This window comes from Lactuca serriola, chromosome 6 (assembly GCF_051521515.1).
Source record: "Lactuca serriola cultivar US96UC23 chromosome 6, Lser_US96UC23_V15, whole genome shotgun sequence".
Lineage (NCBI taxonomy): Eukaryota > Viridiplantae > Streptophyta > Magnoliopsida > Asterales > Asteraceae > Lactuca > Lactuca serriola.
The window spans coordinates 176,116,685-176,188,773 of NC_136413.1; positions in this window are offsets into that span (position 1 = coordinate 176,116,685).

Consider the following 72,089-nt stretch of genomic DNA (forward strand, 5'->3'; position numbering starts at 1 on the left):
CAATCTCTTTTTGGACCAATCCGCAGGCTTCCCAACCATATTCTCTCTACACTTGGTCCTGAGACTGCTGATGTCTCAGACCATATTGAGGCTATGGAGGGTATTACCCCATACCCTTCTACCCCGCCTCTTCCATCCGCAACCATTATCCCTGAGGGTACCGTAGTCCCCTCTGCCACTACTCTATCCAATCTTTCTCAAAGAAGAAAGACATTGGCATCCAAAAAGAAACAAAAAACACCATAGAAGGATGCTCCCAAACCAACCGCACCCATAAAAAAACGCAAAATCCAACCAACCACTAAATCAATCAGTGATTCTGAAGAGGATAGGCAACCAATTTCGATCCTCAAGAAAAGAAAAACCAACACTACCTCTAGCCAAATGCATAACCGGACTGATACCTCAGCCTCTCCACAGGCTAAGGTAGTCCTTGGGATTGCCGCAGCTCCATTCAATACCACAATCGAATACCACTCAAGCTCATCATCTGAGTTTGTTTCATCATCATCATCATCTGAACGTGGAGACAGCCCCCCAGTTCTATCTCAAGTAGATAAATATGGACATCGCCCTAAGGTCTCAAGGGCTTCCCGACTGCATGTTTTTTCTCTCGAGGAGTTAGACTCCATCCTCTTGAACATTTCCCAAACACTTCAAACACCAATCCATCCGCAGGGCACTTCTTTCGCTCATGCCAGAACGGAGCCGAGGCCAAACGTGACCACGGGTCATGGATACCGAGGAAGCTCCAGAAATCCTACTCTGCTTCCATCATTTACAGGTGGTTTAGGCATGGTGAGAACACATGTGCAAGGATCCGTGAACCCAATGGACACCTTGGTGCGCAACCAAAGAATTGACGGAGATGATTCAAGTGATTCTTGGAGTCGATATCAACCAACTACTAATGCCGAAATCAAGAAATATGCTGCCTTTCGAAGAGCATTCCAAGCCCGAAAGGATCAACAAATCAAACCACAACAACAAAAGGAACAAGAACTTTAGGTGGTTGCTAAGTATTGAGATGATGCGATCAACAATGCCTATACTGTAGCATGAATTCTTCATTTTCAAGACTGGATGTCTCAGAAGGCCGATTTACTTCTCAAAGCTCAAGCAGCATCTGCAGTCCAACATACCACCCAAATTCCTCCCACTACGGTTCTTGAAACATCACAAGACGAAGGTCCTGAAATAGCAGTCAGCTCAGCTCCTACCTTCGGTCTTGATGATGATGAGGTACAAGAAGTCATCAAACCCTCTCCTTCTGAAGACGACCTCATGATGTTCGATGAAGGTGAAGAATCTAGTGATTATCATCACTCCACCTCAAAGCCCAAGAAGAAGAAGAAGAAGAACGTAGTCACCAGAAAAGAGTTTCTATCACTCCAGGCAAAAGTCGATCAAATCCTGGCTGCGGTCAAGCAACTCAACCGCAACCAGAGGATACTCATGGACCTCAATCGATGATTGAAAGGATAAAAAGACTAGAAGCAAGGGAACTACTGGCTACGGAGCACATATCTTTAGAGGTCGAAATGGGAATCCGCTCCCTCGACAACAATCGCAAAGCAGACTACAAAGACTTCATGGAATCCACTGAACGCCTTATCTCCGAGGTCACTGCTATCAAAAATGATCTTCAAACTACTATCAAAGATCAAGCCTCACAGTCTCAAAAAATAATAGATGAAACTCATACATCCTATGAGTCTGCCATCTCGGTTCTTCACTCCACCATCAACCGCCTTCAACGATCATTAACAACCAACTTCCATGGCCCTGAAATCCTTCAACTCACTAAGGAGATTCATCACATGCTGTTCAAATCATCCTCCCCAACCAATCAATAGCTCACAGACGCCATCAAAGCTCAATTTCAGGAGGACTTCTCCAAAATTGATGGCCTTCGGACATGGATTGAGGAAGCTCCAGTCTGGACTTCCTCAAGAGGGGGAAGTGAAAAAGATCAAGCCCATCAATCTCATCAATCAGATCACGAGCATCAATCTCAGCAATCAATCTCTCCACATCAAACTCCACTTATCATCACTGGCAAGATTCCCTCACCGCAACCATCATCTCACAACGCGCCTCACATTCCGGAGAAACCTCAAACTCACCCCCCCCCCCCAATTCAAACATCTTGAGGAGCATATGTCATCTCGAAGCTCAACAGATTCTCTCACCACAGCCCAAAGGAAGAAAAACTGGAGGGCAGCCAAACTTGGTGAAGAGATCTGGAGGCTATGCGGATTTGATACAGTCATGGATGAGACTCTGATCAACTCTTGGGTTAATTGAAAAACCCTAACTTTCGTATTTATGAAAGACCCAAACTTTCATACTCTACAATATAGTTACTCCAAAACATGCTACTTGCATATTCATAAAAACAATATTTTACATTGATATAGAGATTACAAACTACTGGATACAAACTGACTATTTTAAAGTGTTATATATTACATAACTTCGCAGGATTCTATAGTTTTATACATATGGGAGTGCAAAATACAATAGTTTCAAACTATTCATAAGCTTCTATCGATACAATAGTTTCAAACTATTCAAAAATCTTCTACCAGTATATAACTATACTGGATGTTTATCTCCTGCAATTTGTTAAACATTGAGAGGGTAAGCGGTGACGCTTAGTGAGTTCAATAATAGATACAATATAACGTTATGCCATATATACTTTAATAAGTCAGAAGCAAACAGGAACAAGGAACAACAAGGGTATATGTGAATCATGTGACAAACATTCCATATCAATCATTGATTTGATTTAAAGATATACAATCAATGAGACATAACAATTTCCATGCTTGATATACATCAATAAAGCTTTGGCCCAAACGGCACAAAAGATATACAACTTCGGATTAACATTTTGGTAGATTTCAGACTTAAAGCCCTGTCTAACCTTCTGCCAATACCATAGAATAGAATTCATTCTCTTACGGAGACATGTTCTACATGGCTAGAGGCTACATACCAGTACCAACGTGAATCTAAATCCTTTCACTGATGACATGGTCAAATGTATTTCTTTGCTATTAAAAATAGCAAATAAAAATAACCCAGAATAATAACACCGAAAGGCACGTAGCACATATAACACATAACATACAATTGTTCCTATATATTAAACTCACCGTGAAATAACCGGGGGCTAAAATATTAATTTGGGCAGTACTTTGGCTCTAAATATGACTTTCGTCGTTGAAAAACGGGAGTTTTCTTGAAAACCGGGCTCTACGAAGGTAGTGCTTCGAAACCGAAAATATAAATTTTTCGGGCTTCTCGGGAGTCTCGGGGCGTGTTTCAGGCTTTGGAATCAGTACCGGGGCTTCGGGGGAAGTGGAAGTAGAAGAAATATAAGTTTAGGGGTGAAAAAGGGGCAAATTTCAAACATTTACCTGGGAGGTCTCGCACCCCTTATATAGGGCTGAGGTACGGATCCGAAGCGAAGGGAAGAGGGCAGGTGGCTGTGAGGCTCGGACTAGATGGCAGCTTCGGCTAGGCTCGGATGCGAGGAGTCATCAGCTTCAGGCGCGTCATCGGCTGGGTCTTCGGCTCGGTCTTCGGCTCGGAACAGCATGCTCGCTGACGGCAGCCTCGGATTGGACCCAACTTCGATCCAATAGGAAGGCTCCACGTTGGTGCGAGGGTGATCCGGAGGTGTCTCATGCGAAGGTGTCCCATGCTTAGTGGACCTCGGACTTGGTCCAATCAGAAGGCAACATGCAAAGCCGCCGTCCAATCAGCAGCGAACACGTGTCCAACACGTGGAAGCCTCGCATAAGAGGATGACGTGGCAGTACTATTCATGCGAATTTTCTCGAAAAATGTGTCAAATCTTGTAAAATCCATAACTTTCGCATACGAGCTCCGTTTTTGATGTTCTTTATATGCACGCGAAGCTAAAATTATGCTCAACGACTTTCGTTTAGACTTCGTCAGCTAATTTTGACTTTAATTTTAATATTATTATTTTTAATAGACCGGGACAGGAAAATCCGTTAAAAATTCATAACTTCTTCATCCGACGTCTGTTTCCGTCAGACTTTTTACCATTGCACTACAAATGACGAGACCTTCAATTCTCATTTAGGTTGTGCCGGCTAAAAATCACTCGGTCTAAAATTCGAGTTTTTAGCTGTCTACTGCTAAGCTGAAACTTCGAAAAATTATAACTTCCTCATACGAATTCAGATTTTGGCATTCTTTATATGAAAGTTGATTATTTTAACGAGTTCTACAACTTTCACTTACATCACTAGGGCTAAAAATTAGTTTATCGAAAACTAAATTATTACGCGACAAAGTATTTTCCGGATTTATCACGGATCTTCGTTTGGTCATAACTTCTTCGTTATAACTCGAATTTCGACGAGGTTTTCACCTAAATGTTTCTAATGAGATTTTCTACAACTTTCAATAATAAAATTTTACTTATTCCAAATTTTATATTTTCGCTATATTTCACTATTTGACTTTTAATTGGAATCTCATAAGACTTCCAACATTTTATGAGTGATTTTAAACATAGTTTTACTTTATTTCTAGTAAAAACTATCTGTTAGAACTCAACATTCAAATTCACTTAATATTTCATAATATTATTTACTTAAAACACGATTTCAAAACGTGTATGTTACAAATACCTCCTCCTTTTGAGGATTTCGTCCCCGAAATTACATCGATTAAAATAAATGGGGATATTTTGCTCTTATGCCATTCTTATTTTCCCAAGTATAATTTGGGCCTCGATGGTGTTTCCACTTGACAAGCACCAAATCCACTTCTTTATTACGTAGATTAGTTGTTCTTTAATTCACGATCTCTTCCGGCTCTTCTACATATCTTAACTTATTATCCAATTTCACCTCGGATAATGGAACTGTCTCATCATTGACGCTCAAGCATTTGCGAAGATAGCTCACATGAAACACATCATGAATACCTGCCAAATCTTCAGGTAATTCTAAGCGGTATGCTTGCTTTCCAATTCTCTGGATGATTTTGAAAGGACCAACAAATCTAGGACTTAACTTTCCTTTCTTCCCAAATCTCATAAGGCCTTTCCATGGAGATACCTTCAGCATCACGAAATCACCCACTTGGAATTCTATGGGTCGTCTTCTCTTTTCTGTATAGGACTTCTGTCGATCCTGGGCCGCTTTCATTCTTTCTCGTACGATTTGAATTTTGTCGGTGGTGTCTTGAATCATTTCAGGGCCTCCAAGGATCTTCTGTCCTATGTCTCGCCAACATAATGGAGTACGACACTTGCGACCATATAATGCTTCATATGGTGGCATTTTGATTGAAGCGTGGTAAATATTATTATACGAGAATTCGACAAGAGGTAAGTATTTATCCCAGTTACCACCGAACTCCAAAACACATGCACGAAGCATATATTCTACTGTTTGGATTGTTCTCTTTGTTTGACCATCTGTCTGGGGATGATAAGCTGTGTTGAGAGCAACTCGAGATCCTAATTCACGTTGCATACTCGCCCAAAAGTGAGAAGTGAAGCGAGTATCACGATCGGAAATGATCTTTAGTGGCACACCATGTCTTGCCACAATTTCATCCAAGTATATACTTGTGCATATTTCTCCATTGGAGCCGTTTCACGCATGGCAAGAAAATGAGCGCTTTTAGTCAGTCGGTCGACAATTACCCAAATGATATCATGCTGTCTAGCAGTCTTTGGCAATTTGGTAATGAAATCAATGGACACTTCCTCCCATTTCCATACAGGAACACTAAGACTTTCTTGGGTTCCATAAGGCTTTTGGTGCTCTGCTTTGACTTGTAAGCATACTAAGCATTCCTGTACATATCTTCCAGTGTCTCTCTTTAATCCAGGCCACCAATAATCAGCTCTTACATCATAGTACATTTTACTTGTACCAGGATGGATTGACAGTTTAGATTTATGAGCTTCATCTAAAATCTTCTGTCTCAATCCACCAATCTTTGGAATCCACAGCCGATTCTTGAATACTTTTAATCCTTGCGGATCATCAAGTAGAGCATCATTATAATGTATCATCCCTTCTTTCTTCACATTTTCTGGCTTTAGGGCCTCTTCTTGCCATTTCTCTAATTCATCTAAAATAGTGAATTTTACTGTAGTATGAGTAATGGCATAACACATACTATTGCGATAAACTTTTCTGCTAAGTACATCAGCAACCATGTTAGCTTTTCCAGGCTGATATAGGATTTCACAATCATAATCTTTGATCAGCTCCATGGCTCGTTGTTGTCTCATATTCAAAGTTTGCTGACTGAATATGTACTTGAGACTTTTGTGGTCGGTAAATAATTGACACTTTGTACCAAAAAGATAATGCCTCCAAAGTTTTAGGGCAAATACCACTGCAGCGAGTTCGAGATCATGAGTGGGATAATTCTTTTCATAATCTTTCAGTTGTCTTGAGGTATAGGCTATCACTTTGCCACGTTGCATCAACACACAACCGAGTCCCAATCTTGAAGCATCGCTATATACAAAGAAGTCATCATCACCTTCTGGGAGTGATAAGATTGGAGCATGAGTCAAAAGATCTTTTAGAGTTGAGAAAGCTCTTTCTTGGGTTTCACCCCATTCGAACTTCACTTCTTTCCGTGTAAGCCTCGTGAGAGGTACGACTATATGAGAAAAGTCTTTAATGAATCTCCGGTAATATCCCGCGAGACCTAAGAAACTACGAATTTCGGAAGCATTACGGGGCACTTCCCAATTTTGAATGGCTTCGATTTTGATAGGATCTACGGATACACCATCACTAGAAATAACATGGCCGAGAAATTGAACTTGGCGAAGCCAAAATCCACATTTCGAGAATTTATCATATAGTTTCTCCTTTCGAAGAAGTTCCAATACCGCACGAATATGAATGGCATGATCAGCTTCAGACTTGGAATAGATTAGAATATCATCAATGAATACGATGACTGATTTATCGAGCATTGGGCGGCATACCCGATTCATCATATCCATGAATACAACCGGAGCGTTTGTTAAACCAAACGGCATAACAAGGAATTCATAATGCCCATATCGAGTATGAAAAGCAGTCTTCGGTGCATCCTGCTCGTGAACTTTCAACTGATGATAGCCAGATCTTAAATCATTTGTTGAAAAATAGCTAACACCCTGAAGTTGATCGTTCTTGATAGTCACCTTATTCAACTCACAATAATCAATGCACATCCGCATCGATCCATCTTTGTTCTTGACAAACAGTATCGGAGCACCCCAGGGAGAGGTACTCGGTCGAATGAAACCCTTGTCAAGTAGTTCTTGCAGTTGGATCATCATTTCTTTCATCTCAGCTGGCGCAATACGATAAGGAGTCTTTCCAATTGGAGCAGCACCAGGCACAAGGTCAATTCGGAATTCTACTTGCCTATCCAGAGGAAGGCCATGCAAGTTATCGGGGAAAATATCAGGATATTCGTTACCAACGAGAACATCATTTACAGTTTTCTTCTCCTCTTTTGAGACATCAACTGTGTAGGCCAGATAGATAGAACATCCTTTCGATATGAATTTACGAGCTTTAAGGAAAGAGATTATTTTTAAGAGTCTTTGTTCACCGTAGACATAGATAGGATTCTCCCCTTCAATAGGAATATGTACTATCTTTTCATAGCACAAGAGTTCTGCGTGGTTCTTTGATAACCAATCCATGCCGAGAATAATATCAAAGTTGGGCAAGGAGATAGGGATCAGGTTAGCGAGAAAAGTATAGCCTTCAATTTCTATAACAAAATACTTATGGACTTTATCAGCAAGTAATGATATACTTCCCGCAGTATCTACATGAAATGATTGCGCGAGTACAAAGCAAGCAATTTGAAAGGCATTCGCAAATTCGTAAGACACAAAAGAATCTGAGGCACCAGAATCAAATAAGATGTGAGCAGGTCTAGAGTTGACAAGAAATGTACCCATCACAACTATCCTCGCGTGCCTCCTCTGAGGTGATCTGGACTGCGCGACCCCTAGCTTTTGGCACCTCCTCCTTTTTAGTTGGAGTACCCTTTGATTGTTGAACAGGGACTTGGCTTCTCGCTGGTTGTTGAACAGAAGCTTGACTTCCCGTTATCTGACTAGTAAGAGTAGGGCAAAAACGCTTCTTGTGGCCAGTAATACCACATGCATAGAAAGTAACATCCTTTCTTGGGAAAGCTGGCTTTATATGACCCTTTTTCTGCACATCCATAACAGACAATGGATTCCTTGTCTATTTTGCATTGGCCCGGATGATTCCATCCACAAATACGACATGAAGGTGATTGCATAGAAAAATATTGTGATCTACCGCATCCACGAGAGACACTTTGAGTTTGAACTTGATTACCAGGTTCAGTCCGAACGGATTGAGCTGGTAGAAAAGAAGGAACAGGAACAGTGGCACCATGTATTTCTAAGTCATGCTCACGTCTTCAAGCATATTCAATGGCTTTATCGAATGACATAACTTCTCGATTGGCAACGAAATCGTGGATCTCATGTCGTAGTCCCTCCATGAATAACTGAATTTTCTCGTCTTCAGTTGGAATATACTGTGTAGCAAACCTTGGTCTTTGATTAAACTGAGTTTCATAGTCATTCATAGTCATTCCTCCTTGTTTAAGCTCGAGGAATTCCTTCTCCAATCTCCTCCTCATGTCTAGAGGACAATACTTCTCTAGCAAATGAGTTTTAAACATTTCCCGAGCTCAATTCTCCTGGTCAAATCCGTTGAGAGCTTCATATGTTGCTTCCCACCAGACCAAGGCTTCTCCAATGAGCATTATGGAAGCATAGTTAGCCTTGTCTTCATTATCCACATGAGAAATACGAAACACTTTCTCTGTGTTCTGGATCCAAGTAAGAACAATAATTGGATTGAGAACACCGGAAAACTCTGTAGCACCACTACTCTTGAAATCTTGGAACGAGGGACACTTCACCTCTCCTTTTGAAGATTCTCCAGTGGCTTTCTCTTTTCCCTTATCACCATTCTTTTTGGGTTCTTCGAGAGTCTGTCGAATAACACCGGTAAGTTTACCCAAGAGTCACTCCTCACGAGGAGATACTGGAGTATTCACTTCCTCGGGTTGAGGACCTCCACCAACCTCAGGGGTATGGCTACTAACCTGTTCATCCATTGCTCTACAATAGGGAGTAACATTGTATTTTAGAATAGTAGGGTTTATTATTATCTAATACTTTTACTTATATATTTCCTATGGTTTGTATCCCTATACTTACAATGATTTAGTTCATATATTGAACTTCCAATAGTTTAAGTCTAAATACCAATCCATGGAATTTAGTTCACTCAAACTACTGCTCTGATACCATGATTAAAAGACCCTAACTTTCGTATTTATGAAAGACCCAAACTTTCATACTCGACAATATAGTTACTCCAAAACATGCTACTTGCATATTCATAAAAACAATATTTTACATTGATAAAGAGATTACAAACTACTGGATACAAACCGACTATTTTAAAGTGTTATATATTACATAACTTCGCAGGATTCTATAGTTTTATACATATGGGAGTGCAAAATACAATAGTTTCAAACTATTCATAAGCTTCTATCGATACAATAGTTTCAAACTATTCAAAAATCTTCTACCAGTATATAACTATACTGGATGTTTATCTCCTGCAATTTGTTAAACATTGAGAGGGTAAGCGCTGACGCTTAGTGAGTTCAATAATAGATACAATATAATGTTATGCCACATATACTTTAATATGTGAGAAACAAAGAGGAACAAGGAACAACAAGGGTATATGTGAATCATGTGACAAACATTCCATATCAATCATTGATTTGATTTAAAGATATACAATCAATGAGACATAACAATTTCCATGCTTGATATACATCAATAAAGCTTTGGCCCAAACGGCGCATAAGATATACAACTTTGGATTAACATTTTGGTAGATTTCAGGCTTAAAGCCCTGTCTAACCTTCTGCCAATACCATAGAATAGAATTCATTCTCTTACGGAGACATGTTCTACATGGCTAGAGGCTACATACCAGTACCAACGTGAATCTAAGTCCTTTCACTAATCACATGGTCAAAGGTATTTCTTTGCTATTAAAAATAGCAAATAAAAATAACCCGGGAAAATAACACCGAAAGGCACGTAGCACATATAACACATAACATACAATTGTTCCTATATATTAAAATCACCGTGAAATAACCGGGGGCTAAAATATTAATTTGGGCAGTACTTCGGCTCTAAATATGACTTTCGTTGTTGAAAACCGGGCTCTACGAAGGTAGAGCTTCGAAACCGAAAAGATAAATTTTTCAGGCTTCTTGGGAGTCTCGGGGCGTGTTTTGGGCTTTGGAATCAGTACCGAGGCTTCGGTGGAAGTGGAAGTAGAAGAAATATAAGTTTAGGGGTGAAAAGGGGCAAATTTCAAACATTTACCCGGGAGGTCTCGCACCCCTTATATAGGGCCGAGGTTCGGATCCGAAGCGAAGGGAAGAGGGTAGGTGGTTGCGAGGCTCGGACCAGATGGCAGCTTCGACGAGGCTCGGATGCGAGGAGTCATTAGCTTCAGGCGCGTCATCGGCTGGGTCTTCAGCTCGGAACAACATGCTCGCTGACGGCAGCCTCGGATTGGACCCAACTTCGGTCCAATGGGAAGGCTCCACGTTGGTGCGAGGGTGATCCGGAGGTGTCTCATGCGAAGGTGTCCCATGCTTAGTGGACCTCAGACTTGGTCCAATCAGAAGGCAACACGCAAAGCTGCGGTCCAATCAGCAGCGAACACGTGTCCGACACGTGGAAGCCTCGCATAAGAGGGTGACGTGGCAGTACTATTCATGCGAATTTTCTCGAAAAATGTGCCAAATCTTGTAAAATCTATAACTTTCGCATACGAGCTCCGTTTTTGATGTTCTTTATATGCACGCGAAGCCAAATTTATGCTCTACGACTTTCGTTTAGACTTCGTCGGCTAATTTTGACTTTAATTTTAATATTATTATTTTTAACAGACCGGGACAGAAAATCCGTTAAAAATTCATAACTGCTTCATCCGACGTCCGTTTTCGTCAGACTTTTTACCGTTGCACTACAAATGACGAGACCTTCAATTCTCGTCTAGGTTGTGTCGGCTAAAAATCACTCGATCTAAAATTCGAGTTTTTAGCTGTCTACTGCTAAGCTGAAACTTCGAAAAATTATAACTTCCATTTACATGAAAGTTGATTATTTTCACGAGTTCTACAACTTTCATTTACATCACTAGGGCTAAAAACTAGTTTATCGAAAACTAAATTTTTACGTGACAAAGTATTTTTCGGATTTATGTGGGATCTTCGTTTGGTCATAACTTCTTCGTTATAACTCGGATTTCGACAAGGTTTTCGCCTAAATGTTTCTAAGAGATTTTCTACAACTTTCAATAATAAAATTTTACTTATTCCAAATTTTATATTTTCGCTATATTTCACTATTTGGCTTTTTAATTGGAATCTCATAAGACTTCCAACATTTTATGAGTGATTTTAAACATAGTTTTACTTTATTTCTAGTAAAAACTATCTGTTAGAACTCAACATTCAAATTCACTTAATATTTCAAAATTTTATTACTTAAAACACGATTTCAAGAGTGTTCCAGGGCAAGGCAGAGAAATATCCGAAGATGCAAGTTGCACTTGATAGAGTCAACAGCTTTCGGATGGATACTGTATGTGATTTTGCTAAAATCGATGCAGATATCTATCCTGTCATTGCGAAGAAGCATGAGTTACCTCCACTTGATCCAACATCGATGCCCTCCGAAGGCTTTGAAGAAAGACCCTTAGGTGCATCCAACTTCCCTGAACTCGGTGTCATCTTCAAAAGAAAAACCGATAATGTCAAATATTTCATCCCTACCTTTGCTATTCATCGTCTAACAAAGAAGCAGCTTGACATCTATCGGACCGCAGTTGAAAAGTCTAAATACACCACTCCGGAAGTAAAATTTGAAATTCTAAGGAGGATCTCTTGGTTAGAAAGTGTAAGGAAGTTTTGGTGGATTCTAATCAAGCATCTTCGTCTTGATAAGTGATAGAAGTTAAAGAGGTCACTTAGGGGGAAATTGTTAGAACACTGAAAGTGACCCTCTTGAACTATACAGAACCTCAGCCAACTTGCTACCGCAATGAAAGCATCTACCGCAGTCATCCGAAGTCAGAAGACAACAAGCTTTTGAACTTAGTCTTTTTTGTCTTTTCTTTATGATTTCTATTTTCCAGTATGCCTTGCATGGCTACATCTAGAAGTTATCTTTTGTAATGCTTGAGTCTCTATAAATAGAGCTCACTTGTTCTGAATAAAATACACATCTTCAAGTATATTTACTACTTATCTCTGAAATCTTCTTCTCTCATTTTCTCACTATCATATCTAATCATAATCTCTCTTCGGAGCAAGTCCTTGTGACTTCTTCACTAAGTTTGATCTCTCTTACTAACTTTGGTTTGAATGCATTCCAAGTTATGAATCAACTTACGTGTATTCTTGATATAACAATTGCTGTCATTTACATTACTTTACTTTCCGCATCTAACTCACTAACTCCTAACTATTAATATTATTGTTGAGCTAACAAATCCTTCGAGATTAACTATTACGCTATATACTTGTTCTAACCATTTTTGTTCAAGTGTACCTCAAAGTTCTTCTCTCAACAATAATGTACCTCAAACTTCTCAAAACCTTCACCAAAACAAAAAATTCGAAGGTTATGGAGAGTAAGAATGTCCCTAGACTTACCATAACACGTCATTTTGAAATATTCTACAATAAAATCCCGATATTGGAGTTCAATAATTTCATCCTCTAGATGAGCTTTCGATTTGCCAACTACCTCTGCAGGCCCCTTAACCACACTCACATACAAAGTAGAATTTTTATTATTCATAATATTGGACTTAACTGAAGAGTTCATCATCCTGTTAATGCCCCTAGGAAACCTTAGGAAAGTAGCATAAAATTTGTAATATCCAAACCAAGTATCATTAAGATTTTCAACGATAGAATTAATATCTCAAACCTTAATGAATCTAGTGACACCAAAATGTTTCCCTATACTTACCAATTTAGACGAAATAAAGACATCAACAACATGACTAGTTCTAGCACACACCTTCCAAATATCATTGGGAGCAATAGAATTTGGGAATTAGTTACATAAATAGAATTAGCCTTGGAACTTGCATGCTTCGAACCATTCTTTATAGCCCTATCAGGATCAAAATTTCCATTCATCGAATGCTTCTTACGGCTAACCCTTGCCGATGACTCCTCTGTATTCCCTCTCGAATCCGTCTTCCAACACTATTTATATAACCAACCTCCCGAACCCCTTACCCCACAGAGGACAAAACACCAATAATGGGACGATGTCACATAATCACCAATCACCAAAGGGTAGGGTTTTTGTTTTTCTAAATTTGTAGTTCTTTATAAGAATTTAACAAAGACAAAGATTATATATATTACAACAGAAATGGTGTTTAAACAAAGATCAAATTCAAGATCATTATAATTTTTTTAAGAATTTAACAAAAACAATTTTTTACCTTGTATAGTGTATACTAACAAATAATGACGAAACTTAAACTCGACTTATATAAGTTCAAGCTCACTTACTGTTTTCCAAGCTAGAGGTAGAACTCATGTTGGATTAGGTGTCTAAGCCCATAACTATAATTGTTATAAACTTGAATTGATGGTAGCATAGTCCTTTTGGGTTGCTTTCAAGCCTGGCAATTGAATAGGATAACTTTTAAGAGAGAGAATAATGATTTATTAATTTATTACTTGGTTAATTAATTAATTAGAAATCAAAATAAATGATTTATTAATGTATTATGGAAATAATATATTGAATATAAATCATATTTTTTAATTAATATTTAATCATAAACTGATTTGGAATTAATTTTGGGGGTTAAAGGAATAAATTAAAAATGCGTGGACTAAAAGTTACAATATTCAATAGTTGAGCATTGGGCAAATCTAGAATCTCCCTAAAGAGGAGGGAACGAAATCTAGAGTATCTCTAGTGTTTCCTTGGGCTCTAAGGTTGCTTTGGATGCCTTAGGGAGGAAGTTAAGGTACTAGGTTATATTGGAGATACTTGCCTTACATAATACCTTCCTAACACCTATATAAACCCTCCTTAGGGTTGGATTTCGTCTAACCCTTCTTTCTAAGTTCCTTGTACGAAATCTTGACTTCGTCCCTCTCTTTCTATAGTTTTCCTTGGTTGCTAGGGTTTTTTTGTGAACCATTAGAGGCGCGACACTTGTGACGCTTGCTACCAAAGGTTTTTCAAGCTTGGATTAAGATTGTTATTACCATATAACAATCAAAGGTATGTCTACTATCTCTTAATATGAATTTCAAAAATAGTAGGTAATTCCTAGGGTTTTCCTTTTGATATTCAATACTTGTATGTTCAATTAGAGAAACCATAGATCAAAGAAAATTAGGGTTACATGCACACATCAGAGAGTTTGTTATGCTCAAAACCCACCATTGGTATTAAAGACTAGGATTTGTTTTCTATTGAATTTTATACAATTGGTTGAATTTGACCAGTAAGGATGTATGGCAAGTAAAACCTTGGGGCTTGGAATTTTCGCAATTAGGGTTTCTAAAACCCTAGATTTCAAAATCTTTGGAAAGGGTTTTAACCCTTTCCCTTGTCCCTCAAGATTCAAAAATTAGGGTTTCCTAACCCTATCTATTTTCAATTTTATGGCAAGGATTGAAATCCTTGCCTTCCTCCCCAAGCTTTACAAATTTTTGGAAATTAGGGTTTTAGTGGGATTTCTTATCTTTGGCAATTATATTCTAATTTGATTAACTAGATAATTGCAAAAAGTTTTTGATCCTTTCTTTATTTTCGAAAATTGCTAGATATGATAGTGATTTCTTAGTTTTGGTGATTATCTTCTTACTTGGTTAACTAGATAACTGCAAGAATTGATGGACCCCTCCCGTATTTTCGAAATTAATTAGGTGAGTGGATTAGGTTAAATTATTTTGATTAATTTTACGGATAATCCTTAATTAGTTTAATAAATTAATTAAATGTTAATTAATACATACTTATTAAATCAAATTCTTTTAAATTTAAATTAAAATGTTTTAATTTTTTAAATTTAAAAGATTATTTAAAACCCTACTATTTTGAAAAGTTTAAAATACATCCTTATGAATTTTATTATTAACTTAATTAAGTGATTAATTAAAAGATAATTAATAAATCCAGAAATTGTTTTAAATTTAATCAAATTAATAGTTTAATTTATTAAAGGATTAAACTCTTGATATTATAAAATGGTTTAAAGTAGAACTTATGCTATGTATATAATTAAAAGCTTAATATATATTATATGTATAAGGAAAGTCAGTCAAACTGCTAGTACGCCTTATTCACGAAGCCATACTATAGGGGGAGTTTAAGGAAGCGGCCTATAAAATGACCGCCATTGGGTATCCATTCTTACTAACCACTCTCTTGTATGGTGGAGGGTCGTTAGCCGAATGGGTTTGATAGGACATAACCTCATTAAAAGTATAATGACATAAAGTAACTAAACTATTTTCTAAAATCCCATTCTTAGTTACCTTAGAAAAAAATGTGAATTTGATGCTAACACATGAAATTGCACATTGCAACTTATTAGTCGTTAATGGAGTGTGTGTGGTTAACTGGCACACTAATATGGGACTAATATTGTTGGTAATGGATGTCTCATAAATTATCGTTGATTAATGGAGCGTGTGTGTCTAACCGACACGTTAGTTAGATAATAAATGACTTCGTGAGTACCAAGCTAATTTTCATGGTTATTCACATCTTGTTTGTGATTGAAATTAGTAGTTATATTTCCACTATTAGCAATGTTAAAAGTGGATTTGATTCTTAATTATACTGTTTGTGGAAATTTCATAATCAACCAAGTGAAAAGGAATTCTCATCACCCAATTTTCAATTATATAGAAACTTGGAGTCATACAAATTGAATTGTTTGATGTATGAAAATCTTGATCATTGGAAAGTTATCACTAATTCGTTGATCACATGTGTATGTGAGTCAAGTGAAGGACTAAAGGATGTAGTACACATTGATGTGGACTATTCAGATCCACCATAAAGGATGATAACTTTATTCGTCTTAATTTGCTGATGCTTTTAGTAAATATATTTGTGTTTATAAGATTAAGCATAATTCTAACACTTTGAGAAGTTCTCAAAGATTAGTAGAATGAATAAGAGGAATCTGTTAGGTAGAAAGATAAAAGTTTCTCCAATCTGAAAGGAATGGAGAGTACATACTTTAGTATCATGTTTTATAATTGTCTTAATGGTTATGGAACTAAACCACAATTGATCCTCGAAGGTCATCTTAGTGTAATTGTTTGACTAAGAAGAGGAATTTGATATTGTGGAAAAGGTTCAATCAAGATATGAGTCATACTCCGTTTCCAATCAAAATTTCAGAGTCATACTCTAGTAATTACAAATCGTATCTTGAAACTTTTTTCGTACTAATTAGGTTTATAACACCTCATGAAATGGGGAGTAATTATATTTTCTTACTCTACCACATTTAGAATTGGTAGTTATGATGTTTTGGTTAAAACAAAGGATAAGCTAAGACTAATTTTGTGAAGTGTTTTCTTGTCAGGAATCCATACTAACTTTTGAATATGTGTTTCTTGCTCATCAAGGATTGTTCCTTGAGATAGAAACTTAAATGTCAAGATGTCAGTGGGAGTCTTCTTAATCTTGAAGAGTTTCAGGAGTCAATTAAGAATAAACCTTTTAGTAATCACTAGCACATGACCTGAGGTTGATAACCTATCATGTTAATTTGAAACATTCTTGTTTCTGTGGATCTTCCAGTTGAGTTGCAATGCTTATGAGTTCTATGTTTCTTATTTGACTGCAAAAGGCAGAGTATATTGGTCAGTGATAATACATAGATCAATATGGGTGAACTGCTTAACAACTTGGAGGCTATTGTGCTACTAGAAGGTAAGAAATTAAGAGTATTGTCTTATGATTGTAGATTGGAATTGATAAATTCACATGGATAGGAACGCATACACCATAAAATCTAGGTGGTAAAAGGTTTCGACCAAATTCATGAAAATGATTATGAGGAAACACTTTCTCTAGTAGATTTAAAATCTGATTAATATCATTATGGTTAGCAGTTGTAATAATTGCGTTCTCAAATTCGCATATGATTACAACATCCCTTTTGACAGTTGGAAGTGTGAGAAATGGCTAGAAATAGTTTAAATGTTCAGGACTTATAGCTATAAGTTCTAAACGGGTTTAAACACACACATATGCTATCTAACGAAGGTTTATAAGCTTGAGAAGTCTAGATTGAGACGTATCGAAGCATCATAAATTTGTACTTCAGTAAAAAAGTTAAGAGTATTGATTTCTAGAAGCCCAGATGATTTCTGGGTATATGTCAAAGCTAGTGGGAGCATAGTTGTTATGCAAATGAAAGCATAATTGTTATGCTAATGGGAGCATAATTTGTATGCTAAGTAATGCAGGTTGGCAATACTATTTGTAGGAAATAAAGATTTCAAAATTGTAAATTGCAAAATTTGGGAATTGTTTCGCTACAAAAAGATTTAAGGGAGAAGCCACTTATACTTCATTTCAATTCTAAAAGTTTAGATTGAAAGGTTGAAAGAACTTAATCATGGACATATATGAATATCGTGTTGAAATGATTCAACATTGGAAATTCAATATATGGAAATATTATAGCAAGAGACTGATCAAATATCATGTCCTTATGTAAGACATTATGTATCGAATCCCATGTGCTTCAGATATAGGATTGATTACATATGCTATAATAATTACTTGTTCGGATTTTCCAAATGCCTAAGGCATTAAGAGGGGAAAAGACTAGAACTTGGTATGACTAAAGTTTTTAAACAACTGTCGAGAACATTATGAGGTTATACCAAAGGATTGGTTGTTTCTAGACAATTGGAAGTATAGTATTGGTTGGAAGGACCATATTGACATAATTTTCAGTGGAGGTGATTCTTATTTAGAATTTGTAGTCACATGGGAATATGTAAGTGTTTCCATAGTGGGAGTTGTTTATTGAAATCTACATGTGATTTAGACATTTTAATGCAAGGAAGATGTTTAAGGAGTGTATTGGGAATTTGAGACTTCATTACCATGAAATTGTTTTAGTAAAAAAGTTTCAATGGAACATTTTTTCTAATATCATTGGCAAAGTCTCTATGAATTTTGTAGTGACATAAGAACATGGTTTGGCATGCGGAATTAAAGCTTGCACAATTGAACATAGTGATTTGGGTGATCAAGAGATGTATTGATTGTATATGGTGTTACAAAAACGATCTAGATCTAGACTACATAAATAACACACGCTTACACACTCACTTTTACATCTCTCAAGCACACCTCTACAAGTGGTATGAACCCACTATTTATAGAGGTGTTTACATGTCTCTCTCTCACTCTAACAAACAAATGGGTCTAAAGGCTAAAGCACCACATGCAAGTGGGTTTTACAAAAGCCAAACATTTACATAGTCATGAATGAATAACTTTGCACCCCAACATTCTCCCCCTCAAAGTTAGAAATGAATGACCCACTTCAAATCTTCCAAAATCAAGCACTACGCGGTTCGAGCCTCAAAGGTGACACATGTCGAAACGAACTTCAATCTTCAATTCTTCCATGACTCTTCAATTTGGGCTCTAGGATGTGAGACCATACAAACCGAGCATCAACGAATGATCAAGAGTATTCCAAACTCCAAATAATCACCCAAAGTTGCGCATAAAAATACACCTAAAAAATCATCAATAATTCCAAACCCATTTCGAATACATCACTTCCGAACTTCCAATTGCATCATCTCGTAGCTTCAAAACTTCAAGATCATTTCGGTCTTCAAATCCGCTTAATATGAAAAATTCAAGTTCGAATTTCCATATAAAACTTCTCCCCCTTTTTATAATCGAAATTTGATTATAAAACTCCAAGGAAAAAGAATGTGCTTTATTTGGAATTTTTCATGTCAAAACTCCCCCTTAACATGTGGCATAAACTTTGTGCTTCAATCCGGAAAACCCAAAAAATATTCAATTTTTATTGTCGTTCACGGATTGCCTTTGACAAAATTTCTCAAAAATGGGTAGAAATTGTCAATTTCAAAATTCTGCAGTGACCCGTTGCGTCAAAAACAGCCAAATATGCGAAACACACTCCCATTTGCGAAACTGGGTAGAATGTGTAAATTCGCACAAAATGTATGGACGAGATTTGAAAATATTCCAATTTCTCAAAATTTTTACCCCAAATGCGAATCTGGGTAAAATTTGCCATCTTGCGAAAACTACAGGGATGCGAAATGAAAATTCTGCAGTTTTGTCATTTTATAACACCATTTTGCAAAGTTGGACCATTTGTATTATTTCGTGAAAAGATCAGGGGTCAAATGCGAAACTATTTGTTTTCTTCTTCATTGAACGATTATAACAGGGAATGCTTCACATTTTCATTCTCACATTCCTTCGCATCTTGTATCCATCTAAACAAATGCGAACTGTTAATCACCTTCGCATTTTTAATTCAATTAACCAAATGCGAAATTAGTTTTGAAACCCAGATGCGAACTCAACTTTGAGTCACTCATATGCGAACTGTTCTTGATGTCAAATGCGAATATCACCATTACATAACAAAAGTGCGAATGACTATCTTGTTTGACTTCCAAATTGCGAACCGTATTACAACCTTATGTGCGAACCCAGTTTTGATCTTTAAATTGATTCACCAAATGTGAAGTGAATAACAACCGTAATGACCTTCGCATCCTTCGTATACCCATTCAAATTTTCGTTCTTTTGCAAACATTGATTTCCCATTCGATTATCTGCAAATATTTTTCATAGCTTCGTTCCATCAACAATCGAAATCATCTTCCCATATGAACAATCAGATCTTGATTTCAAACCAACAAACCAAATGCGAATCCAAAATCAAAACTCATCTGTTCGTTCATTACTTCAATCGATATCCTATTAATCAGCAAAAATCAAGCTTACGAACTCACAAAATGAAACGAATCAACAAACCAAACTCGATTTCAATTATTAGTTCGAACTGTTCATCATCAATCGTCTTTTGACTTTGGAAAGTCAATCCAACTATCGTTTCTAAAATTAACCTTCCGATTTCATTCACAATCATCCTCAAGATATCAAATAACCTGATACACACATCGAAGTCATTCGATTCCAATTTAATTGCTTGGTGATTTCCATTCAATAACCATTTTAATTCAACCTGATGTCGAACAAATTTAACCCCAAGAACTAGTAACACGATCGAACATCGACTCCAAGATATGTTGAAATCAAAATCATTAAAAGACTATAATCTAAAAGTGAAATCACCGATCGACTTCAAAAATCATTCAATAAACGATCTTTTGAACAAATTCGTATATTTGATTCACAGTGAGAGAATACGGGTCACGATAATTGATGTGAACAAAAGGATATCAATTGAAACTCGATTCACAAGATTTATATCCTCAACCACATCCAAATCGAAACAAAAATTGATGAAATAAGAACGAGATCTTTGGAAAAAAAATCGATGAAAAGATGAATACGACTGAATACAGAAGTATTGAATCTATTTGATGATGGATGCAAATCAGTAATGGATCATTTATTTGGGCTTAAACAAATCATGAACAGTAGTATTGAGACTTTGGATCACGGAAGATGAACAGTAACACTCAAATGTTGGGCTCAATTTAAACGAATCATGAACAGTAAATTTTATTTTGTTTTTGTTTTGACTTTGATCTAAACAAAAATTGATTGGATCAACAATGAGGTTTGAAACGAATTAGATCTAATGAATCAAAATGATCAAAAATCAAGAACGCAAAGCACGAATCCAAATATTACGAGAGATCATAGAGAGAGACTCACCAAAATTGATCAAATTGCGACAAAAATTTGCCAAACCGAGAATCGTTCTTCAAAAATCACCTTGATCTTGAAGACCCGCTCTGATACCAATTGTAGTGACATAAGAACATGGTTTGGCATGCGGAATTAAAGCTTGCACAATTGAACATGATGATTTGGGTGATCAAGAGATGTATTGATTGTATATGGTGTTACAAAAACGATCTAGATCTAGACTACATAAATAACACACACTTACACACTCACTTTTACATCTCTCAAGCACACCTCTACAAGTGGTATGAACCCACTATTTATAGAGGTGTTTACATGTCTCTCTCTCACTCTAACAAACAAATAGGTCTAAAGGCTAAAGCACCACATGCAAGTGGGTTTCACAAAAGTCAAACATTTACAAAGTCATGAATGAGTAACTTTGCACCCCAACAAATTTGTAGCCACGACATCACAAAAGGATATTGCATATAATGTTGAATTCTAACACATTTAGTAGCAACAAGAGTTTGAAATTGTGAAATGAGCATCATTGGAATTGGAATAATGTCCAATTGATATATTCACAAAGGAAGGACCATAGAGAGACATGTTATGCATGTTTATAACATGGCATGACTAATGTTTAATTCAGGTGTTTTAGTTGATTACTCAAAACATTATACAATGAATAAAGTCTAATTAATATGGAGATTAAATAATAAGAGTTTTATTTATATTCAATACTTTTGAGATCATATTTACTTAGGTTACTATTATGTTTCATTTCGCATGTTTTACTTCCTGAATATTGGACTATTCAAACATCCATAGTCGATCATACTTTTGGAAGTAAGTAGCGAATTTAGACTGCCATGAATTGAATTGTAGATTGTCTATGGAGATTAGACATAGCAATAGTTTTGCTGCAATGCTAATGAGTACTTGAAAATGGGGATTTTAAGTATTGGATAAACTCATGCTCAAATATTTACTTCATGGATTTTATTTCAAGTAATTTTGAGACGATAAATCTTATATTCTTAAAATGTATATATATGAGTTCTTGTTTACAAGTCATTTTTGCATTGATAATACGTAAACACATCAATAACTTGATGTTATAAAACGTATTGTTATGCGTGATTTTGATGAGTAAATAGTGCAAGCAAATAAGTCGAATTTTATCCGATCCTTTTGCCCTAACAGGAAAAGTGATATATGTGGGCCCCTTAATGATTTGACGATGACATCTAAAGCGCTTAGCCAAGCCTGGATTGAATTGATGTATTCAATTAATATTTTGATTTCAGTCGTTAGAAATCAAAAATCAGGAAACAAATCTTAGACATAGAGATTGATTATAATCCAGGTCTCATGTCCATATAATATCTTGTACAACGGAGGAATATTTGATCACTTATCTTAGGAGATGTTACTGATTGAGTCAGATTTCAACATTGGCTTTTCGTAGCTACAATTTTCTATTGAATTCAGTAGTTATGCTGGCAATTAGAGTTATTACACTTATCCAAGTGGAAGACTGTTGGATTAGGTGTCTAAGCCCATAACTATAATTTGTATAAACTTGAATTGATGGTAGCACAGTCCTTTTGGGTTTCCTTCAAAGCTGGCAATTAAATAGGATAACTTTTATGAGAGCGAAGAATGATTTATTAATTTATTACTTGATTAATAAATTAATTAGAAATCAAAATAACTGATTTACTAATGTGTTATGGAAATAATATATTAATTAGAAATCATATTTTTAAATTAATAATTAATCAGAAATTAATTTGGAATTAATATTGGGGTTAAAGGAATTAACTAAAAGTGCAGGGACTAATGGTGAGAATGTTCAATAGTTGAGCATTGGGCTAATCTAGAACCTCCTTAAATAAGGGGGGAACTAAATCTAGAGTATCTCTAGCGTTTCCTTGGGCACTAAGGGTGCCTTAGGGAGGAAGTTAAGGGATTAGGGTTATCTCGGAGATACCTGCCTTATCCAATACCTTCCTAACACCTATGTAAACCCTCCTTAGGGTTGGATTTCGTCTAAGCCTTCTTGCTAAGTGCCTTGGACGAAATCTTGACGTCTTCCTTTTCTTTCTATAGTTTTCCTTGGTTACTAGGGTTTGTTTGTGAATCATTAAAGGAGCAACACTTGTGGCTCTTGCTACCAAAGGGTTTTCAAGCTTGGATTAATATTGTTATTATTACACAAAAATCAAAGGTATGTCTACTATCCCTTAATTTGAATTTGGAAAACAGTAGGTAATTCCTAGGGTTTTCCTTTTGATGATTATTTAGAGAAAACATAGATCAAAGAAAATTAGGGTTGCGTGCACACAAAGGATTGTTTGTTATGCTCAAAATCCATCAACAGATTCATACCTTAAATTTAAATCAACTACAAGCCTAGTGTAAGCCCCATCTTTTTTAAAATTGAATCTATTATGTTATGTTTCCGAATTCAACATAACGGATGAATTTAAATGAAGGAAAATAAATGAAGGTAAAAAAAAATGAAAAATGAAGCTCTTGAGTTTTTTTAATAACACGAATTGATAGGAAGTGGAAGAATAATTTACCTCATAATTTTCCTTCCAATTTGGAAGGATTTGGAGAGAAAGGAAGAAAATATTTATTTTCCTTTCACTTCTCTCTAACTCGGGAACACAAAATACAATTTTCTTTCTCTTCTTTTCTCTCATTATTTTCTTTACCTTTTCTCTCATTATTTTCTTTACCTTTCAACAATGGGGTTTGAGATGCGTTGTCAAGAAGAAAAAACTTTTACAAGGTGCTAGGGGTGGGTTAATTCACATTTATTGCTTGATCTCCATATGTGCTACTGAGATCCCAAAGTATCCATGAGATTTCAAAATGTACTCCTAACATATCCAAATGCGCTCATATGCTTCTAAATGTACTCCATAGCTTCCAAATGTGCTCCTAGGGTTCCTAAATGAGCTTATATTCTTCTAAATTTGCTCCATAGGGTCTAAAAGTGCTCTTGAAAATCCAAATGCTCTCCATGACTTGTACTTATAATGAGTAAGGGAGATGGTCGTATCTTCATCAGTTTCATGAATTTCAAGTTCTTATAACTGTTGGGTTTTGGTATAATACAACATCCTATGGTGCACATACAACCCTAAATACCTTGGATCTATGTTTTCACTAATTATACATGCAAATGGTTTCCAAGGCATTAAACCTATAACTAGCATGCATTTGACATAAACCATATAATATACTAGTTAGGGAAACATACCTTTTATGTGGTTTGAAGTCTTGATGTATTTGGCCTTAAGAGCTTAGCACCAATAGTATGAAATGCCTCAAATGGAATCACAACACACCTAGGACAAAGGTGGCTCTTGAGAGATAATTCCATGCACCAAAACACCTCCATATTTCTCTAAGAAAAGAAGCGGTGATTTTGGCTATGGAGTAACCTATTTATATGTAGGATTCCATAATCCATACCCACGGGTTTTATGATCCATGGTTCATGTGGCCCAACTCTTTATGTATCCATACATAAACTTGGTCCAACATGGGTCATAAGCCCAACACATATAAATATAACTAATTATCATAATTAGTCCCCATAGATTTAATTTGTCTCTTTTGATCACTATATTAATTCCAAATTAATTCTTGATCGATACTAATTAAAACATATGATTTCATATTAATATATTATAACTTATAATATATTAATAAACCATAAATAACCTTCTCTCAAAAGTCCATCCTAACAAATTGTCCTGATGATATGCAACCCAAATGGACCATGCTACTCTCGGGTCAAGTACATACCAATAATAGTTATGGGATTAGACATCTAATCCAACAGTCTCCCACTTGGATAAGTCTAAAACTATTATTGCAAGTACGACTTCATAACCCGACTAGCAATCGTAGCACTTAAAGCCGCTGTCGAACTCTGAACAAATCAATGACGCGTCCATTAGATAAGGGATCATATATTCCTCCTTTCTAGATATCATATGGACTGAGACATGGATTATAATCATTCTCTCTGTCCATTTGTTGTTTCCCGATTTTTGATTTACGACGACTGACTAATTGAACAAATCAAATCAGTCCTGGCCCGGCCGAGCACTTCCATTTGTCATCATCAAATCATTGAGGGGCCCACAGATATCGCTTTTATCCTGAAGGTAAAAGGAATGGATAAACTTCGACTCATATGGCTTGTTCTACTACTTGTTGAATCATACACAAAGGCACATTTTATAACATCGTGTTGCCAATGCGTTTTCATGTAATCAATGTATAACCAACTCATAGTAACAACTCATATCTCTAGGTTTGAAGAATATAAGATATTATCGTCTCATGATCACTCGTGATAAAATCCATGAAGTGATTCCAATGAGCGCGGGTTGAATCCAATACTCAGAACTTATGAGCACTCATGAGTGTTGTAGCACCACCTTGTCCAACATCTTAGACCTCTACAAACCCAACCCATGACAGTCTTGATTAATATCTACTTCCAACATATGACCGACTGTGGATGGTTTGAATAACTTAGCCAATCAAAAGAATGACCTAGTTATTCTATAAGTCAGAACATGCTAAGTGAAACACAATAATGATCGAATCCAATATGGTCTCAGAACTTATGAATATAAATAAAACACAATTTATTTATCACCATATGATTACACATTATTCATTGTATACTGTTTTAGCTATCAACTTTATTCTTGAATTAAAACAATAGTTGTCCCATGCTCCAAGCATGTACACTATGTTTTTCTAAACACTAGTCATGCCACACACCAAGTATGCATACTATGTTTGTCTATGATCTTTACTTTGTGTAATAGATCAATTGAACATAACTCCAATGATTCTCATTTCACAGTCCCAAATCTTACTACAAATGCAAGAATTCCAAATTCATGCAATTTACTGAAATCTGTTAGATTCTAAACTTATACGCATTGATCCTCTTGTAATGATTATGCACAAATTCACAAGGACTTGGCAACAATCATTAAAGAGTATTTCAAAGGAGATCAACTCCTTAGAAACATCTTTCTTGCATTAGGTTTCCAAATCATACAGATTCAATACTTTCTAACTTTGAAGCATTTCTATATTCCATTTTGACTATCACTTCTGAACAAGAGTTGCCTCCTTACAGATTATGTCAATATGGTCCTTCCAGAATTAATACTATACTTCCAACTGTTCTTGAGCAACCAATCTTTGGTAAAACTTAGATTGTCCTCAACAATTGCTTAATCATTTTAATCATATCAATTTCTAGACCCTTTTCCCTTCTTCATGCCCCATGCATTTGGAAAAATTTAGAAAGAGTGAATATAGCACATGTAATCGATCCTATATCTGAAGCATATGGGACACGATTCATGATGTCTCACATAAAGACTAAACCAGTCTTTTGCTATAATATTTCCATTTCTATTTGCCAAGTTCTCATAATTCAGATTATGAAAAGGGATGCCGTAATCATAATCGAATTTTAGAACGCAAATAATGAACCCATATATAGAATTTCCTTATGTTGAGCCATCCCAACATAAAATTCATATATATTCTTGACTAAATACGATTAAGACCTCAATCTAAGCTTTTAGATTTGAGATGAAGTATAATTTCCTCTCCCTTAATTATAGCAAAACAAATTTTTCAAGATCTTTTAGACTCCCACTATCTCCTTGACCTATACGTCTTTCTTGCCAAATATTCAAGAGATAGTCTGGATTCTAATCAAGACAGACACTTAACACAATTTGCCTTAGTTGGTCTTTGTTTTATCCAAAACATCACAACTTACCAATTTCAAATGTACAAGAGTAGAAAACTTTTACTCTTACATTTGACAAGTGTTTTAAACCTTCTTTAAGACATGTCACTCAAGTTACAATCTTAGAGTATAACTCTATAAATTGTTTTGGAATGAAGTATGAATCATCTTCTTGATTTAACCACTTCAACAATTCATAACTCCTCTTCTTAACTATCAGAATGTACTTAGAGGATGAATTGTGATAAGGTCTCAAGATCATTAAGATGACCTTAAAACATGATACTAAAGTACTCTCCCATCTTTTCATATTTGAGAAACTTTTATCCTTCTGCCTAATTTGATTCTTCTTATTCGTTCTATCATACATTGAAAATTTTCCAATGTTTCAGAATTATACTTAAGCTTGTAAGTATAATCATATTTACCAAACCTTAGTAAATCATGACGAATAGTCTTATCCATCATTTGTGGTGGACTTTGACAAGTGCACAAGAAAATGTACTTGATCCCTTAGTCCTTCTCTTGACTCACACATCCATGTGAACAAGTAGTTAGTCTTAATTTTTCCAATGCTCGAAAGTTCTCATTCATCATACTATACAACTTGCATGATTCCAAGTTTCGGTCCAATTGAAACTTGGGTGATGAGAATCTTTCCTTATTTGGTAAATTTAAACACTACCACAAATGAACGAATCAAATTCATATTTCCAATATTGCTATAAACATACAAACATCAAGTTTTCATGAATTCCATTGTAAGGAGATACTTTTATTTATTTTAAAATGCATAATTTTTTTTTCTTTACAATGTAACTTGAAATGAAAACTATGTTATTACTTGTTTCCTAGCAATCTATCATAACTCCTAAGAGTAGCTCAAGAATCCAATCTTCAATCAAGCGATAGAAATCCATCTTCGCGATCAGATTCAACATACTCTTTCTTTAAGTTTCCTTCACTTTTCCTTTGATTCTTAAACATCAACAAGTGACCCAGTCACATCTTGTAATAAGAAACTCATAATAGATACTTAACCGAGTTAGATATTGGACCTTACCTGAAATAGAGTCAAACTTATTGACTATACTAGCCTTATGATCTTTCAGGTAAAATTGACAGCTTCGCAACCAATGCCCTTTCCTTTTGGAAATAGGACCATATGGACCCTTAGGTAATAGTACATGGGGCTATCTCGGACTTAGCCTTTCTCTTTACCATTTGGTCAACCAAGTTGACTATGGCCAATCCATTTCCATTGGGAAGAGAATGCTTTTCTGGATTTCCTGTGTCACTATTGTCCCTATCCATAAAGCTTTGGGAAGTTGATCTCCTAATCAAATTTGCTTTAATAGTACACTAAATCATTTCTGATTTAGTAGCACCAAGCAAATAGATAAGATCATTAAGGGTCTTGTCATAGTTTTTCAATGGAGTCTCAAGGAACTCACTATGTGACTTAGAAAGTGATTGAACCACTAACTTTCTTAAGACTTTGACACCCAACTCTCCCGGCTTGTTAGTATGTGACTTCATCTCCAAGATGTGATCACACCTAGACCTTGCCTTGCCAATAGGGCTTGAGTGACCTAGAACTTGTGGGTTAGGGAGAACAATTGGAGGAGGTCGAGGAAATGAAGTTCCAAGATATTTGGGAAGATCATAGATGTCTGAACTAGACATCTTTTGGGAGATATTCAAGATAGTTGATTTAAATTCCTTAATATAACACCCAATATGAAATATTAAGGCTAGGACCCAACAAACTATTTTATAACTTGGAAGAGGGATGCCGTAATCCAAGCTATAGAATATCTGAAGGTAGGTGAATGAAGATTCACCAATTTCCACCATGAAAAACGAAATAATTTATTAAGTTTTAATTGGATTTGAAACTCCTAGATCTTTTGAGATTCATTGAACTTTTCAATGGCATGTTTCAGTCTCGAGTGTGCCCTTCAGGTTTTGTGACTGGGATGCTGAGGATCACAAAACAAGGTGTGAAGTAACCATGCAAATTACTTGGCACCCTTAAGTGTTTACCCCTCAATCGATGTGCCGGTTAACCACACACGCTCCATCGATACTATGATAAACATTAAGTTACCCTTTAACTACCTTGTTAAATACGAGTTAGTGTGCCGGTTAACCACACACGCTCCACTAACCGACTTAAACAAAGTGCAATGTGTAATTTCATGGATTAGCACCTTATTCACATTTTCCTAAGTAACTAAGATTGGGTATTTATAAAAGGTTTAGTCACTTAGTATTTATCATTAATACTTTTAATGAAGGGAGAATTATAGTCGTTGTCCTACCCGTTCGGCTAACGACCCTCCACCGGTCAAGGAAGCGGTGGGTGAGAGTGGACACCCATTAAACTGCCATTTTATAGGCAGTAACCTTATACCCCTTATAGACCGGCTTCGTGAATGAGGCCTACTAATTGTAAGACTGACTTTACTCTTATACATATATATAAATATTATTAACTTATAATATTATAAAGTATAAGGGTTGAATTTTAACTTTTAAAATTCTATGGTCTAGTTTGGAATTAAAGTATACATGGGGGTAACTTTACAAATTCCAAAACTTGAGGACAAGTTTTGAAACCTTTCAAAACTCTTGGCTTTTTCATAACTTTTGAGTTTAATTAAGGTTTAATGAAAAAAAAGAAATTCAAGTTCCATAACTTGAGGACAAGTTATGGAAGACATTAAATCATTTAATGATGACATTAAAAATAGAGACTCTTCTATTTTCATAACCTATGAGACTTAATGACACTTTAAAAAGAAAAAAATCTTCATTTTCCATAAGTTGAGGACAAGTTATGGAGTTCATAAAAACCATTAAGATCAAATATTCCAATTAACACAATAATCAAATAATTTTTCTATGATCTAAATTAAACTCATAAGTAAAGATAATCCACATCAACAATTTTCAAGAAATTAGATAATCATATAAACTAATACAAATCTTGAAACTTTGACAATTATCCTTTGAAGACTCTTGGACTTCATAACCTAAAGAGTTAATAAATGAGACATTTCACATCCATAACTTATGGAAGTTTCAAAACTCTTAAGATCATAACTTTAAAAAAAAACTTTTGAGTTCCAAAATTTTATGACAAAATTTGTAACTCCTTAAAGCCACTTAGATCAAACTTTTAAAAACAAATAAAATAATCATATCATTCTATCTTTTAATAAATTGACCTAATTCAACTCTTGTAGTAAAGTGACTCAAATTTTACAAATAATTAGTTTTTTCATAAAATCAAGTAATTATCATAAAATTTGACAAACTTCATTTTTTTTCATCAACTTGAAAAAAAAATACATTTGCATCAAATATAGTAGAAAACAACCCATGGCTCCGATACCAATGTTGGGTTTTGGTATAATACATCATCCTATGGTGCACATACAACCCTAAATACCTTGGATCTATGTTTTCACTAATTATACATGCAAATGGTTTCCAAGGCATTAAACCAATAACTAGCATGCATTTGACATAAACCATATAATATACTAGTTAGGGAAACATACGTTTTATGTGGCTTGAAGTCTTGATGTATTTGGCCTTAAGAGCTTAGCACCAATAGTATGAAATGCCTCAAATGGAATCACAACACACCTAGGACAAAGGTGGCTCTTGAGAGAGAATTCCATGCACCATAACACCTCCATATTTCTCTAAGAAAAGAATTGGTGATATTGGCTATGGAGTAACCTATTTATATGTAGGATTCCAAGGGTCATGGGTATAACCCATAATCCATACCCATGGGTTTTATGATCCATGGTTCATGTGGCCCAACTCTTTATGTATCCATACATAAACTTGGTCCAACATGGGTCATAAGCCCAACACATATAAATATAACTAATTATCATAATTAGTCCCCATAGATTTAATTAGTCTCTTTTGATCACTAAATTAATTCCAAATTAATTCTTGATCGATACTAATTAAAACGTATGATTTCATATTAATATATTATAACTTATAATATATTAATAAACCATAAATAACTTTCTCTCAAAAGTCCATCCTAAAAAATTGTCCTGATGATATGCAACCCAAATGAACCATGCTACTCTCGGGTCAAGTACATACCAATAATAGTTATGAGCTTAGACATCTAATCCAACAGTAACAACCTAAGATTGATGTTAGTGGATGAAGGATGAATTTCCGTTATATTCGCAGTGATGATCACCAATATTATTTCTTTGATAAAACAAGAAAAGATTCATGAATTTCAAGTACTTATATGAAAAATCTTGCTTTATCTATTTTCATCACCTAGCCAATGTGAGATTACTAAGAAAGACATGATTTAACATTCTATTTTTGGGGCTAGAAGTTTTGTGCTTTTAAAAAAAAATAAAAAGTTTCAATAATTTAAAATACAATAAATAAAGGTAAATGATTTTGATTAATAACAATAATAAACATTATTTCTAAGTCATAAATAGATTATGATAGAGTTTGGGCGTCGAAAGAACTGTTTAAGGTTTCGGCACCAAAAGTGACAAGTTGGGAAAACTTGTGTTTGATCCAAAAATTTAACCAAATAAGCATCTCCGGACTAGGTTTGCATTAATTATGATGGAGAACGACCAATTTTGGAGTAAAGAAAAATGTTAAAACATTTTTTGAAGAAGGACAAAACTATGGAATCACCAATTGGGGGGGGGGGGGGGTGTTGCACCCTTAGCAAGCGGGTCGTGCTTGCATCACTGAACATAAGATAAGCAACATTTTTTCAAGCTTTTCTCATTCTTTAACCCTTTATCCTCCATTCATTTTCCAAGGATTTTCTCCCCATCAAACTTGATTTTCCTTCATACTATCTTAGCATTTGAAGCTTGAAGATTGTTAGTTGAAGCCTCATTATTTCCTTTTAATAATATACCTTGGAGGTATTTTCTTCACCCTTTCTTCCCCAAATTAAACCTAGGGTTTGTGTGTTAGTACAAATTCAAATTTCATACTTCATTATTGATGTTCTTATGAGATTATTGATGTAGTTTCATTCTTTGATCCATTTCCAAGCTCCAATTAGTTAATAGTTGTGAGATTTGTCAGTTTTGAGTGGTTTTGATGGATTTACTTGACCACCAATGGTGAATTATGAATTTGGTGTTCATTGTCTAGTTACGAGCTTGATTTATACTTAGTGATTGTATTTAACTTCCAACTGATGATCCATTGGTCAATTATAACTTATGGTGAGATTATTTGGTATTTAATTTAAATCTAGCTTATGTGGTGATGATTTGGGTAGTTTAAATTCTAGGGTTCATTGATTCAAATTATCGATTCCAAGCAATGACATGATATTGTTGTGATTAGATTTCTTATGTTCTTTTAAATCCAAGACAAATTTGTTAATTCATGACTAATGATGAGATTTTTAGTGTTTGATTCAAGTTTAGATTTCATGTGATGGTTTAGGTATTTTCAAACCCTAAGTGTTTTAGATCAAGTTCCATGATTTCAAACAATGATATGAGTTTGATGTTATGCTTAGATTATGGATTCCATTCTAACCTATGATCCATTTACAATTCTTGTTTCATGGCGAGATTATAAAATTTAGACTAGAACTTTACTTTAATTTGGGGATTTCAATTTTTTGTTATTATAAAACTATGTTCCAAGCTTGAATTCTCAAATGGAGCGTAATATCTAGTCTAATTTTGGTATTCAAGCATTCTTTGAGGAATTTGGGAAGTAATATGCTTGTTTGGTGTCATAAATAATGTTCAAATGAATTATAAATGTTCATCAAAAAATTGAGTTTTGGTATTAAGTTATACTTTAAGTTTAAAGTTTACATAACCTCATATTTCCCTCATGAAGTAGTTTTGGTGTGTGTATTGTAAGTATGGAGTCAAAAGAATTGTCTTTTCAAAGCAAACCCTTCAACTTTTGAGTTTTTATCCTTTTTGATGATTAAAATGATTTTTATAAAAATGTAGACGGTTGAAGGTTATTTCAAGGATATAAAGCAATTGGCGATCATTGTTATGTTATTTTGAAGTGTTATAAACTATGTTTGATGTCCTCGATTTATTTGAATTGTGTTGGAGTTTTATTTAAAGTAGGATGGCTAAATGAGAAACAAAAGTCGGCATTCTGCAACTGTTCAAGTTTCTATGGCATAGACCATAGCTGGTCGTGACGCGGTTACAGTCATGCCTTGTTTTTAATTTTGTTTGGTGCTTGCGTCCTGAGTCTGGTTCATTCCTTATGTTCCCTTTTGCTTTAAAAATCCACATTAGGACATCTTGGAATATTTTGAGCTTAAACTATTGAGTTGACCTATATAAGGGTATTTTAGTCATTTGATACCTTGTAATGATACTAGGTGACTGATTTGGGAAGTTTTAGATCTGGAAGTGTCATAGCTCAAGATTAGAAGATCTTGCTAATTACACTTAACTTGTAATACGTGTCACCAAAATGAGTATAATATTTATATTTTCCCTTTTTTGCTATGTTATACATATGTATATTATTTGAAAATATATGTTTCGTTTTCTCATTATTATAGTTTATTATTCACGGACGTCCATTTGAATTAAGGACATGTTTTGAGAAATTGATTTGTTTGTGGGGGTTAAATTTACCCTTTAGTATTATGGGTATAATTGCCCTTTTGGTTATATTGTAGGATAATGGGAGCATGCATCCCATATTATTGGTTTTTGTGTTTTGAAACTATTTGACATATACTTGACTGCTAGTTGTCTGTATGAGGATTATTTGTGCATTCACGAAATTATTATTTTCATAAATGCTTTTGATTGATATAAAGTAAAAAAATCTTATTTTGAGAAAATAGATTTTTGGCATCCTACTTGTTGCATACATGCATATCATTTTACGATAGGTGTGACTCTGTGGTCCCGGGTACCTAAATAGGAAGTTGTTATCGCCCTCGGATTCTTTGTGAGTATATTTCTAGATAATCCTCATATTAACGAGTAGAGACTTGCAACCCCTCATGTGGCCCTGATTAGATGGCCCATAGTGCCTGTAAGGACGTCTCGGAAATTTTGTCTGTCGTGCGTTCTTCGCACCCGACCATAATTATTTTGTTGTTGGATGTGAGTACAAAATTTTGATTTCTGTCAGGAGTGCTTCACATCTCACGATTGTTGTAAGCTAGACTTTGAGATTAACATGGGTTGGGATAGTTTCATGGATTTCATTATCCATCTGGATTATTTCCTCCTTAATATATATATATATATATATATATATATATATATATATATATATATATATATATATATATATATAGAGAGAGAGAGAGAGAGTTAGGTTCATATGTAAACATACATATGTTGTATAATTGTAAAACCCATTCTCGACCAATCAATTTACAAAATTTTTTTATTTAAATTTAATGAATAAAGGGTTGTTTAGTCTTTTCAATATAATGTACAATCTAATTCCGAAAAAAAGCATCTATATTCATGGAAACAAAATTAATCATTCATTGACTTTTGACTTCTTCTAACATATGAAGATACGATCGGTTGTTGAATATGTAGATCCTTAGGATAATCAATCGAATCTTCATTGTAACAAGGATCGGAAATCAAATATAAATTTCCAAATAGTCAAAATATAGTAATCGAAGCAATAGGCGGTCAATTTCAACGAATTTTGAAGTGCAAAAAATAGAGTGACAAAAGGTTTTGATAGTTCAACTGATTGTTCTAAGAATTCAGAATGCCTTATTCAATTAGTTGTCGATTTGTTATCAAGCGATTCCAATAATAATAAGGTAATAAGCTATATATTATTTTCAATATTTTTATTAATAGTCTTTAAAAATTAATAATTTCGATGTAACAATGTAAAAGGATTTATATTCAAATGTAGGTTTTATAATGAATTTCTTTTGTTTGTTTTGACAGCAACAAACACAGGATTTGAGTACGAATGTGGTTGATGATTCTTTGAAGGATGTGACTATCGAGAATGATGTTAATGAAAATGAAGAATTTGTTTTTTGCAAGGATAAAGGCAAAGGGCTTTACATTGATCGTACAAGGAAAGATAGAACGTTTTAAGAATTGTAAGCATTATCATATCATGTTTCCAGAAGTTGTCCCTTTAGAGACAAATAGATTTACTTTGATTATACTAGAAAAAAGAGAATGTGTAAGATTTTTAATTGTTATATGGATTATGATTCCAGAAATTGTCCATATAAGAACCACTAATAAGTTATTGAAGTTAGTAGTTCAATTATGTTGAACTAGTAAAATAAGCTCCGTATGATTAATAAAATGTTAAGATTAATAAACTTTGTTTTACGAATGTTTTTGTTTATATTCATGATTTTGATAATTTTATTATGAATATCTGCTTTTGTGTTATTGTATTTTCATCTGTTCACTATGATAATGTAGTAAATGAGAATAAAGATCATATATTAGATGATGAAGAACTTATGAGTAATGGAAATAGTCCAAAGTCAAGTAATTACGAAGGATGGGAAGATGATGTAATTATTTTGGAGGATATTAATGAAGAGCATAACAGATTTCAGCTTGGTGAAACTAGCAAATGGACTGAAGGTAATTATGTTGAAAGTAATTAAAGAAGAAGATTTTACAATTTGTAAAGAATTATTATAAGAATTGATTTCCAATAGTTGAATATTGTTTTGTAATTCTACAAAGAATATTTATAATCATCAAATTATGTAAAGAATAATGATGATATTATTAATTCAAATTCTCTTTTTGCTTCAGGAAAGAATGGATTACATTTATAGAAAAAATCTATGTTGTGTACTATTATTTTTGTATTATTGTTCTCAAAACTTAATAAATTTATTTTCATATGTTTCATACAGAAGAAGCGGATTATTGGTTTACACCTGAAGAACGCATACATGAGGTGCATGAAGAGATTATGCCAAAAAAGGGTGTTGAATTTAAATCCCATAGTGAGGTTGTTAAAATGTATCGAAAATATGCATACGAAGCGGGATTTGATGTTAGAGGCAAAATAAAGAGGGATTTTATGGTATTGTTACAAAACGACCGAATTTGTAATAGACAGGGAAAGTCTAACACTTCTCAAGTTGATACTTTGGATATACAAAAGCAGAAAAGAAAGAAGCGGACAGATTTACATAGGACTGAATGCAATGCTTGCATTGTATTCAAGATTATTCCTGGTACATTAAAATACATGGTGCATGAGTTTAGAGAGATTGATAACCACAATTAATCAATAAGGAAAACATGTATTTGTCAAGAAAAAGTAGGAAACTTGATCCTTCTCAAGAAAGTTTCATATACAATCTATCGAAGAAAAATATAGGAGTAGCAATGGCTCATCGGATAATGAGTTATATTCAAGTTAGATATTCAACTATGGGAGGATTTGTTGTCGATTATAAGAATTTTCAGAGGAATCTCATATTTTTTTGTTGGTAATAGGGATGCTCATTGTGTAATCAATAAGATGGAAGAAAGGATGGTTAATGTTCCAAATTTTACGTTTAAATATAGAGATATTGATGGAGTTCTTGATGCAAGGTTTTAGGCTGGAGAAACTGCCAAGTACCACTACAACACTTTTAGGGATGTTGTTTCTTTTAATGTTGCCTTTAATACAAATAGATATTTTTTTATGAAATTTGTTATTTTTTTCTAAGTTTTTATAGAATTATTCATGCTTTATCTTTATATCGAAATTTAAATATGTAGGTATGACATGGTTTTCGTTCCATTTACTAATCATAAAAAATGTGTCACATTTGGTGTTGGAGTATTAAGCAATGAAAAAAAAAAGAATCATATAATTGATTATTGAAATGTTTCTTGAAAACATTTGGCAAACCACTCACAATCATTCTTTCAAATCAAGATCATGCAATAAAAATTGTAGTCAAAGAAGTTTTCCAAATGTCACATCATAGGTTATGCATGTGGCATATAACATCTAAGCTTCCGAAAAAGATAATCATAGTTCATGTTTATATTTTTAATTTTTTTATTTTTAAGAGAGTACATATGTGTGGTTATTCAAATTAAAAGGATATTAAATTAATATTATGGACACAATATTTTCTCTTAACATCATATTCTTTCCAAGATTGTTTCAATATTCTACCACCCAAGAATATGGTAACAATGAAATGTGTGTTAACATAATAAACATTGCTTTGTGTAGTATAATAGTATTATCCACATAATAGTTTTATATATAACCCTAGTATCGTTTTCATTTTGCTAGTATAGCTTACTTGGGATATTGCAAATAATCCGAACTTCAAGAAAAAATTCAATGGGTTGATATGGAATTCTAAACTTGACGAAAAACATTTTGAAATTGGTTGGTCATCCATGTTGAATAAATTCTCCTTAATAGACAATAAGTGGTTGCGAGCAATGCATTCGATCAAGAGGTTATGGAAACCAACATTCTTTAAGAATGTTCCTTAAAGTTTATGAGTGTCAATCCAATTAAATTTTAAAGTCAAAATTGGTCTTTTCAAAACCAAACTTTAATTGGATTGAAAATAATAAACTTCATAGTCATATATAAATATGTAATGGATTGACACCGTTATGCCCAAAATGTAAATGATTTTAATATTTCCTCAAAGTAGGCCAAGAATGTAACATTCCAATATATGAGAGTAAAAGTTTCCTTTTTTTTTTTAAAAATAACCAAAACATTCATTTATCATTTACTAAAACACTTAAAGGTGTTTCACATTAAAACAGTTATTAGAGTACAATCCCAAAATCTCGAGTTGCGGAAAATATGGGTGTATGCGTTGCGATCAAGCCGGGCCCTTCCCTTTCATGTTCCAAAATCTTGAGTTGCGGAAAATGTGGTTTTTATGAAAAAACATTTCATGTTCCATAACTTGAGGACAAGTTATGGAGGACTTTAAAACATTTAAGATCAAATATTTTAATTAACAAAATAATCAAATAATTTATCTATGTTCATGTTAAACTCATAACATAAGATAATTCATACATGAAATTAGCCTAAAACTAATACAAATCTTGAAATTTTGACAATTATCTTTTAATTGGATGAGCATGATCATTACCATATCAACAAAATCAAATTTTATGAACTAAAACATTTTGTGGTAATGATCCTAATCCAAAACATGCCAAAAAACCTTAACATCTACCATCAAAAGCATCAACTCGTCGAGTACTTGAACATGACTTGCTGAGTTGACCTTATACGGAGTGGACTCAGCGAGTTCATCAGTCAGAGGCCAGAAAATCGATTTTTTCAACTTTGAAAATTAAGCCATGCATCAAATATAATAGAAAACAATCCTAGGATTTGATACCACTGATGGGCTTTATATACTACAACATCCTATGGTACACATACAACCTTAAATGCTTTGGATCTATGTTTTGTCTAATTATACATGCAATTTTGTTTCCAAAGCATAAAGCCTACCACTAGCATACAATTCACATAATCAACATAAAAGTGAGTTATAAAATTACCTCTTTGTTGTAGCTTGTAGTTATGGCCTTAAAGGACTTAGCACCCCAAGTGTCATGCCTCAAACGGTTCACAACACACCCTTCAATAATTGGATGACTTGAATGAGAGATTACTAGGCACACAAATCGTTTATGAACTCCAAGAACACTTGTTGTATCAAATTTTAGCCATGGGGGTTATGTATATATATATATATATATATATATATATATATATATATATATATATATATATATATATATATATATATATATGTAGGAATCCAAGAGTCATGGGTAAACCCTAACCCATACACTTTCGGTTATGATCCATATTTCATGTGGGCTAACTCTTCATGGAAACTTATATAAGCTTAGCCCACCATGGATCAATAGCCTAAACCATATAAATATATATATATATATATATATATATATATATATATATATATATATATATATATATATATATATATATATATCATTGATTTACATAATCAGTCCCCATTAATTTAATTTGTCTCTTTTGATCACTAAATTAATTCCAAATTAATTCTTGATCAATACTAATAAAATAATATTATTTCATATCAATATATTAGAACTTATACTATATTAATAAATCATAAAAAACCACTTACTCAAATATCCATCCTCAAATTATCCTGGTGATATGCAACCCGAAATTGACCATGCTACTCTCGGATCAAGTACATAACAATTATAGTTATGAGCATAGACACCTAAGCCAACAATCTCCCACTTGGATAAGTCTAATAACTATTATTTCAAGTACGACTCCACAACCCGACTATCAATCATAGCTCTTAAAAGCCATTGTCGAACTCTGACCTAGTCAATGACACATCCATTAGATAAGGGATCATATGTTCCTCCATTCTACAAGATATCATATGGACTGAGACATGCATTATAATCATTCTTTATGTCCATCAATTGTTTCCTAATTTCTGATTTATGACAACTGACTAATTGAACAAATCAAATCAGTCCAGGCTTGGCCAAGCACATTGGTTTGTCATCACTAAATCATCGAGGGGCCCACAAATATCACTTTTATCCTACTTTGGGTAAAAGGAATGATAAACTTCGACTCAAATGCTTGCTTGTACTTACTCATCAAATCACACACAAAAATATGTTTTATAACACCAAGTTACTGGTGCGTTTACATATGTCAATGTGCAACCGACTTGTAAATTACAACTTACATGTCTTGGATTCAAGAATATAGGATATTATCATCTCACAATCACTCGTGATAAAATCCATGAAGTGATTCAGATTTTCGTGGGTTTAATCCAATACTCAAATCTTATTACAAGAGTACTCATGAACAATGCAACAAACTTGTGCTTATGTATAAACACCTAGACAATCTACAGTTAGATTCATGATAGTCTTGCCTCAATACCTACTTCCAAAGTATGATCGACTGTAGATAGTTTGAATAACCTAGTTATTCGGCAAGTCAAAACATGCAAAGTGAAACACAAGAATAATTGAATCCTATATGGTCTCAGAACTTATGAATATAAATAAAACACCTTTTATTTAATCACCATATTGATTTCACATTATTCTATGTATAATGTTTCGATTAATCAACTTAATACTTGAATTAAAACAATAGTTATGCCATGCTCCAAGTATGCACACTATGTTCGCCTATGATCCTTTCTTTGTAAAATAGATCGATTAAAAGCATTTCAATGACACTCATTTCACAATTCGAAATCCTTATCGTAAATGTAAGAATACCAAATTCTTGTCATTCTCTATAATTTGTTAGATTTTATACTTGTATGCAATGATCATCTTGTTATGACTATGCACAAAGTCATAGAGACTTGGAAACAGACATTACAAAGTATTCCAATGGAGAGAAATTACATGGAAACAATGTCTCACATTCAAAGTACATTCATTTGAACATCCTTCTTGCATTAAGTTTCCGAATCTTACACAGATTTCAAGGATAACTTCCACTTATGGAAATATTTCCATATTCCTATTTTGACTATCACTCCTGAACAAGAGTTACCTCTTCTCAGAGTACTTCAATATGGTCCTTTCCAAAATTTACAATATACTTCCAACTGTCCATAAGCAACCAATCTTTGGTAAACCTCAGATTGTCCTCGACAATTGCTTAACCATTTTAGTCATATCCAGTTCTGGTCCTTTTTCCCTCTTAATGCCCTAGGCATTTGCAAAATTCATAACACATAATATTATAACATATGCAATCGATCCTATACTCGAAGCATATGGGATAAGATACATAATGTATTACATAAAGACGTGATACTATACCAGTCTCTTTCTATAACATTTCAATATATAGAATTTCCTTATGTCAAATCTTTTCAACATAACATTCATATATATCCATGACTAAATTCGATTAAAATCTCAATCTAAGCTTTTAGATTCGAAATGAAGTATGAATTCATCTCCCTTAATTATAGCTAAACAACATTTCAAAATCCTGCAACTTTGCGAATTGAAACTTTTGTTTTCTATAATTAATATTACTAACTCGCAATACTTAACATAAAAATTATGCTCCCACTAGCATAATCATTATTATCATACTAGCATAACACCTATGCTCCCACTAGCTTTGACATGTCACCAGAAATCTGCTGGACTTCTAGAAATCAATACGTATTTACCTTCTTACCAAAGTTCAGATTTTTGTTACGAGATGCTTTGGTAAGACTTTATCTAGGCTTCTCAAATTCATACACTTTTCCTTAGATAACTCACATGTATGTCTAAATAGTTTTAGAACTTACAACCATAAGTCTGAAATGTTTAGACCTCTTCCATTACTCACAATTTGAACTATGAAGAGGGATGTCGTAATCATAATCGAATTTGAGAATGCAAAGAACACAATTGCTATCTCCTTAAAATCTACTTAGTGAAAGCCTTTCCTCACAATCATTTTCATGAATTGGAGAGAAACCTTATGGCTCTTAGACTTTATGTTGTGTGTGTTCCTATCCATGTGAATTTTTCACAACCATAATCACAAGATTAGGTTAGTGACAAATCCAAACTTATATGGACTCAACTTGTTCAATCTTAAATTCTTGCTGCATGGCAACACAAGGGCCTACCATTGCTTCCAAGTTGTTATGCAAACAATTAAGAACGCATAGAACTCACATGCACAGTCAACCAACTGGAATGGGCACAAAAATAAGAATATGTTAATACAACATGTCATAAACCTCAAGTCGTGTGCTAGCAATAAACAATTGGTTTACTCTTGATCAGTTCTTGAAACCCTTCAAGATCTTTAAGACACCCACTGGCCTCTTGACATATACGATTCTGTAACATCCCAAAATTCGAGGCCAAAAATTTCAATTTTCATTTGGTGATTTGTAAAATGGTTCATCAAAACATTGCCAAGATCATGTCAATACATAAACCCATAATATCATGTCTCAAAACCAAATCATATGAAATAACAAAATATCAGAGCACAATCCCAAAAAACTCTAAGCGGAAATCATAAGTGTGCGTGTGTGATGCGCTGCTACACTGACAGCTGCTTCCCCTTGGACGAAGAGGTACCTGAAACCAAAATTGAAACTGTATGCACAAAGCTTAATGAGTTCCCCCATCATACTACATACCATACAATCACATATCATACATACTGTCGGGCAATTCTGGGGCGCCCGTCCTGCCATGTCAAGCCATTATAGGGTGCTGACCTACCCATGTTAAGCCATTTTGGGGTGTTGACCTACCTATGTCAAGCCATTTTGAGGTGTTGACCTACCCATGTCAAGCTATTTTGTGGTGCTGACCTACCCATGTCAAGCTATTCTAGGGTGCTGACCTATCCATATCAAGCCATTCTGGAGTGCTGACCTACCCTCCGGTGCATGGGGTGCTCATGGCAACAAAATGGGCACCTTTGTGCCATAAACCCCCTCCCCCCAAATAAACTTGGATCTAAAGCATAGACTGACTTTCAACACCAAATCCTGAATACAACCTTTCTAGGGCTTAGAAAGATGAAGGAAAAGATCCAAACATCAAGATCTATAGATAAAGGTTCAGCTTCATACCTTTAATAAGCTGAAAATGAGCTCCAAACTCTAGATCTTCTTGTTTCCCCTTGGTCTCACAAGCCCCTTTCCTCTTCTCAAGCTTCACTACCCACCAAAAATACCAAAATGGCCTTAGAACACGCAGATACGGCTAGGGTTTCAATATGATGTCTTTTGGGAGTATAAGGGGCGATGGAGGGTGAGATAAGGTGTTTAAATAGGGTGCAAACCCTCAATTTTGGGTTTTACCCAAATAGCACCTACTCGCCAAGTCAGTCTTCCGACTCGTCAAGTAGGTCACTTAAACTGTCCGCGGATCTCGACTCTACTCGACGAGTTGGGCCTCCAACTCATCGAGTCCTAGAGAAAAACACAACAAATGATTGAATTAACTGCGTACCCACATATCTTAGACTTCGTCCTCAAAGTCTGCTGCTCGATCCTAAAAAAGCTTAGGGTAATGCTCCCTCATCTCGTCCTCCATCTGCCAGGTCCATTCCGAGCCCTTTCGGTTGTGCCACTGCACCTTTACCAGCTCCATTCTCTTGTTCCTCAGATCCTTTGACTTCCTGTCAAGGATTGCTACTGGCCGCTCGATGTAGTTCAGGCCGTCATCAACCTGAATATCCTCTAGAGGCACCTCTGCCGAATCGTCCACCAGAGATTTCCACAACTGGGAGACATGAAAAGTGCTATGAATCTGACTAAGTTCGGCTGGCAGATCCAGCCTATATACCACCTTGCCCGCCCGGGCTATAACCCTAAAGGGTCCAATATACTTGGGACCCAGCTTGCCCCGCTTCCTGAATTGAATGACGCCCTTCCAAGGCGACACCTTCAAGAGCACCATATTCCCGACTTGAAACTCCAGGTCCGATCGACGTTGGTCGGCATAACTTTGCTGCCGACTCTGAGCAATTTGAAGCCTACTATGAACCTGTTGGATCCTCTCCATAGTCTTGAGTACCACTACGGTACTCCCCATGAATCTCTGCCTAACCTCTCCCCAGCATATCGGGGTCCTGCACTTCCACCCATACAACATCTCGAAAGGAGGATGGTCGATACTCGCATGATAACTGTTATTATAAGAGAAATCCGCCAAAGGGAGGTAAGTATCCTTACTACCTCCGAAGTCTAAAACGCACGCCCATAGCATATCCTCCAGAGTCTTATAGGTCCGCTCGCTCTGACCATCCATCTGCGGGTGGAAGGTGGTGCTAAAATGCAGACAAGTACCCAGCTCGTCATGGAACATCTTCCAAAACCTGGAAGTGAACCGCACATCCCTGTCTGAAATCCCTGAAACTGGCACCCTGTGCCACGCCACTACCTCCCTGATATAAATTTCGGCCAACTTTTCGGCCAAAATACTCTCCTGAATCAGAATAAAATGGGCGCTCTTGGTCAATCGATCAACGATGACCCAAATCGCATCCACCCCTCGCGCGGTCTTGGGAAGATTCGTAATGAAGTCCATAGTAATATCCTCCCACTTCCACAGCGGGATATCCAATGGTTGGACCTTACCGTGAGGTCTCTGGTGCTCAGTGTTGACCTTTATGTAGGTCAGACATGAGGTCTCTCGTGCTCAGTGTTGACCTTTATGTAGGTCAGACACCTTTCCACAAACCAAGCTATGTCCCTATTAATACAGGGCCACCAATAATCCAGACAAAGATCCTTGTACATCTTCGTCGCCCCAGGATGGATAGAGAACCTAGATTTATGCGCCTCTGCCATCAATACCTGGCGCACACCCCCATGATAAGGGATCCACACCCTATGGTGAAGAGTAAATAATCCCTGACCCACAATTCGCTCAATCTTCCGATGTTCCTCCTTCATGGCCTCCTGTTGGGCCTCCTGAATCTGCTCCAACAGCGGAGTCACAACTGCCATCCTCAGACAGATGTCCCTGATCGGCGCTGCCTTGCGGCTAAGCGCATCAGCGACGACGTTGGCCTTCCCTGGGTGGTAGAGGATCTCATAATCATAATCCTTCACCACCTCAAGCCACCGACGCTGCCTCATTTTCAAATTTGGCAGGTCCATGAGGTACATCAGGCTCTTGTGGTCCGTGCAAATTGTACAACGAACCCCATAGAGGTAATGGCACCAATTCTTGAGGGCGAAAACAACAGTCCCCAACTCCAAATCATGCGTCGGATAATTCGCCTCGTGAGGGTTCAGCTACCTCGAAGCGTAAGCTATAACATGACCCCTCTGCGTCAATACCGTGCCCAAACCCGAGATGGATGCATCAGAGTATACAACAAAATCCTTCATGCCCACTTGCGGGGCTAAGATTGGTGCCTCACAAAATCTCTGTCTCAATGTCTCAAACGCAACCTGCCAGTACTAGGAAGCTCCGAATCTCAGATGGAGACCTCGGAACCTCCCACCTCATCACCGCCTCCACCTTGGTCGGATCAACTGAAATCCCGTCCTAGTTGACAAGGTGCCCAAGAAACTGCCCTTGTGCAATCAGAACTCACACTTTGAGAACTTAGCATACAAGCTCTCCCTCCTTATAGTATCCAAAACCAAAAGCAAGTGCTCCTCATGCTGCTCTCATGTCTTGGAATAAACCAAGATATCATCGATGAAAACTATCACAGACCGATCCAACATCGGTATGCACACATGGTTCATGAGATCCATGAATGCAACAGGAGCATTGGTGAGCACGAAAGGCATCACCACAAACTTATAGTGGCCATAACGCATACGAAAAGCAGTCTTCTGCACATCCTCCTCTCTGACCCTCATCTGATGATACCCTGAACTCAAATCGATCTTGGAGAACCAAGATGCTCCCTGTAGCTGGTCAAAGAGGTCATCGATCCTTGGAAGTGGGTAATGATTCTTGATTGTTACCTTATTCAGCTCCCAAAAGTCTATACACATCCGATGCGACCCGCCCTTCTTTTTCACAAACAGAATCGGGGCTCCCCATGGTGAACTGCTCGGTCTAATGAATCGCTTGTCTATCAGCTTCTGCAGCTCTGTAGACAAATCTTGCATGTTAGGAGGAGCCAACCAATACGGTGCGTTGGATATCGGAGTTGCACCAGGGACTAGGTTGATCCTGAACTCTACTTGCCTCTCCGGAGGTATCCTAGGCAACTCCTCGAGGAATACATCCGCAAACTCTTGTACCACGGGCACATCGCCCACCGTCACCTTACCCGCCTCCCGGGTATCCATAACGTTGGTGACAATTCCTGCGCAACCCTGATGAAAGTAGCGCCTAGCTCTCGCTGCTGAACATAAAGCTGGTGCTCGCTGTGGCCTCTCGCCCAGAATCACCAGCTCTCCCCCACTTGGGGTCCTAATCTGCACCAACTGCTGCGCACAGTTAATCACTGTGCCATTGGGGCTTAGCCAATCCATACCAATAATAACCTTGTTCCCCCGCAAAGGTGTGGGAATCAGATCTACCAGGTAACGCTCCATGAACTGCCTCAAAACACAATCTCGGTAGACCTCTAATGCTCGTACTGACCGATCGTCCGCAATCTTGACTTCTAGAGGGCAATCCAACATGCCCAAAGACTCAGAAAACTTCTTGCTAAGCACAAGAGAGACAAACGATCGAGTAGCAACCGAATCAAACAATACCTGAACTGGGATACCGTTTACATGAAAAGATCCTAAATAGAGCACATACATAACATATCAAAATCACAACGACATAACATAAAAGCATAAGAAAGAAATTATACTCGTCACCACATCGGCTGCAGCGCGTGCCTCCTCGGCTTTCAACTGAAAAGCTCGGCTCCGCACCACTGGAGCCTCTACCTTGGCCTTCCGGCCATCCGTTACCCGTGCTGTCGCTGGGGTCGACACCGCCATTGGCACTGCTGCTGTCGCTGTTGTCAATCTAGGTTAGTTGGCCTTCTTATAGCCCCTCTGATTGCAATGTAATCAAATAAGGTATAACATCTGCACTATGAGGGTGGGGGCAGTACAATCCCTGCCAAAGTTCCCCGTCTTGCCATAGTTGTAGCAACCCGACGATCCCGCTCTACAAGCTTCCTCAGGTGGCCTGCCGCATTTCCTGCAGCGGCTCTGGCCCGACTGGCCCTTCGACCCAATGTCAGATCCTTTGGGTTTCTTCCCTGAAACCCCAGTCACTTGTTCAGTCTCTGCTTTCCTCTTCCTGACGTGCTCTAAATCGTGCTCCTTCTCCCGGGCCCTGGCAATCATGGACTCCAGGGTCGGGTAGGCTGAATAGCTGACATGCTCCCAAATATCAGCCCTCAACATATCATGGTAGCAGGTCTTCCGCATCTCCTCATCCCCCGCATACTTGGGTACCAACAGGGCCCTCTCCCTGAACTTGACGGTAATCTCCGCCAGTGTCTCAGTCGTCTGCCTCATATCCAAGAATCCCTAGCCAGCTGCTGAAAATTTACAGTCGGCGCAATCTCCGCCCTGAATCTGGTCACGAAATTTGACCACGTCATAGCCTCAACGGCTGGGGCTCCCAACGAGTCACCAACTGACTCCCGCCATTCTCTAGCTCTATCCCTTAGACATCGCGCAGCAAAGCGGATCTTCGACCCTTCCGGGCCGAAGTTCTTCAACTGTGCAGACTCAATGTTTGCGATTCATCTTCTGGCAGCAATGGGGTCCTTCACCCCATGAAAATCCAGCGCACCACTTCCTCTGAAGTCCCTAAAGGACAGTGTACGCACACCCGCCTAGCCAGACGCCAAATCACTCCTGAATGATTAGAGGCGATCCTCCATTAACTTGATAATCCCCTCCTTGATCGACCCGAAAATAACAGGGGTCGACTCAAGGATACCTCTCGTGATCTCAGACGTGATGAACTCGCATAGCCCGTCAGCAACCTACTCGGATCCTACACCCGAGCCTGATCCTGATCCTAAACCTCCCGCTCCATGTGATGGGGTCACCATACTAAAAATGAACACATAAACATCAAGATCAGACATGCTCTCGAGAGGTCTCACACACTCTCTAAGTTCCCAGGTTCGATCTCGGCCCTCCTTGACTTGAGTACGGATCCTCTACTTCCAATAGTACGGGCCCATACTACCTTCCACATCTATCCATGCTTTCCTCAAGGATTGATTCAACTTCACCAAGTCCTTTTACCGATACCCTTTTCCACTAATCTCGTCCTAGGCACTCCTAGGGTACCCTCTGACCTACTCTCTGTCATCATCTGCACTAGAAGTCCCTACTTCCCTTCCCTAACAAGCTTATGAATACTGTTACATATCCGCTCACTAGTTAGTTAAAGTTGGGCAGGACCCCTTTAGCACAAAGCAAGCAGCATTCGTGCATTGAGTAACCACATGAGGCATAACCTAATCCGGCTATCCTACTGCTGGCTAGACAGTCCTAGCATACAACTCATACAATAGGCATTCCAGGCATCCTCCTAGATCCTTAGCCCTAATCTAGCATGCAGTTCTCAGAATCATATATCAAGCATACAAGGCATCCTCCAAGATCCTTATCTCTAATCTAGCATGCAATTCTCAGAATCATAAATCATACACATAACATAAAAAGTATCGGTATCTTGGGGAAAACTTACTTGAGCTCGGCCGGTCGCACACATCACACACCTTGTCCTTTCCAAAAATTCTATAACTTAAAATTTTAGAAAATGTTTTCTTTGTGAAAAATCTTTTAGTCCCTTGGTTTGAGTCCAGACACCCCCGAGGGTGTGTCCAAATCCCTCAAACTAGGGCTCTGATACCAACTTGTAACATCCACAAATTTGAGGCCAAAAATTTCACTTTTGATTAGGAGATTTATAAAATGGCTCATCAAAACATTGCCAAGATCATGTCAATACATAAACCCATAATATCACGTCTCAAAACCAAATCATCTAAAATAAAAAAATATCATAGTACAATCCCAGAAAACTCTATGCGGAAATCATAAGTGTGCGTGTGTAATGGGTCGCTACATCGCCGACTCCTTCCCCATGGACGAAGAGGTACCTGAAACCAAAACTGAAACTGTAAGCACAAAGCTTAGTGAGTTCCCCCATCATACCACATACCATACAATCACATAGCATACATACTATCAGGCAATTATGGGGCGCCCGTCCTGCCCATGTCAAGCCATTCTGGGATGCTGACCTACCCATGTCAAGCCATTTTGGGGTGCTGACCTAACCATGTCAAGCCATTCTGGGGTGCTGAGGTACCCATGTCAAGCTATTTTGGGGTACTGACCTACACATGACAAGCTATTATGGGGTGCTGACCTACCCATGTCAAGCCATTCTGGGGTGCTGACCTACCCTCAGTTCTATCTCTACCGAACACGGGGACTATTTCACCCCTACTACTAACACACAATATCATATCATAATCATTTTCTCACACATATCTGAGTTGTCCGACCTACCCATTGGTCCTAACGACCGAATCGGGGACTAGTCACCTTCTACTAATACTATCTCATATAACATGGCAACTGAAAAACTAGCATACGCACATATCTAACAATCTAGCATACTCACATATCCAACAATAACAGACCAGACAATTATCACAAAGATAACCATCCCAACTAACAATTACTATTGGGTCGGCCTTGGTACCTTAGACACACTTCTACTAGAAGGTAACTCACCTCGATGTCGTGTAGTGTTTGAACTGTCCTCGGCGTGAAGGTCGGCTCTCCTCGACTCCTCAATCCCTACACGATAACCCTCAAGTCATCAAACAGAACATACAACCCTAACCCAGGTGAATACCAAAACCAGGCAAATTCAACATTGGTCAAAGTCAACGCTCAGTTGACCTAACTCGCCGAGTTGGTCTACCAACTTGTCGAGTCCATACTTGTCGAGTCTAGCAAGAACTCGACGGGTTCTCCTTCATTCAAACCATCGGGACCATATTCATCCGACTCGCTGAGTTCTTCCTTGAACTCAGCGAGTTCATCTCCCTCATAAGAATGTGTCTGGACTACGACTTACGGAGTTGTATGAACAACTTATCAAGTCCATCCTCAAAGATTGGGATACTGCCATGGACTCTTCGAGTCTGTTCATATACCCGTCGAGTCCCATGATTCCCAGGTCCCCTTTTCGCGTCTAAACATCTACGGGGCTTCCTCCCTAAGAACTGTTCCATCCACGGAAAGGATTTGTTGGTCCTTACATCGCGACTTGCCGAGTCCCAAGAACAACTCGTTGAGTCCATCCTTGAACAACACTATACAGTCGATTTAAATGGGTCTTAACCCACCAAAATCATAGATCTGGCCTCCAAATGTCCATTTTACACGTAAAGTTCCAAAATTGGTAAACATGCAAGGGGTCTTTCGCCCAAAAAGCCATAAAAAGATGGCCTCCAAGGTGCATGGGGTGTTCATCGCAACAAAATGGGCACCTTTGTGCCATAAACCCCCCCCCCCCCCCAATAGACCTGGATCTAAAGCATACACTTACTTGCAACATAAATCCCGAATACAACCTTTCTAGGGCTTAGAAAGATGAAGGAAAAGGCCCAAACATCAAGATCTATAGATAAAGGTTCAGCTTCATACCTCCAATAAGCTAAAAATGAGCTCCAAACTCTAGATCTTCTTGTTTCCCCTTGGTCTCACAAGCCCCTTTCCTCTTCTCAAGGTTCACTACCCACCAAAAACCACCAAAGTGGCCTTAGAACACACAGATACGGCTAGGGTTTCAATATGATGTCTTCTGGGAATATAAGGTACGATGGAGGCTGAGATAAGGTGTTTAAATAGCGTGCAAACCCTCGATTTTGGGTTTTACCCAAACAGCACCTACTCGCCGAGTCAGTCTTCCGACTCGTCGAGTAGGTCACTTAAACTGTCCGCGGATCTCGACTCTACTCGACGAGTTGGGCCTCCAACTCGTCATGTCCCAGAGAAAAACACAAGAAATGCTTGAATTAACTGCGTTCCAGGAATCGGGTGTTACAGATTCACTTTGTTAAGGAACATTACTTGACAAACAAATATTCAAGAGCTAGTGCGGTTTCTTATCAAAACAAACACTTCACACAATTGATCTCAGTTGGTCTCTGTCTTATCCGAAACATCACAACTTACCAATTTCAAATGTACAAGAGTAAGAAACATTTTACTCTACATTTGATAAGTGTTATAAACCTTTCTTTAGATTATGTCACTCAAGGCTCAATCTTGGAATGTGACTCTAAAACTCGATTTTGGAACGAAGTATGATTCACCTTTTTGATTTATCCATTTCAACAATTCACGATTCCTCTTCTTTACCATACAAGTGCAGTTAGAGGATCAATTGTGATATGGTATCATAATCACTAAGATTATCATAAAACACGATACTCAAGTACTCTCCTTTTTTCTCAGATTGGAGAAACTTTTATCTTTTTGCCTAATTTGCTTCTGCTTATTTGTTTTGCCATACATTGAAACTTTTTCAATGATTCAGAATTACACTTAATCTTGTATGCATAACCATATTTACTAAATTTAGTTAATCATAACGAATAGTCTTAACGTTCTTCGTGATGGACCTAACCAGCGCACAACCAAGTGTATCCGATCCCCTAGTCCTTCACTAGACTCACTTATACATATGAACAAGGAATTAGTCTTAATTTCCCAAAGATAAAGTTCTCATTCATCACACAATACAAGTTTCATGATTCCAAGTTTCTATCTAACTAAAGCTTGGGTGATGAGAATCTTTCCTTATTTAGTAAATTATGACACTACCACAAACGAAAGAATCAAATCCATTTTCTAATATTATTTTCAATGGAAACATATAAGCAAAAATTTTCACAAATGTTATTGTAAGGAAATTTAAAATAAGACAAATTTCAAAAATTTTCTTTATTTACAAAAATTGTGGAAAACTTATCCTTACAATGCAAATACATATGAAAACTATGTTGTTATCTATTCCTAAGCAATCTATCATAACTCTTATGCAGCAACTCAAAATTTTGATCATCAAACCATGCGATCGAAATCCATCTCTTCACGATCATAATCAACTTACTCTTTCTTTATGTTTCCTTTCATTTCTTCGATTCTACAAAACATCAAAATGTAATTACATTACATCATGTATTAAGAATCTCCAAATAGGAACTTAATAGAGTTAGATAATGGACTTACCTAAAGCAGAGTCAAACTTTTTGACTTTACCATCCTTGCGATCTTTCAGGTAAATATAGTAGCTTCGCAACCAATGCCCCTTCTCTTGGCAATAGAAACATATGGACTCTTTGGGAATGGTACACTGGACTATATCAGACTTAGCCTTTCTCTTTACCATTTGGTCAAATGACTTGACCATGGTCGATCCCTTTCCATTGGGAAGAGAAAGCTTTTCTAGACTTCTAATGTTACCATTGTTAATTTCCCTGGAAGTTTGGAGAGTAGATCTTCCAATCAAATTTGTTTTACCAGTGTGCCAAATCATTGTTGATTCAGCAACAACAAGAAAATATGCAAGATTGATAAAGGACATGTCATGATCTGTCATAGTCCTTAATGAACTTACTATACGACTCAGGGAGTGACTGAAGAACCAAGTCAACAGCCAACTTCCTTGAGACATCGAATCCTAAGATTCTTAGCCTGTCAATATGTGACTTCATCTTTAAGACATGTGGATATACCGACCTTCCATCTTGGTGTTTGCTAGCCATTAGGGCTTGAGTGACCTTGAACTTTTCAAATCTTTGTACTTGTGGGTCAGGGAGAATTACTGGAGGAGGTGGAGGAAGTGAAGTACCACTACAGCTCAAAGAAGGGATTAATCTTTCACCTTGATCGTCTTTGTGGAATATCATCTTTATGAAGAAAGCCTTTTCCAAAAGGATAACGTAGACCATAGTTGTCAGAACTAGACATCTATAAGGGAGAAATTCAAGTTTTGTTGATTTAAGTCCTTAATATAACACCCAAAATGAAATATTAAGCTAGGACCCAACACAATATTTTACAATTTGGAAGAGGGATGTCGTAATCCAATTGCAAAATATTCGTAGGTAAATGACGATTTACCAATTTCCACCATGAAAAACAGATTTGATTATTAAGTTTTAAATGAATTGAAATTCCTAGAACCTTTAAGATTCATTGAACTTTTCAATGCCATGCTTAAATCTCGATTATGCCCTTCAAGTTTGTGACTGTGATACCGAGGATCACAAACAAGGTGTGAATAACCATGCAAATTAACTTGGTACTCTCGATGTCATTTATCACCTAATCAATGTGCTGGTTAACCACACACGCTCCAATGATCTATGGCAAACATTGAGCTACTCTTTGCTACCCTTGTTAGTCCAAGTTAGTGTGTCGGTTAACCACACACGCTCCACTAATGAATTAGCAAGGTGCAAAGTGCAATTTCATTGGTTATCACCAAATTCACATTTTTCCTAAGTAACTAAGATTGGGAATTTGTAAGTATTTAGTTACTTGGTATTTTCATTATACTTTTAATGAGAATGTCATATCCTACCCGTTCGGCTAACGACCCTCCACCAGTAAAGGAAGCGGTGGGTGAGAGTGGACACCCATTAAACTGTCATTTTATAGGCAGTAACCTCATACCCCCTTATAGATCGGCTTCGTGAATGAGACCTACTAAAGGTAACACTAAACTGTCTTATACATATATATATATATATATATATATATATATATATATATATATATAATTATTAAACTTTTAATTTTAGATAGTATAAGGGTATATTTTAAACTTTTAAAATACTAGAAGGTTTAATCTATTAATAAATTATACTGTTACTTTAATTAAACTTAAACCATGTCATTATGGAATTATTAATTCTATTTTAATTAAAAACTTTAATTAATTTAATAAATTCCATAAGGTGCAGTTTGAACTACTCAAATACTTCAAGGTTCTAAATATAAAATATCAAAACTATTTAATTAATTTTTAAATTTATGAACCCAAGAGTTACATCTTTTAATTACAAGAGTTTCTTAATTTGAGACTTTTCAAATACCAAAACTTGATTGCAAGTTTTGTAACTCTTGAAAACTCTTTGGTTTCCATAACTTATGAGTTTAATGTGGTTTTTATGAAAAAAAAAACTTTTCATGTTCCATAACTTGAGGACAAGTTATGGAGGACTTTAAAACATTTAAGATCAAATATTTTAATTAACAAAATAATCAAATAATTTATCTACGTTCAAGTTAAACTCATAGGTCAAGATAATTCATATCAACAATTTGCAAGAAATTAGCCTAAAACTAATACAAATCTTGAAATTTTGACAATTATCTTTTAATTGGATGAGCATGATCATTAGCATATCAACAAAATGAAACTTTATGAACTAAAACATTTTGTGGTAATGATCCTAATCCAAAACAGGCTAAAGAACCCAAAAATCTGGGACCAGAAACATCAACTCATCGAGTGCATGGACATGACTCGCCGAGTTGACCTTATACTGAGTGGACTCGTCGAGTTAGCCAATGGACTCGGTGAGTTCATCAGTTAGAGGCCAAAAAATCGATTTTTTCAACTTTGAAAATTAAGTCATGCATCATATATAATTGAAAACAATCATAGGCTTTGATACCACTGATGGGTTTTGTATACTACAACTTCCTATGGTCCACATACAACCCTAAATGCTTTGGATCTACGTTTTCTCTAAATATACATGCAATATTGTTTCCAAAGCATAAAGCCTACAACTAGCATATAATTCACATAATCAACATAAAAGTGAGTTATAGATTTACCTCTTTGTTGTAGCTTGTAGTTTTGGCCTTTAAGAACTTACCACCCCAAGTGTGAAGCCTCAAACGGTTCGCAACACACCCTTGAACAATTGGATGACTTCAGAGAGATTACTAGGCACTCAAATTGGTTATGAACTCCAAGAACACTTGTTGTATCAAATTTTAGCCATGGGATTATGTGTGTGTGTATATATATATATATATATATATATATATATATATATATATATATATATATATATATATATATATATATATATATGTAGGAATCCAAGAGTCATGGGTAAACCCTAATAAATACACTTTGGGTTATGATCCATAGTTCATGTGGGCTAATTCTTCATGGAAACTTACATAAGATTAGCCCATATATATATATATATATATATATATATATATATATATATATATATATATGTATATATATATATATATATATATATATATATATATATATATATATATATATATCATTGATTTACATAATCAGTCTCGTTAATTTAATTATTCTCTTTTGATCACTAAATTAATTCCAAATTAAGTTTTGATCAATACGAATTAAATAATCTGATTTCATATTAATGTTTAGAAATTATAATATATTAATGAATCATAAATAACCTTTTACTCAAATATCCATCCTCAAATTGTCATGGTGATATGCAACCCGAAATGGACCATGCTATTATCGGGTCAAGTACATATCAATTATAGTTATGGGCTTAGATGTAACAAACCGTTATTTCAAACCTATGTAATAATATAGGTCAATTTGTAGTTCTTTTTATAAATAAAAAAGAGAAATTTTAGCATAATTTGTACATTTACATAATTGAGCATCAAAAATAAAGTATTAAACAATCTTGATTGGGATGAACAAAGTGGTAGAGATTGTCACAATGTTTCCAAAAATATAAAGAGCACTAAAATCCGACTTATAACGAATAAGTTATGACCAATCGAAGATCCGCGACAAAACCAGCAAAACGCTGTTTAGTGTAAAAAGTGAGTTTTCAATAAAAGGCTTTTTAGCCTTAACAATCTAAATAAAACTTTTAGAATATGTTAAACCGAGAACATTCATAAAAAGAACATCAAAATCTGACTTCATATTAGGAAGTTATGATTTTTCTAAGTTTCAGTATAACAGTATACAGCTAAAAACTCGAGATAAAGATTGAGTGATTTTTAGCCAACACAACCTAAACGAGAATTGAAGCTGTCGTCAACAGTAGTACAACGGTAAAAAGACAAACAAAAACCGACGTCAGATGAAGAAGTTATGAATTTTTATCGGATTTTCCTGTCCCGGTCTGTTAAAAATAATAATATTAAAAAATTATATATTAGCCGACAAAGTCTAAAAGAAAGTCGTAGAGTATAATTTTACCTACACGTGCATATAAAGAATGTCAAAAACGGAGCTTGTATGCGAAACTTATGAATTTTAGAAGTTTTTAGCTCAAAAATCAAGAGATCGTTGAAAACCGAGAAAGTTCACAAGGCCGAGAATCGGCCACGTCTCCTCGCATGCGAGGCTGCAGCGTGTCACCTTTTGATAGGACCGAAGCCGCAGTCCAGTGCGCATCTGACACCTCCTCGCACGGTGGCGCCTCCGAGCTCGGACTCGTGTCCTTTTCTGATTCGACCGAAGTCTCGATCACTCCTGTTCCAACGCGCCTCGCCAACTGTCCGAGGCGGAGCCTCCCCCTCGCCACCTGTCTGAGACATGCGTCTGCTTCCCATTCCTTCGGATCCGGGCTTCGGCCTATAAAAGAGCTGCCAGACTCCGGTTTTAACCCCATTTTTACACCAAATTCCATCCTTTTTCACCCTTTCACTTCCACAAACTTACATACAACCCCCACAGCCCCGGTATCATATCTAAAACCCTAAGCCAGCCTCGAAGCCCCGAGATTCCCGAGAAAAATAACCTTCTCCAGTCAAAACTCTGTCCAAATAAAGCCGGTTTTTCACCAAATAAACTTCTTTCCAGAAAACGAAATGCTATCCAAATCACCACTTATCAAGTGAGTTCATACCCCCGTATTTTTGTAATTTTTATAGTTTTAAGGGGGGGGGGGGGAATACAAGTCTAACACAATAAATTTTGTGTTACAAAAAAATGATTACAAAATGTGATGAAATGATATTAAGTCATCAAAAATACTTCAAAATATTAAACTCTTATATAAACTTATATTTTTCCCCAAAATTCATACATATATATATATATATATATCTATATATATATATATATATATATATATATATATATATATAAGATTTAAAAGGCTGATGACTGATAACTCATTATGGGTCCTTTTTCTTGTTTGGATGTAGGCTTATAGTACCGGTTATTTGTCCGAATGTCGTTTGAATTTTACTTATATATAATTGTATATGTATGTAAATATAAAAGTTATTTCATTTAGTTTAAATACCATTCGTAACATGTTGAGCAAGGGGTTACATTCAAAAACAGTTAATACCAATTCAGAAAGTACATATAAATTATAATAGGTATAATTTATGATACATAGAGCATTAATTCATGATTCAAGTATACTAGAATACACCGTTTTACAAGAAACAAAGGTTTGATTTAAGATCTAATCAAGGATATACAAATTTAAAATAATTATACAATCAATCATTATTTCACAATGATTGGGTTTTCAGAACTATTATACATGTAACATTTATATGATTTTTATGAGTCATTCGATTCAGGTTGTTTAATTCATTTAAGCGACATAGTTAAAGTCCTTATATTATAACCATAATCTCCAGTCAGAGGATCGAAACAAGTTGTGTGTAGATCTATATTGGGATTGACAACCCCGCACTCAAGCTGCTAGCTACAATAAGGTATACACGCCAATGAGTGACAATTGTTATCAACAGTTTAAACAGTTACAAAGCATTTGTTTCGGGCCATCTAGTCTCGGTATCGTTATAATAACTCATTAAAAAGATATTTACAATACGTTAGTGTATAACAAACTAAACATAAGTACATTTTCAAAGTACTAGTTTACAAAATACAAACTACAGTAGTACAGTAACAGCTGGTAGAACTAGGCACACTCACAGTTACAAGTTTTACATAAAGGAATACAAATATAACACATTGGTTAACAAATAAGAGCGGTTTTATGAGATTAAAACTACTTTTCATATACAACAAAAAAAAATATAGGATTTTCTGGAACAACTTACAAATTCATGGAATATAAAACATACTTTTAAACAAAAATACTTATGCACTCACTCAACTTTATGTTGATACTCTCTTTTCAAATTGCTTGTATTCTCAGGGAAACAATAAATAGGTACTCCCCGAGCTTTTTGAGAAGATGGTGCTATTTTGTGTCATATCTTCTGTATTTTGCTATAACTATTTTGGTGTCAATATATAGTGATTGAACACAAGTAAATACTTTTACTTTTAAATGTAATGGTTGTTTGTAATTTGATTACTATGATGCATGTGTTGTGATACTACAAATGAAGTCCTCCACCCCCGGATGTTTCCACTATCTGGTTTGGGTTGTGACATTAGACACCTAATTCAACACTTTTTTTCCTTCTTAACTTCAAAAAGCTCCAAACTAGCTCTAAAATGGAGGAAGATGTTTAGGATTTCTTTCAGGGCTTGAGGGGCTGAAGATGGACAAACCCTAGCCAGCTTATTCCTTTAAATAGGGAGCAAAAACCGAGAAGATTAGGGTTTTCATTCCAGCTGTCAACACGTTGTGTTGGGTTAAAATATGGTTTTATACTTTGCTTTTCTAGGAAAATATAATTTTCTGTAATTTTGTGGTTGTGTACGATCGTATTCGTGTGTACGGCCGTACACCCTGTGTGCAGTCGTACATGGGTGTACGGCTGGTGATACTATATATAGGGTGAGGAGTGCATGTGAGTAAACGGGACAAGGAGCTTAAGTGTGTGTATTCTAAGGTGTGTTCAAGAGAGAGAAACAAGAGAGAAGAAGAAAGTGGGTGTGAATCTGTTGTAAGGAACTTCATTCTCATCATTAATACATAATAGATTCAAGTTATTCTTCATCTCCTTCCCTTTTATTTTGATCTAGTATCATTCGTTTGACTGGGATTCCGCACCATCAAACGGATCTGACTGATACACAAGCAGATTGGGATTTACAGGTGGTATTAGAGCTTGGATTGTATCAATCAATTTTGTCTGATCTGGAGCTTATTTGACCTTATTTTGGAAGGATTTTTGCGGTTTTGGATAGATCTTGCCAAAATAAGGGGGGTTTGTTCTTCGTGTTTTTCATAAAAACGGGTTTTTGATCGAGTTTTGGAGTAAAAATGGTGAAAAATGTCCTTTTTTTTCACGATTTGATTGAAGGTGTGCGGCCTCGGTGTGCGGCTCGAAGTGTACGGATCGGTGTGCGGCTGAGCAGCTTCTCACATGTACGGCTCAGCGGTTTACTGTCCTCGGTGTACGGCTAAGCGGCTTCGGATGGTGTTCTCGGTTAAGCGGCTTCGGACGGTGTGTGAGGCTTTAGTCGGAGGTCCTGGTCAGCTCAAGACTTCACAGCATCTTATTAAAAAAAAGGTGGGGAATTTGGAGTTGCCATGCATCAAAATCGTGCCTCCCCTTCATCAAACCAACGCCTTAGCATCTGAACTAGCCTACTGGATGGTTTCTTTCTTCCCAATTTAATTCCAAAGGCTACTTATTTCGAACCTACTTTTGCAAATTTGTCACTTTTAGCCCAAAATTCAAATTTCTTTTATTTTTAAATTCTAGTTTCTTCCAAAAAATTTAGCTTTTATTTTTTTAAATTTCTAAATTGACTTTTTCCTTAAATTTTAACTTTGACTTCAAAGTTTGACCAATGACTTTAAGCTTTGACTTTCTCGTTTAACTTTCTAATTTTCAAATTTAGCTTTTTGGTTTGACTTTTAAGTTCGACTTTTTAAATTTGACTTTTAAGGTTGACTTTTGAGTTTTTAGTCAAAGGACATTTTTGGTAAACAATGAGTTCCTCAAACATCCCGGTCAATGAAGTCTCTTGTTCTCAATCTTGTATTAAAACTGTCAAATTTTACGTGATCAAATCGAGTTTATTAAAAGACAAAATGAGGATCTAAAATATGAGAGATATACCATTAGAAAAGAACAAAAACCATTAAAAGAAAAATTAGAGGCCAAAACTATGGACTTCAGGAAATTACAAGAAGATTACAGCAACAAGTGTGTAAACTATGATCACATTAAAAGCAAACTTGCTGTTGTAACTGAAGACCTTGACACTTTGAAAATTAAGTACGGAAAAATAGATGTTAGTTTCAAAAATTATATTGAGTCAAGTAAGACAGTCGAGTCCTTAGTAGAAAAACAATTGAGTTTTAAAGATAATCAAACCAAGGGTTTAGGGTATCACAGTGTGCCACCTCCTTTTAATCACAACTATAACCCACTCCTTGAGACTAATGAGGAAGAAATGCTTGCTCAGTATGGCCAAACCACTGCTCCAGCTTCAGTTAAGACTGAACAATCAGGGCCAACTGAGGGTGTTGAGATGAAGAATACTGATGTTTCTACTTCCTGTGCAGGTAAAGTAGCAGAAGTTGAGAACAAGGAGAATACTACTGAATAAACCAATGACTCCTTGAACTCTGAATCTGTTGCTTTTATTTATGTTACTCCTAACAAACCTGCTGTTAAGAAATACAGGCCACCAAAACAAGCAACGCAGACTGCTTGCTGCAAGTGTGCATGTGGGAACAACCAGAAACAAGGCAAGGGTACGCCACCAGGGGCAGGAAGAAACTGTTGGATTAATGTCTAAGTCCATAACTATAATTGGTAAGACTTGACCCAACCCGGCATGGTCCATTTGGGTTGCATGGCATCATGCACTTGGATAGACTATAATGAGAGAAATAAGACACTTATGGTTATTAATATATTATAAGTTCTAGTATATTAATAATAAGAATAATAAGATTATTTAATTAGTATTGATCAAGAATTAATCTAGGATTAATTAAGTGATCAAAAAAAGACTAATTAAATATATGGGTTGATTGTGTAAATCATCCATACTTGTATAGTGGGCTAATGCTCCATGGATAATCAAGTTGGGCTAAAACCCATAGGATGGTCCATGGATGCTCCATGGTGTATTTGAACCCATGGATCCAAGGAAATGGAAAATCATGACAATTAGGGTTTACCCTAATTGTAACACTATATAAAGATCTTATCATTCTAGAGAGGGCTAGCCGATTTTCATGAAGCGTAGAATTCTCTCAAGTTATTCCAAGTGTATTTGGTGTTGTGTGAACCATTTGAGGTGTCACACTTGGGGCACTTGGCACTCAAGCTTCATGAAGACTTTCTACATGAAAGAGATATGTATTCTATCTTGTTATATTCATTATTTTATATACTAGATTAGGATAATACCTTGGATGTTCATATTTGTATGTATAATAGAGAAAACATAGATCCAATGTATTTAGGGTTGCATGTACACTTAGGAATGTTAGAATGCTCAAAACCCAACATAAACAACTTCCTAGTGAAGAAAAAGACTTGCTTTCACTGTGGAACACTTGGACACATTTCCCGAAACTCTCCAAATCGAGCATACGTTCCGTATTATGCACAAGGATGGAAAAACACACAAAGTGGGAGATTCTTCAAAAGAAATCATTCGAGGTCACAATCCCGCAATGGTGACTGGAATGCGCAGAAAGCCAAGAATCAAACCCACAATGCCAAGAATCCAACTCCCAAGAAAAAGAAGGGAAAGTTGGCCAAGAAACCAAATCCAAGAGATGCTCCAGTGAAGCCAAGACCGGTTAGGTCAAAGTCATCTCGGAAGCAGACCTCAAGTTCAAAATCAAGTGTCGAGGCACCCATCCGCTCAAACAAGAAATGGGTTAAACCCAATTACAAATGGGTTCAAAAGGATCAATCACCCAAATCATCTAATGCTTCTAATATTTCTAAATCTTATGTTTGTGATAAACAGGATATGTCATGGGTGACAGTATCGTGCAAAGATGACAACGGTCAACCCAGTTTCAAAATGGACTGGGTTCCAAAGACCAACCGATTCCGCTCTGTGTCGGAGCAACTATGGAGGCATATCATTAGACTTTAGTTTGTTGATAGTGATTGTTCCAGGCACATGATAGGAGGCATCTCTCAATTGTACAACATTCAGAATTTTGCTTGAGAGTATGTGTCCTTTGCGGGAAAGGAAGAAAGGAGGGGATCACTCATGGGTTTTGTGCATAACGATGTGAAGAATTTTCGGATCTGTTCTGAGATTATGTGTGCTGTTCTCAAACCTTCTGGATGCAAATTCAATCGGAGACTTATGGTTTGAGTTTTCTTCTCGATACTCCTGAGTTTATCTTACATTGATTCATTTCAAAGACAATTTTCTTTAATTTTTCTTATATTTTTTCGTCAGTAGTTGTTGTTTGGGAAATGATATGAAGTATAGTGCTAAAAGGCAATATAAAATTCGTGTAATGCACTAAAACCGAATTGTCTAGACTTTGTATTCAATATGTTGGTAGGCACATAGGATTCAAAAGGACTAGACATTGATTGACCATGAAAGGACTAGACAATATAGACTTAGATAGTTTCATTTGGATTTACAATACGACGCTCCGGTAGATTGAGCAGTGAGATACACATGAGAACCTGCGAGATACACTAAAAGTTAATTATCTGTGGCTCAACATTTCCTTGATGTACGGACTTATGTCCTTAATTCTCGTTCTGATAAGGTGACTGAGGGGTTTTGATAAAGTAGGTCTGTAGGAAATTATTTTCTTGCTTTCGATCTGTCAATCATATGTTGCTTCCTCTGCGTGATTGGAAGAGATCCGACCTGGATTGCAACATAAGTAACTCTAATTCTACGCACCTCCTTATCTATGAAATTCTTTCTATCTGTTTTCCATATGTTATCCCCTCTGCGTGATCGAAAGATCCAACCTGGGACACAACATATGCAACATTCTATCTCTCTAACCCCTATCTATGTTAGTGATATGTTGTTCCCTCTGTATGATTGGAAGACATCCGACCTGGGATACAACATATGCACTTCTATAGCTAAATTCTTTCTTAATGATTGAATACTCACCTAAAGTAAGGATTTCTTTGGAAGTTTTTGATTACCGGGGTATATCGGGAAGTGGGATACATGTTCTAGTTTATCAAAAATTGAACCATTTAATAGGTTGTCTGTAGATCTTGCTGCTTAATTTAAGTGGATAACAATATCATTGATCATCGTCAACCTAAACGTCCATTTAAGAATATAGATCACATTGTCTTGTCACTTATAACCTATCTAATTTGTCAACATCCTTTGTGTTTAAGTGGATCACAATACCGGTGATTGACCAGATCTAAACATGCAGGTGTGTGCAGATAAACGATATTGGATTGCCTGAAAACTTTGATCCCAAAATAGTCTTAAATTTCGCTATTGTTTTTGTTTTTATTAAATTTGTGCATAGTTTTCCTCTATGCACAAATTTAGGGGGATAATTCAAAAAAAAAATCAGAAAATCAAAAATCCAAAAATATTTTTGTTTCTATTTTATTTTTCAGAAAATATGAAAAATCGAAAAAAAAATGTGTGCTAAGTTTTCTTTTAGTCTTTGTTTCTCTTGAAAAGTGAATTCAGATGTAGATGAGACTCATGGAGACTGTATCAAAAATTTATGAGCCAAGGCTTTAATGCAATTGAAGATTACGTGACAATTTGCATTGAAGCCTCCTTAATCAGTCTGTTGTTATCTATGAACCTGCTAAGGTGATCCAGAAGATTAGTTCTCCCTATTATTCTCTCTGAAGATTCTCAAGCTGAAAGCGCCATCTTTCAAGAATCTTTTCAAGAAGCCTCCTCACCCAATGTGCGTTTAATGTCAAATTTCGAAGAAATTCCCAACTGCTCAAGATGAAGTCATTCATTGAAGATTCATATATTCATCTTGATGCTGTGATGATATCGAAGATTAATGCTGAAGCCAAGCTCCCAATGAAGATTAACAAGAAAAGCCAGCTACCTTTTTAGGGGGAGCTTATGGCCGTATTCGTGTGTACGGCCGTACACCCTGTGTGCGGCCGTACACGGGTATACGGCTGGTGATACTATAAATAGGGTGAGGAGTGCATGGGAGTGAACGAGACAAGGAGCTTAAGTGTGTGTATTCTAAGGTGTGTTCTAGAGAGAGAAACAAGAGAGAAGAAGAGAGTGTGTGTGGATCTATTGTAAGGAACTTCATTCTCATCATTAATACATCATAGATTCAAGTTATTCTTCTTCTCCTTCTCTTCTATTTTGATCTGGCATTATCCGTTTGATTGGGATTCCGCACCATCAAAAGGATATGATTGATACACAAGCAGATTGGGAGTTACACGTTGTGTTCCAATAGGCAACACGCCTTGTTGACCTTAATGAAAGACACATTTTTCTTATCTAGGCACATCGTGTCCACTCCTCTAAATTGGATTTATTCCCAACAATTGATCCTCAAGATTCCGGGTGTTACAACTCTCCCCCCATTTAAATTAGATTTCATCCTCGAAATCATTCCTTACCATCCCTGACACGCCAAAAACCCTGATGAACACAACCACAATATCGAGCATACAATGGCCTTCCCAAGGCTACAGAACCCAACCTTAGCAGAACTCTCCAAACCTGATGATGAACGAATCCATAATCCCTTGCAGAAAACCATTTCTACCTTACCTCATTTAGATCCATACCAACAAACGCTTCCAACCCTTGATTATATTGATACTTCCATTGGGAACAAATGGCCGGCCATTTACTGCTATAGAACACTTATACTTGACAGAAGGCTCTGATAATCCTTCGAGTAGAAGATTCGTCCCTGCAAAAGTTACAATCAGACGAGTGTTGACCAATACTGTCAAACCAATTACTCTAATATTATTTAATCCAAACTGCAAGTGACTTAGCATATTCCCCAAATATCAAGTGACTCGACACACGGATCGCAAAACACTAATATCGCCTAACTCATCTTGTCGCCCCTACCTGCTTTTCAAAAGTAGTTGAGACTTCCCTGGTCCCAACTTGTCTGCAAACTAACTGAAACACCATATTCCCGCCCTGTTTCTGAGTCAAAATACACACAGTCGCCCCACACAACTTCCGAAAGAAAGCCTCGACTGGCAATATTTGCCCAAACTATCTCACCACCAGATCCAATGCTAAAAAATGAATGCTACATGACCGACTGTAGTCTTATATCATACCCGGCCTCCAACGACCTACCACATACTAATTCCAAACATGTTGTGGACCTCTTAAAGTCTTACGAACTAGCCCAGCGTGGTCTAATCCATCGGAAGAAATCCATGACCAATCATGGATTTGCCACACCCTCACCTCTATACAGGGACCGGTGAATGCTATGGGCCACCCTGCAGTCTTAAAACACTCCCAAAATAACTGCTAACTAGTGAATGATACGGGCCACCTCACAGTCTTACAACACTCCTACACTAAATGCCAACCTAGTGAATGATACGGGTCACCCCACAGTCTTACAATACTCCTACTTTTCCATGGCCACTACCCATGGTCTTACCGCTCATCTATCAATCCATCCATACACATCGAGAGTCTAACATGCATTCAACCAAACGCCCAACTTGGGCTTAAGTCATGTCTGGAACCCCAACCTAGGTCAACCAAAAGCCTGCTATCCATCACCAAGAAGGCGCTAACCAACTGTTGGGGAGGTTAATGAACTCCCAACTCATATAATCCTCAATCCAGATGGCCACTTGGCCCGCCTTCCTCCACGATGGGAATTTGAAACTCATCCTGGTTTCATACCTGATTCCACTCCTGGAAATATGAAAGGTTCTCCCCTACTTGGTTCGACAAAGCTCTCCTAGCACACAATGTTTGAAGGATTCCCAATCCACCTTACCCCTTATGATTGAACCACTAACAACCTGCACTTACCAATGCTAGTGTTCCATTACTAGCCAAACGCAAAGACCATACAACCCTTGAAGACTAGATAAATGCTCCCCGAAATCCTAACAAATCTAATAACTCCAAACATGTTAATGATACAGCACCCGAATCTTGAAGTCCTTTATACTTGTGAAAATACCAATCCTTAGCAATAGGTTACTTCCCTTGGCACTCCCAGTAGCCAACCAAGCTCAATTACTAACACCACTAAACCCCAAAGATACTAGAGAACTAACCCGTTGAACCTGACCATAGACATTCCACACAATACCCCTGAACTAATCTCGACCAAGAACCAGAATAACAACCGAACACGTTGAAACCCGCTCAACAAGATACAACCCCTTACTGACCCACTAACAATTCATGGCATGCAAAAAGGCATATAACAATTCTTGATGGTACAATTCAAACAATAACAGAGAATTAAGCTAAAGATCATGCTTGCCCAAACTGATACAAAATTCCAAACATCATAAATACTGATAACAATCGAAAAGAAGGCAAAAGATAACATGCCCAAAATATCACCTGCAGGAGTCTTGACATCCCCTGTCTGACACTGCAATACCCGACTCCTCTTTGTCAGGGCTCATGTCCTACCCTCACGACCATCAATGATCCTCAAAGTAGCCAGAGGAAGTGCACTCACTGCTCCTCCCCTCACCATCAGACGGTCAACCTTCTTGTGACCCACTTGGTTTCAGTAAAAATATAACGGGCTTACCCCCTGAGAACAATCCATGCTGACATGATCAACACTAGCACACTTGTAACAGTCCAAATCCCTAGAATGACAAACCCCATCGTGCAGTTTCCCGCACGTGCTACACTGACCCCAACCCTACTGGCCCCTTAATAGCTGATCCGAAATCTTGGTTCTCTTCTCGGGAGCCTCCACTGCTTGCACCTGATCTGGCCCCCTCTTCCCCAGGTGCTCTAAATCAATCTCCCGCTCAGGGGATCTACAAATCATATCATTTACGCTCTTGCATCTTGATATAGTCACAAACTCCCTCATGTCATCCCCTAGCATGTCATGATTCCTTACCTTATTCATTTCCTCGTCTGCTGCATACTGCGGAACAAATAAGGCCTTCTCCCAGAACATGGCAATGATCTCTGCCACAGTCTTAGTAGTCTGGTGAACATGCTGAAACTCTTGCGCCAACTATTGCACCTCAATCACCGGTGCAAACTCTGCCTATAACCTAGTAGAAGGTTATCCCATGACATAGCATCAACAACAACATCACCCACCTCACATCCTGCCTCCTACCACCAATATCGTGTCTTGTCCTTAAAAAGGCAGGATGCAAATCTGATCTTTGACTCCTCGGGACAGAAACTCATCCTGAACGCGTTAACCATATCTGCTAACCATCTCCAACTGGCAATGGGGTCCTTCTCCCCACAGAATGTGGGAGCTCCACAAGCATGGAACTCACAGAAGGAAGGAGTGCGAGCTCCAACGATAGCCATAACCTCAGCATGGAACGTGCCCAAGAACTCATCCAAAATCTCTAGAATCCCCTCCTTGATCGAACCAAAGATCATAGGACTCTGCTCCAAAATACCGCGGGTAATATCCGTTGAGATGAACTCCTGCATTTGTTCGCTAATTGGCTTAGTACCTTCACCTAAGCTGGAACTTGAACCAGAACCTCCTTCATGAGTGCTCATCACCAAACTAAAATACAACATGAAAATGATCAGAACATACCGAAGAATCTTCATTCCAAAAACTTCCTAGATTCTCTAAGACTCCCCCCGATTCGAGTATGGATCATGTGCTTTCAGTGGTATGGGCCCAATACTACCCTCCAAACCTATCCATACTTTCCTCAAGAATCATCCCGAATCCTCTAAGTCACCTTCTCAAACTGATGCACCAAATGTTCACTAAACAGCGTAACCAAACCCACTAACGTGCTTCCTAGTCTCTCTTAGGTTCTCGACCCCTCCCTACCCTCAGCTGCTGAAATACTCCCACTAATGTCAACTAACTACCTCCTGAATATAGTCACATACTCCAGATTCGAGTAAAAGACTCAACCGTAGAACGGTTGGACTCAAACGAGAGTTGCACAATAGGGCCAAATCCATCACTCTGATATTATTTAACTTGTGCCATATGTGACTTAACATATTCACTTAATAGCTCATCCACATCACTAAGAGTCCCACAAAGCACAAAGCAAGCAACATTCAAGTAACGGAAAATCTAACCAACATACACTAATCAAGCCATGTATTAGTATTCTGGGAACCACTTACCCTGAGCAGATCCTTAGCCCTAATCTAGCATGCAGTTTACATAATCATATCATATATCATAATAAACATGTATTGGTATTCTGGGAACCACTTACTTAAGCTCGGCCGATTGCACGCATCACACCCCATTCTTTGATTAGAAACGCTTTTTAATAGAACATTTATTTTATGAAAATTTTCACCAAACCCTCAATTTGAGTCTGGGCATACTCGAGAGTATGCCTGAATTCCTCAAACCAAGGCTTTGATACTAACTTGTAACATTCCAAAATATGAGAGTAAAAATTTCATCTGAAAAAAACAAAAACATTCATTTATCATTTACTAAAACACTTAAAGGTGTTTCACATTAAAACAATTATCAGAGTACAATCCTAAAATCTCGAGTTGCGGAAAATATATGTGTATGCGCTACAATCAAGTCGGGTCCTTCCCTTTCGAATCGGAAGTACCTAAAACCATCAACAACAACTGTAAGCACAAAGCTTAGTGAGTTCCCCAAAATACCACATACCATATATAACATATGATCCATACATATCATACATATCAAAAATGCAATAAGAGATGTTATGTGTCAACCATAGTCTTTCCATTATGCCACAAGTCGTATCATGGTCTTCCCTTGCCAAGCTAGGGACCAAAACCCTGGGTCTTACAAACAAGTGCCATGAGCCACCTCCTGGTCTTCCATGCAAGTATTCCAAAGACAACTAGCATACAATCTACAACTAACTATTTACATAACTGCCAAACTCCAAAATTTGGTCTCGCATATAGATTTGCCAGGTACCACCTCCTAGTCTTTCATACAATGCTAAGGGCAGCCCCAAAATTTGGTCTCGCATATAGATTTGCCAGGAACCACCTCCTAGTCTTTCATACAATGCCAAGGGCAACCCCTGGTCTTCATATAATACATAAACCAATAGTCTGGCATTGGTGCATTCGACCCAATAGTATAGTGACGAGACTCACCTCATACTGTTGAATCACACTAATAATCCCTGACAGTTTGTCTGATAATCCCCCGGACTATCAATAACAAATAACACCCAATTAACACTTGGAATCTAATCTATATCCTTCAATCCATACTTAGAGTAAATGACCAGATTACCGTTTTTCTAGCTTGGCCCAACACCGAGGCTCAAACATACAATCCAAAAGGCCCAAACATGGCCCAACATATCCCATGGTCAACCCTGATCAAACTTCTAGTCAAAGTCAAAGTCAATAGTCCATGTTGACCAAACATGTTGTGTTGCCCCTTGGACACCCCGTGTTCCGCCAGCATCTAGTCATTCGGGAAAAATCCTAGCCACACGTTGTGTGGTACCTTAAACATGTCGTGTTCGCCCGAAATTCAACAGCTCAATACATTAAGTCGTTTTCTCCAATTCCAAGAGTTGTAAAGCTCATATCTAGTCCATAACGTGGTCCAGAAGGATAAAGTTTCCAACTTTATCCACGGGGACTACCCAAAATGGTTCAAACCAAATCCATAAAGCTTAATAATGCAAGAGCTTAACCAACAGGCACTTAATCCTCCAAGTCCGAAGCCATCCTTTCCAGAAGTGATTAAAACACCAATACCATCCCAAAGGTTGGTGCTTTATTGAGATACATGTCCAATGCATGTCTTGAACCCATATTAGGTCAAAATGGGGATTTATGACCTAATCTCTATGCATGACATCAAAACTTGATTATACTCCAAATCCAAAACACTACTAACTCCTCTTGAACTGGAGATTCATAAAGTTACCAATTTTATGAGGTCTAACCATTCCATCATTCAAGAATAAGAAGATAAAGGAGAAAAACTAAAGATCTAACAACTTTGAATGATAAAATCAAGTCGTGAACACTTACAAAGGTCTAGAAGAGTGCCAAAGTGGAGAATGGGAACTTTCTTGCTTGATCTTTGCTTCCTTCCTCCTCCTTCTTCCTTCTTAGCTTCAAAAAGCTCCAAACTAGCTCTAAAATGGAGGAAGATGATTAGGATTTATTTCAGGGCTTGAGGGGTTGAAGATGGACAAACCCTGGCCATCTTATTCCTTTAATTAGGGAGAAAAAACCCAGAAGATTAGGGTTTTCATTCCTTGTAAGTCCCGATCTATAGATCCAAATCAGTAATCAATGAATCACAAACAATCAAACAGAGTGTAGAAGGAGTAGAAGGAGAATAAAATCAAGCATGCACACATCTATAACGTATAAATGCCAGGTACACCTTGAAAAACATGCACACATACGTCACCTTTACTGACACACTTACACAACCTATTTATACCACATGAAGCAGCACACACGTGTATGGCCGCACACACCTACTAACAAGCTATGACCACCACAACACACTCTAGCATCCTACAAAGACCTATACATTACAATGCCTAGCCCAAACCACAAAAGTATAGCCTATCAATCTCCCCTTGGTTTGTGGCTAGCATAGACGTTGTCTTCATTCTCCAGGATTTTCGAACAACCTCAGGTCGGATTTTCCCATGGATCCCATCCATTATTTTCCAATGATGATTGTGGCGACCATTCCAGTGAATTCCTTGGCAGCAGCCTCCATGACTTCTTTTCTACAAATGATTTGGTGACGGGCCAAGCTACGAATGTCTCTTTCTCTGAATCTGAGAAGATCTTTTGCACTGATAAGCCTTAGTACTTCTTCGCTATTGTTGAACTTGATGGCAGCAGTAGCATTTTCATCATCATATGCCCAAAATTCCATGTCGTCAAGAACTCCTTCATGGAAGTGTTGATGGATAGGAATTTATTTCAGTTGTTTTTTTTGGTGGCCATAGTATGATCTTCATTGGCTCTCCAAATTCAGGATCAATAACATCCGCATCTTTTCTATACATGGCTTTTGCAGTTTTCATCTTTGAGAAATTTTCTTTGATCTACCTATCTAGGAATCGTTTGAAGTTGGTCGCACTGGGATCCTGTGAAGGATTGTGAAACGGGGCCCTTGAAAGTTCGGCAAGATAAACTTTCGTCCATGAGTTGAAGTCATAGATGCTCTGGTGGTATTCGGGAACTCCAGAGTTTCTCTTTACGACCCACATGTTCACTTCATGGTCAAAGGCCCACATCTAGATCCCAGAGTGATCACCATACTCGTCACCAAACTTTCTTTTCTTAAGATCCGTCATTGTCAATACAGGATCTTTTGCTTTGCGATTTTCGTTTGAATTCTTCATAAAAAGCAATCCTTCACGTTTATTGGCAGTGATGGTCCTTTTTCCATGCTTGATTGTGATCCGAGATCTGGCATTATCAGGCTCTTTGTCGAAGCGATCAACAATGGTTGTTGTCCTTGGAGGAGGTTAATTAACAGGAAGGTCGCCTTCTGAGGACTGGGTGGGAGCCATGGGAGGATCTTCAATCCCATGAGGTTTTTGAAAAAGAGACTGAAACTTATCGCCAAAAGCATCAATCAATTTGTTCTTTAACCCAAAATAAAATGCAGTTAAAGAACCAAGATCGGTTTGTAGATCAGAAATCTGCATTGTCTTTTGTTCATCTCTTTCTCGAAGCTCAGTGATGTAGGAATCATGTTGCTCAAGCAAGATGTTCTTTTCAATGACTTCTTGTCTTAGAATTTCAATCACTTCTCGAAGCTTAGACACTAAGGTCTTATCATCCCCTGAATGTTCTTCCTCAAAAGATATGCCTTTTCCTCGAGAGGGAGAATCGGAAATGTTCTGAGCCAAATGCTTAGCTAGCCTGATAGAAGCTTCATCTAGTGAGGGCCTTGTGGGGGTATATTCTGGAATAGTAGATGATCCGCCTGCATCATACACAGTGCTTGGACCTTCTTCGGCTGATAGTGATGGTGTAGAGACAGATATGGTGGTGACAATCAATGAAACTGGTGGTGCTTGGCTTTGAATGAACACTCCCTGCCTCGGAGAAGACAAGGAGGTTTGTGGCTGTGTCGGTTCACTCAGAGATGGAACAGAAGTAGAGACATTAGTATCAAGGGGAGGAATCCCTGAAACCATATCTCTTAGACTTGAAGAATCTTCCATTGGTTTTGAAGAAGAAAGCAAAATCTTGAGAGCGTTAACATCATCCCCAATCTTAGTTGCTGGTTGAGTAACTTCATTGACCTTTCTAAAGTGCCTGTCATTGAATCCCAGTAATGGACCAAAATCATCATCATCTAGATTAACGTCAAGACCCGAAGGAATGTCGTCGTTGTTGATACCAGTAAAATCCAGGTCTTATAAGAAATCATCATCTCCAATGAAATCCTCATCACCTCCCTCTTGATCAAAATGTCCCTCAATGTCCACACTATGTAGCTGGTCGTGCTCCTCAGCCACAATTGCCACTGGAGAATCATGACCTTCTTCATTCTAAGGCTCTGAAACCGAGATTACGACATCCTCGGTTTCTGTAGGATTAGAGAGATTTTCAGATCCTAATTGGTCGCTATCGTCAGCAAAGA